General features: G+C 41.0%; 1 gene segment (V, D, J or C); it reads left to right on the top strand.

The window, feature by feature from the left end:
- Nucleotides 1-16298: 16298 nt before the first annotated feature.
- LOC112916867 (Ig kappa chain V-III region MOPC 321-like) lies at nt 16299-69923 on the top strand. The segment is given in 4 exon segments: nt 16299-16400; nt 16766-17075; nt 65851-65888; nt 69411-69923. Coding segments are annotated over 4 exon segments (729 nt in total).
- The last annotated feature ends 2166 nt before the right edge of the window (nt 69924-72089 follow it).

The raw sequence follows: 72089 nt of genomic DNA, 5'->3' as shown, positions 1-72089 counted from the left end.
AAATGCAAAAGCTAACCTTGCACCTAAAGGAGCTGGAGAAGGAAAAGCAAATAAAACCTTCACCCAGCAGAAGAGAGTTAATAAAGATTCGAGCAGAACTCAATGAAATAGAGACCAGAAGAACTGTGGAACAGATTAACATAACCAGGAGTTGGTTCTTTGAAAGAATTAATAAGATAGATAAACCATTAGCCAGCCTTATTAGAAAGAAGAGAAAAAAGATTCAAATTAATAAAATCATGAATGAGAAAGGGGAGATCACCAAGGAAATACAAACGATTTTAAAAACGTATTGTGAGCAGCTAGACACCAATAAATTAAGCAATCAAGAAGAAATGGATGCATTTCTGGAAAACTGAAAACTACCAAAATGGAATAAGAAGAAATAGAAAACCTGAACAGGCCAATAACCAGGGAGGAAATTGAAGCAGTCATCAAAAACCTCCCAAGACACAAAAGTCCAGGGCCAGATGGCTTCCCACGGCAATTCTAACAAATGTTTAAAGAAGAAACCACACTTATTCTACTAAAGCTGTTCGGGAAGATAGAAAGAGATGCAGTACTTCCAAAGTCATTCTATGAGGCCAGTATCACCTTGATTCCAAAACCAAAGACCCCACCAAAAAGGAGGATTATAGACCAATATCCCTGATGAACACAAGAAAAAATTCTCAATGAGATACTAGCCAATAGGATCCAACGGTACATTAAGAAGATTATTTACCATGACCAAGTGGGATTCATCCCCGGAATGTAAGGCTGGTTCAACACTCCTAAAGCAATCAATGTGATAGATCATATCAACAAGAGAAAAAAACATGATCCTCTCAATAGATGCAGAGAAAGCATTTGACAAAATACAGCATCCGTTCCTGATCAAAACTCTTCAGAGTGTAGGGATAGAGGGAACATTCCTCAACATCTTAAAAGCCATCTACGAAAAGCCCACAGCAAATATCATTCTCAGTGGGGAAACACTGAGAGCCTTTCCCCTAAGATCAGGGGATCTTCCCCTGAGAACAGGGATGTCCACTCTCACCACTGCTCTTCAACATAGTACTAGAAGTCCTAGCCTCAGCAATCAGAGAACAAAAAGAAATAAAAGGCATTCAAATTGGCAAAGAAGAAGTCAAACTCTCCCTCTTCACAGATGACATGATACTCTACGTAGAAAACCCTAAACATTCCATCCCAAGACTGCTGAAACTCATACAGCAATTCAGCAGTGTGGCAGGATACAAAACCAATGCCCAGAATTCAGTGGCATTTCTATACACTAACAATGAAACTGAAGAAAGATAAATTAAGGAATCAATCTCATTTACAATTGCACCCAAAAGCATTAAGATACCTAGGAATAAACCTAACCAAAGAGGTAAAGGATCTATACCCTAAAAACTGCAGAACACTTCTGAAAGAAATTGAGGAAGACACAAAGAGATGGAAAAATATTCCATGCTCATGGATTGGAAGAATTAATATTGTGAAAATGTCAATGTTACCCATGGAAATTTACACATTTAGTGCAATCCCTATCAAAATCCCGTGGACTTCCTTAAGAGAGTTGGAACAAATTATTGTAAGATTTGTATGGAATCAGAAAAGAGCCCAAATAGGGGAATATTAAAAAAGAAAACCATAGCTGGGGGCATCACGATGCCGGATTTCAAGTTGTACTACAAAGCTGTGGTCATCAAGACAGTGTGGTACTGGCACAAAAACAGACACATAGATCAAAGGAACAGAATAGAGAATCCAGAAGTGGACTCTCAACTCTATGGTCAACTAATATTTGACAAAGCAGGAAAGACTATCCACTGGAAAAAGGACAGTCTCTTCAATAAATGGTGCTGGGAAAATTGGAAAGCCATACGTAGAAGAATGAAACTAGACCATTCTCTTACACGATACACAAAGATAAACTCAAAATGGATGAAAGATCTAAATGGGAGACAAGATTCCATCAAAATCCTAGAGGAGAACACAGGCAACACCCTTTTTGAACTTGGCCACAGCAACTTCTTGCAAGATACATCCATGAAGGCAAAGGAAACAAAAACAAAAAATGAATTATTGGGACTTCATCAAGATAAAAAGCTTCTGTACAGTAAAAGAAACTGTCAACAAAACTACAAGACAGGGCAGCCCTGGTGGCTTAGTGGTTTAGCAACGCCGTCACCCGGGGTGTGATCCTAGAGACCCGGGAAGTCCCACATCGGGCTCCCCGCATATAGCCTGCTTCTCCCTCTGCCTGTGTCTCTGCCTCTGTCTCTCTGTGGGTCTCTCATGAATAAATAAATCTTTTTAAAAAAAACTACAAGACAACCTACAGAATTGGAGAAGATATTTGCAAACGACATATCAGATAAAGGCCTAGTATCCAAGATCTATAAAGAACTTACTAAACTCAACAGCAAAGAAACAAACAATTCAATCATGAAATGGGCAAAAGACATGAACAGAAATCTCACAGAGGAAGACATGGACATGGCCAACACGCACATGAGAAAATGCTCCACATCACCAGCCATAAGGGAAATACAAATCACAACCACAATGAGATACCACCTAACACCAGTGAGAATGGGGAAAATTAACAAGACAGGGAACAACAAATGTTGGAGAAGATGTGGAGAAAGGGGAACCCTCCTGCACTGTTGGTGGGAATGTGAACGGGTGCAGCCACTCTGGAAAACTGTGTGGAGGTTCCTCAAAGAGTTAAAAATAGACCTGCCCTATGACCCAGCAATTGCACTCCTGGGGATTTACCCCAAAGATACAGATGCAGTGAAATGCCGGGACACCTGCACCCCGATGTTTATAGCAGCAATGTCCACAATAGCCAAACTGTGGAAGGAGCCTCAGTGTCCATCAAAAGATGAATGGATAAAGAAGATGTGGTCTGTACACAATGGAATATTACTCAGCCATTAGAAACAACAAATACCTACCATTTGCTTCGACATGGATGGAACTGGAGGGTGTTATACCGAGTAAAATAAATCAATCCGAGAAGGACAAACATTATATGGTCTCATTCTTTGTGGGAAAATAAAAAATAGTGAAAGGGATAGAGGGGAAAAGAGAGAAAATTAGTGGGAAATATAAGTGAGGGTGACAGAACATGAGAGACTCCTAACTCTGGGAAATGAACAAGGGGTAGTGGGAGGGGAGGTGGGCGGGGCGATGGGGTGACTGGGTGATGGGCACTGAGGGGGGCACTTGACAGGACGAAAACTAGGTGATAGGCTATATGTTGGAATATTGAATTCCAATTTAAAAATTAAAAAAAAAAAAAACAAGCTCGTCTCTTATCAGAAAGAACTCCCATCTGCAATAGTCAGGACACAGGCTTCTGTGTTTGTCTCATTTTCACCAAAGCTCTGTAGTTTGACCTGTCTGGCTTCAAAAAAATTATAGGTCAGAGTCTACAGAATGTATAACAGCATCACACTTCTCACCCCACACACTCTGACCCCAGGGTAATGGGCTCATAGTTGCACCAAAAAGAGAATCTTCTCAAGGTACACAAATCACACACTGACTTCCACTTTTTTGGACCTAGATGAACAGCCTCTCACACAGAGACAACAGTGCCATAAAATCCACCTGCAAAACTCCTTGCTAATTCAGTTGATGGTGCTTAGATTAAAGACCTCTAGAGCCCTGTTCCCCACCTGGACCTCACAGAGTTTCTGCTTACATCGTGTACAAATGCTATTCTTTCTGTGAAGTTGTAGCGTCCAGCTTTGCTGGGGTCAGTTTTTATTGTCCAAGGTATAAAATAGAGTGTAAACATGTAGAGACACAGATTCCTGTTTGGAACTAAGAATACTTGTTCAGTGTACAGGTCATACTGGAAAATTTCAAAGCCTTTACTGTCAAGAAAGAATTTTTCTAAGATTTTGCATTTTTGAGATATTTTAGATAATTTTAAGAAATTATGAGAGAAGCAACCAAGCAGAAAAGACTTTTTAAGTTTTCATGTTAATTTCTGTAGCAAATAGTAATATTCCAAATTCAAACATTCTAAAAAATAACTTTGAAAAAAAACATTTCAAAACTGATATACAATAAAATAAAAACCATGACAGATGAATAATTTGCACCATATTACTACACACTGAGCTTACACATAAAAAATGTGTATTTGATTCCTTTTTGTAGTACAGTTAGTTGACAGTGTTAAATAATGTGTCTCTTTATTTAACATGGGTTATGAATATTTTGACACTCACCTTAACATTTATAATATTGTCTTATATTTTCCTTTTTGTCTTCATACTGACATTTTTCGTTATTGTGGCTTGTCTTTCTGAATTCATTCACTAGCAGCGTTCATTAGGGAGGCTGGAATTTTCAAGAGGAAGATTCAGGATTGCATTGGCTAACTTATAACATCAAGGTAAGAAAACATAAGAAAAAGAAAATAAAGTGACAAGTAAGAAATTATGGTATTTGGGCTATTATACTCTTACTTCTATCTCAATTTGTCATGAGCAACTGAGACTCTCTGCAGAGTTCAGGATTTGCTCTCCATAGCATTTTTACACAATAGCTATTCCACTCTCAGTACAAAATCTTACTCTTGGAAGATTTCCTAGAAGATTGAGAGCCTGAGATTTTCTGAATAATCATGCCTGGAATTGTATTTATTCAGTTATTTTTCAATTCAGTATGACTTTGGCTTTTAATTACCTGAGATTCAAAGAACTATAAACTCTATGCTTCAGTTTACCAGGATTTTGTTTGAGGACAGTGACTTTAGTTGGGAGGTAATTTGAAGTTGACACAATTCTCACAAATGACTCAATATGACATAACCTCAAGCAGACACGTGAAGAATCATCAGATTATGTCTCTATTATAATGAAGGGTCTCATATATAACACATGACATGTGTGTGTCTGTCAATCGATCAATAGATCTATCTATCTTTATCTGAGGAATGGAGAGAAATATGACAGGATACACTCCAAACTGTAAAAAAGGGGTTACCACAAATCATACTCATTACCTGAAGCCTAAAATACTGTCTTCTTTCGTATTCTCTACCATGTGACTCTTAGTTCTCTTCCTGTAAGTGAGAGAATCTTCCTCCTTGGCAGGATTTTTGCTTTCAACTTCTCATAGAGCATAATTCAGAAGGTCCCAGGGTGAGTTTATTTTAAATCATTATTAAACAGTCTTAAACCATCAGACTGGAAACAGCCTAGAACATCTCCAGTTCTTCCAGTGATTGGGAGATCCTCCACCACTCAGCTGCAGTTGGGAGTGTCAGCTGTTTCCCCTGGGACCTGCCTGCAGAAAGGAATCCAAGCAGGAGGGCCATTCACCTGCCAGAAATGGACACTGGCCACTACACCTTCACGTCTCTGCTGGTTTCACAGAAGGGCAGGACTCTGAGCACTGTCTTCCCACAGATCTTGACTTTCTCAGTTCAATCCTCCTTCCTACTCACGCAGTAAAGAATTTGTCTCTGTTAGCTTTCCTCCCAGCACAGAAGACCTTTTAAGCTACTACACTGGCAGCAGAGGGACCTGCACCTGCCTGTGCCTCTTTCCACTCTGCCACACCCACCAGGGGATTTGCATATTGTCCCCTGGGGAGGACCTTCCCTTGAAAGTCTGAGATAAAGGTCAGCTCTAGGCTTGTCTTTACTTACTAGGGCTCCTCAGCTCAGCTTCTCAAGATGAGGTTCCTTTCTCAGCTCCTGGGGCTGCTGATGCTCTGGATCCCAGGTAAGGACAGAGCGGGGATGAGGAAAGACATGGGGGTGTGGATGGTGAGCTCCCCTGGTGCTGTTTCTCTCCCTGTGTATTCTGTGCATGCGGGAGATTGCCCTCCAACCAGGGGAATTTAATTTTTAGACCTGTGAAAATTAAGAAGAAACCAAAAGTTATGAAGAACAATACTTTAGTGAGTTGCTGAGAAAGAAAGAAGCCTCTCTTTGTCTTGCTCTCTTGGGTTTTCCATGATAATTGAATACATTTAAAATATAAAACAAAACACAAAAAATGATTTAGCCTAAAATATACAAAACTCAAAATGATAGAAATGTCTTATACTGTTTCTAACACAACTTGTACTTATCTCTCATTTTAGGATCCAGTGGGGATATCGTCATGACACAGACCCCACTGTCCCTGTCTGTCAGCCCTGGAGAGCCGGCCTCCATCTCCTGCAGGGCCAGTCAGAGCCTCCTGCACAGTAATGGGAACACCTATTTGTATTGGTTCCAACAGAAGCCAGACCAGTCTCCACAGTGCCTGATCTACTTGGTTTCCAACAAAGACCCAGGGATCCCAGACAGGTTCAGTGGCAGTGGGTCAGGGACAGATTTCACCCTGAGAATCAGCAGAGTGGAGGCTGACAATACTGGAGTTTATTACTGCATGCAAGGTACACAGGTTCCTCCCACAGTGGTTCAGCCCTGAACACAAACCTCTCTGTTTGGCCTGTCACCACTGCCCAATATGTTCCTTGAGTGGGGAGCAGGCGCTGCAGAGTGTCTGAGTTGGCGTCAGTGCCAGATGTTGGAGAACCCAGGGCAGTAATGTGCAGCTGAGTGCTCTGGCCCATGTTACAGTCTCATCAGCTGCAGCAGCCTTCACGGGGCAGAAGCAGCTCAAGAATGGAGGTGATGCAAGTGCTCTCTGAGCAACAGGCTGGAGGGAGTGCTCACTTGTATCTCATCCCACCCCTCTCTCCTTGTGTTTGGTCTATTATTTTTAGTCAGCCTGAGAGTCAGAAACTTGAGGCATATTTGTGACAATCCAAGCCAAATACATTTTGAAGCAAATAAATTTTGCTATATTTTTATACTAGAATATTGGGTATAATTCAGAATTTATTATTTTTTATTTTCCCACTCTCTGAATTTCTTCTTTCTCAGTTAACTAATTGCTCTGTTACTGTGTTCTCTGGATAGCATTCTCTATCTGCCTCCCCACAGAAAATATGACTAAGAACAATTAGTAAATTTTTTTGTTCAAGCACCCAAATTAACTTGCTTTTTGCAACAACGTAAATGGTCCTAGAGATCTAATGTTAAGTGAAAACAGTCAGACAAGAAAGACAGATACCATATGATTTCATTTATATGTGGAATCTACAAACCAATCAAACAAACAAGAAACCCAGAACAGAAATGGAAAAAGACCCATGAATACAGAGAACACACTGGTGGTGGCCAGACAGAAAGAGGATGGGAGGATGGGAATAATTCACGAAGGAGAGTGGGAGGTATATGGAATGAACAAAAACAAGGCACAGGGATGAAGGGTACAGTTCAGGGAATATAATCAAGGATTTCGTAATAGCGTTGTATGGGGACAGATGGTAATTACAGTTGCGGTGACATAACATAGCACATAGACATGTCAAATCACTATGCTGTACACCTGAAACCAATGTAGCCCAGCATTCCAACTATACTTCAATAAAACAACGACATACACACACACACACACACACACACACAGAGGTGTGCACAAACACACAAAAGAACTTAAATCTAGAAATTTTATACTTCTCTCAATTACCTTTTTCTGAGACAAAATAAAAGCAGTTATTGGAATTTCACAGTGGGTTCTGAGATACAACACACCTTAAGATGTAGAGCATACAATGTAGTTCATATACCACAAGTTGGGTAGAGAGTGGTATGTAATTTTTTCCCAAAAGTAACATTTTAAAGCCATTTCGCCTAAATACTATTTTGGAAATGACAAATTTGGTACTATTTTGCAAAAAGCGTTTCAAGTACTAGACAAATACATTATTTTTTACCAAACATGGTCATACCTGTAAAGGAATCTGAATTTATATTCTGCTCAAATGTGTGCTTTGAGTAGATCTCAATTAAAACAATGATCAAATATTATATCTGTCCTCATGTAAAGTCGTGTCCATTACCTGTCCATTTCACCTATTCATCCCTCTTCCCCTCTAGCCCCTGGCAACCGCTCAACATTTTGCTGTTTCCATAGACAGTAGATTATGCCTTTTTGAGCTGAGTTGTTTTTCATTGTCTGGATGCATCATAGTTTATTTATCCATTCTGCCTGGGAAGAATATCTGAGTTACAACAAGGATCACACTTATGAAGAAATCTGTATATATGTTGGTGTGCAGGTTTTTCTGTAGACATCAGTTTTCAACTCCATAGGATAAATCGAAAAGTCTGATTGCTGAATTGTGTGATAAGAGTATGTTTAGTTCTGTAAGAAAATGCCAAACTGTTTTACCAAATGGCTGCTCCCTTTTTGCATTTCCAGCACCAGGGAATGCCTGTTTGAGTCCCTCAAAATGCTCACCTGCGTTTGGAGCTGTGTTCTAGATTTTGGCCACAACAGTAAGTGTGGAAGAGCATCTCTGATTTGTATTTCCTTAACAACACACAATGTTGGAAAATCTTTTCTGTGTCTTGTTTCATATCTGTCTTCTCCTTTCTGATGAGGTGTCTGTTCAGATCTTTGCTCTTTTTTATTGGATTATTTCTTATTGTTGAGTGTTAAGTGTTCTTTGTAAATTTTAGGTAACAGCCTTTGTCATAGGTGTTTTTGCAAAAATTTTCTCCCAGTCTGTGATTTGTCTCCTTATACACTGGATAATGTCTGGGCCCACAGTAATTTTATTTTTGCAACTGGATCTTTTATTTCATGCATTAATAAAGAATACATTACTATGTCACAGTTTTTAAGTGTTTTGATATTCATATTTGAATATAATTAGTCTCCTTACTATTCCTATGGTTTTCTATTATTTTTTTGTTTTTAAAAACATTCTTAAAGAAGGCATGACAGATTTTATTTGCCCTCACAGAGTTCCAAGGACAAAGACATTACAAACACTTGCTTAGAATAAGGACCTGGAAGACTTCCCCACTACACCCCTACTGCTTATCCTCCAACTCTACTGCTACTCAAATTTTGTTCTTTGCAATAAAAATTCTTCCTGCTTTTCTGACACAAGGAGATCCTGCTAGTCCCTTTCTTTGGGGGCCAGAGGGCGGGAGGACTTGAAGGGTTCTGCTGCCACTTTACACACTGAGATCTTGACATATACATAACTCTAGAGGCTGGAGATTAAACACTGCGAAAATCATTGAGAGATATGGAAAATCAAGGACTGGTGGCTGGACCACCTTACAGTAGAAGCGACTTCTGTAAAACCCTATAGCATTGTGGATTGCTGTCTCTTCTCATTGGCTATTCTCAGTAAACATAGCCCTTCACTGAAATGTCATTTCCTTGGACATTATTTATTTTTATGTGTTTGATCAACCAAATGTTTTATTTATCAAAACATTGTAGAGTTGCAGTCCTCTTCATTTCCCCCCAACTATCCGGGTACATTGCATCATTCCCTTCCCCCAGCACCACCAAGAATTGAGCCTGAGTATACTCATAGGTTGTGATTGATGAATCCTTGAGAACTTAGTTGCTGGGATAAGAGTGGAAGAGACAGTAAAGACTGTGGACAATTTCAGGTGTTCCAGTTTTTCTCCACATTCTTTTCTGGAATCCTCCTAATGATCAATCAGCTAGATTGCTTAACACAGAGTATAGTCTTTCCCTCAACCACTTGCTCTCTCCCTTCCATCTCTGCTTGTTTTCTCCTCCATCCAGCATTGACAGAGAGAGCAAAGCTCAGGTATTTTTGCAGCTTCAGGCATTGTTCCAGCCTGGTCTTGACAGCAAAATACTAGAGTTTCAGGTAGAAATGTACTTTTCTCTTGGCCCGTCTGCTCCTCTAAAGTCTTTTCTTTACCTCTTCATTCCACATACACATCCTGCTCTCCTTCTGCTCAGATGATGTTCACTGGTACTGTTCTTTTTCATCACTCTGAGGAAACTACAGATACATCTGAGTTGTTCTTCAGGCTCCTGACAACTGACCATTTATCTTGATGTGGAGAGGAACATTTTTCCTCCTTCCTAAGTGTCATGGAAATGCTCAGAGGAGAACCTTTGTTGTGTCATTCTGTTGAGTCAAACTGTGGTGTACCATTTGGATAGATTTTAGTGGTCATTTCAGTTCAGATGTGTCTGTCTGAGTGTGTGTGTGTGTGTGTTCTGGAGAAAGAATTAACTACTTAAATAATTTGGGGACAATGTGTCACACCCGTATGGGGAAAAATGAGTTTAATTGTCTTACCTCATACATGAAACTCACTTTTCAAAACACAACTTTAAACTTACAGAAGAAAATATTGAGATATGGGTACAGGGTAGGAAGATCAGATCCAGGAAAGCATATCTTGCTCTCATTCTCTTTTCTTCTGATCATGGAAATGATCCTAAGAGCATTAATTTCCAAACCCCTCCATTATACAATGATTAGGTCACTGTAAAATGAAACAAAAGAAAATTTAAAAGCCACAATCTAGGAGCCTTCCACATCAGTACTTTATGAGAATCATCAGGGAGTATCCACTGGGAAATAAGGAAACAGCAGTCTGGAAAATGACCTGGAACCTTGCTTTGGAGAGAAATATAAAGGGTGGAAACCCAGTATATTGGCTCTAATCTTCAAGGAAAACATAGAAAAGTGCTTGAACATGTAATTCTAATAAAAACCCCCATCTTCATAATATCAGAGCATTGCCTCCAAAATCTGGGGAGGCAGCCTAGAGCAGCTAATCACCCTCAGAGGAGGTTTGTATGAGAACTGCAGCTCTGTGGGACAAAGGTCAGTGCTGCAGATAGGAACACTTGCAGCCATATCAGGCTGACGTCCCGGCTGGGAAGAAATCCACATCGTGTCCACTGTCCCTGAACCCACAGTAGACCCTAGAATTCAGAGTGGGAGTTAGATAGGATGCAAGACTTTAGAACCTGCTTGAATTCCCCCAGCCGCTGAAACAATGGGGGTCCTCCAGAATTTCTGATTTATGTCTGTGACATACGAGAAAATACAGAGATTGGTGTCTGCTCCCAGCCCCTGACAGAGCTCCTAAAACGCTTATAATCTCCTAGGAGATAAAAGCTCTAGAGAATCTTTCATTCTGTGAGATTGCCCCTGAATGGGCTCCAGGATGGGAACTGGTCACCAGAAAGACCAAGCCATGATTAGAACCATGGAATTGGCTGCCCCATTTCCCATCCAGTAAGGAGAGAGGAGCTTGACACATAGATAATAATTGATTATGTCTAGGTAAGCAAGCCTCCACGAGTCTCAAGAGTGCAAGGTTTAGAGAGCTTCCACATGGATGAACAATCCACAAAGAGAAAGAGATGCACTCCATCTCCACGAGGACAGAAGCTGCTATACACAGGACCCTCCCAGACCTCACCCTATGTATCTCCATCTAGCTCTTCATCTGTATCTTTATCATATCCTTGAATAAACTGGTAAACATAAACAGGTGTTTCTCTCAGTTCTGTGAGCTTCTCTAGCAAAGCATCACACCTATGGAGGGAAGCCTGGGAACCCCCTCCTAAAAATGGTCATGGGAGTGGTCCCTTCATCTCTCCCATCAGACAAGGAGACCCTGATGGGCTAGTCCTTCTCAACCTCGGGCCTCCAGGCCACCTTGAAGAGCTGCAGGCAGCTGCTGTGGAGGATGAAGTATGGACATGGAAGCCAACTGGGAACAGACCCACACCCAAGAGGCTGTGGTCCTTGGGAAACTCCATCATGAAATTGCATATGGGGTCATCGACACATCTGGTCAGAGACAGCCACCTGGCTTATATGGACTGGAGCTTCTCCTCTACCGGGTGGTTCTTTGTGCCCAGTCTCTGCAAGAGTGGTGACCTCCACAGTCTACAGGGGTTTTGGCATTCTCCTTAAATACCCACATGGGATGGATATAGCCCCAAGGTTGGAATCTTCCCTGAAACAAGCAAAACATCTCTTTCTCTCCCGTAACAAAGTTAAAAACTTTCTCTAATATAAAACACATTTCTAGAGTAATGGCAAAAATAAAGTTATAGACTCTTCATACTTTCAAGAAAGAGCAAAAATAAAACAAACTGGGGATATCTGTGGAGATATGAGGAACAACTATGAAAAGTCAGCTTCTCTGAAGGTGGATCAAGAATGAATAAAGGTACAGCAGGGGGTAAAAGATGAAATCTGCATAAGGGCCTGGCCCATGTGCCCCAATTTGGCTCCTCTCTGGAGACCTACCAGTTCTGGGTCCCTCTGGGGGGTCGGCTTAGGCTTTGGTTGTCCTGCATCCCTGCTCAACTCCCTCATGTGCCCAATCTTGCTTTAGAGACGCTGATCTCAAGAACATTCCTCAACCACTGTCCCCATGCTACCTTACACATGAAACTGCTTTCCAGGGAACAATGCCTGGAACCAGGGATGTCAGTGAGTAGCACAGACCAGCTTGTCATACTAACCTTCACAGGCAGAAGGTGTACAATTTCCACAATGTACAACGACAGAATGTTGTCAGAAAGAGGCATCTGTGGCAGTAGATGCTTAAGCACATATTAGTAGAAATTAAGTCAATGTGCAGACTCTTAGTGTATTTTGTCTCTGTAACTGCAAAACTCTAGGTCAGGGGAGCTGAAGCCTAAAGTCACTGCTTCTGATTCAGGTCCTAGACCTAAGCCAGTTAAAGTCTCAAGCTCATTGATTGAAGGGAAGGCCAGGTCTCACATGAAGGACACTGATGTTTTGTCACAGATTCATCAAGAAAATCTTGCCTCCTTATTTTCCCTAAGGAACTCAAGGATTGGGGCCTGAGCTAAAAATGCTCCCCCTCTCCTCCCTGATGAGAACACTCATAAATAGAGAACAGGGCTTTGGAATATCTAGATCGTTGAAGCCCAATGGTTGAGAGGTAACTTGTAAAGTCAGAAGATCAACACATACACAGGTGTATGTGACCTACCTACGAATCAGGTTATTTATCTGTACAGATTATCCCCCACTGGTGACCATTTATAAATATTTAGAAAAGGTGACCCATTTCAATCACAAGTCCCAAGAATCTACTCAACAGAACTGAAGTTGGGGATGCTCCCTCTGCTGGATGTCCTCATCTCAGTTCTCCTACAAAAAAAAAGCTCGCCCCTAGGTGTCCATCGAAAGATGAATGGATAAAGAAGCTGTGGTCTATGTATACAATGGAATATTACTCAGCCATTAGAAGCAACAAATACCCACCATTTGCTTCGACATGGACAGAACTGGAGGGTGTTATGCTGAGTGAAATAAGTCATTCAGAGGACAAACATTATAGGGTCTCATTCACATGGGGAATATAAAAAATAGTGAAAGGGATGGAGGGGAAGAGAGAGAAAATGAGGGGGAAATAGTGATGGTGACAGAACACGAGAGACTCTAACTCTGGGAAACGAACAAGCGGTAGTGGGAGGGGATGTGGGCGGGAGATGGGGTGACGGGGTGACGGGCACTGAGGGGAGAACTTGATGGGATGAGAACTGGGTGATATGCTATCTGCCGGCAAATTGAGTCCCAATAAAAAAAAAATTTTTTTTTTAAAAAGCTCGCCTTTTATCAGAAAGAACTTCCATTTAGGTTAGTCAGGAAACAAGCTTCTGTGTTTGTCTCATCTTCACCAAAGCACCATAGTTTTGAGCATCTGGCTTGATAAAATTTATAGGTCAAAGTCTACAGAATGTATAACAGCATCACACTTCCCATCCCACACACTCTGACCCCAGGATAATGGGCTCACAGTTGCACCAACAAGAGAATCTTCTGAAGGTACACAAATCACACCTGACTTCCACTTTTATGGACCCAGATGAACAGCCTCTCGCACAGAGACAACAGTGCCATAAAATCCACCTGCAAAACTCCTTGCTAATTCAGTTGATGGTGCTTAGATTAGAGACCTCTAGAGCCCTGTTCCCCACCTGGACCTCACAGAGTTTCTGCTTCCACCCCTTACAAATGCTATTCTTTCTGTGAAGTTGTAGCATCCAGTTTTGCTGGGGTCAGTTTTATTGTCCAGGGTACAAAATAGAGTGTAAACATGTAGAGACGTGGATTCCTGTTTGGAACTAAGAATACTCCTTATTCGGTGTACAGGTCATACTGGAAAATTTCAAAGCCTTTACTGTCAAGAAATAATGTTTCTAAGATTTTGCATTTTTGAGATATTTTAGATAATTTTAAAAAATTATGAGACAGGCAACCAAGCAGAAAAGACTTTTTAAGTTTTCATGTTAATTTCTGTAGCAAATAGTAATATTCCAAATTCAAACATTCTAAAGAATAATTTGGAAAAAAATTTTCAAAACTGATATACAGTAAGTAAAAAAAAAACATGACATGAATAATTTGCAGCCATATTTCCACACGCTGAGCTTTCACATAAAAATGTGTAATGTGATTCACTTTTGAAGTACAGTTGAGAAATAGTGTTACACAATGTGATTCTTCATTTAACATGGGTTATGAATATTTTGACACTCACCTTAACATTTATAATATTGTCTTGTATTATCCTTTTTGTCTCTGTCCTGATATTTTTCATTATTGTGGCTTATCTTTCTGAATTCATTCACTAATAGGATTCATTAGGAAGACTGAAATTTTTTTTAATTGGAGTTCAATTTGCCAACATATAGCATAACACCCAATGCTCATCCCATCAAGTGCCCTCCTCAGTGCCCATCACCCAGTCACCCCCACCTCCTGCCCACCTCCCTTACCACCACCCCTTGTTCAATTCCCAGAGTTAGGAGTCTCTCATGTTCTGTTGCCCTCACTGATATTTTCTCTCATTTTCTCTCCTTTCCCCTTTATTCCCTTCCACTATTTTTTATATTCCCCAAATGAATGAGACCATATAATGTTTGTCCTTCTCTGTTTGACTTATTTCACTCAGCATAATACCCTCCAGTTCCATCCAACTCGAAGGAAATGGTGGGTATTTGTCATTTCTAATGGCCGAGTAATATTCCATTGTATACATAGACCACAGCTTCTTTATTCATTCAATTCGATGGACACCTAGGCTCCTTCCATAGTCTGGCTATTGTGGACATTGAGGCTGAAAATTTAAAGAGGAAGATTCAGGATTGCATTGGCTAGCTTATAACATGGATCAAGGAAGAAAACATAAGAAAAAGTAAATAAAGTGACACCTAAGAAATTATGGGACTTGGGCTATTATACTCTTCTTCTATCTCAATTTGTCGTGAGCACCTGAGACTCTCCACAGAGTTCAGGATTTGCTCTCCATAGCATTTTTACACAATAGCTATTCCACTCTCAGTACAAAATCTTACTCTTGGAAGATTTCCTAGGAGATATAGAGCCTGAGCTTTTCTGTGTAATCACACCTGGAATTGTATTTATTCAGTTATTTTTCAATTCAGTATGACTTTGGCTTTTAATTACCCAAGACTCAGTAGAACTACAAACTCTATGCTTTCAGTTTCTCCAGGATTTTGTTTGAGGACAGTGACTTTAATTGGGAGGTAACTTGAGGTTGACGCAATTCTCACAAATATCTCAATATGACATAATGTCAAGCAGACACTTGAAGAATCATCAGGTTCTGTCACTGTTGTAATGAAGGGTCTCATATATACCACACGGCATGTGTGTGTGTCTATCGATCGATCAATCAATCGATCTATCTTTATCTGGGGAAGGAGAGAGAAGTGTGACAGGATACACTCCAGACAGTAAAAAAGGGTTACCACAAATCATACTCATTACCTGAAGCATAAAATTCTGTTGTCTTCCCTATTCTCTTCCATGTGATTATTAGTTCTCTTCCTGTAAGTGAGAGAATCTTCCTCCTTGACAGGGTGTTTTTACTTTCATCTTCTCATAGAGGATAATTCACAGGGTCCCAGGGTGAGTTTATTTTAAATCATTATTAGACAGTCTTAAACCATCAGCCTGGAAACAGGAGACTCATAGACCCTAGAACTATCTCCAGTTCTTCCAGTGATTGGGAGATCCTCCACCACTCAGCTGCAGTTGGGAGTGTCAGCTGTTTCCCCTGGGACCTGCCTGCAGAAAGGAATCCAAGCAGGAGGGCCATTCACCTGCCAGAAATGGACACTGGCCACTACACCTTCACGTCTCTGCTGGTTTCACAGAAGGGCAGGACTCTGAGCACTGTCTTCCCACAGATCTTGATTTTCTCAGTTCAATCCTCCTTCCTACTCATGCAGTAAAGAATTTGTCTCTGTTAGCTTTCCTTCCAGCACAGAAGACCTTTTAAGCTACTACACTGGCAGCAGAGGGACCTGCACCTGCCTGTGCCTCTTTCCACTCTGCCACACCCACCAGGGGATTTGCATATTGTCCCCTGGGGAGGACCTTCCCTTGAAAGTCTGAGATAAAGGTCAGCTCTAGGCTTGTCTTTACTTACTAGGGCTCCTCAGCTCAGCTTCTCAAGATGAGGTTCCTTTCTCAGCTCCTGGGGCTGCTGATGCTCTGGATCCCAGGTAAGGACAGGGCGGGGATGAAGAAAGACATGGGGGTGCGGATGGTGAGCTCCCCTGGTGCTGTTTCTCTCCCTGTGTATTCTGTGCATGCGGGAGATTGCCCTCCGACAGGGGGAATTTAATTTTTAGACCTGTGAAAATTAAGAAGAAAGTAAAACATACGAAGAACGGTATTTTAGTGAGATGCTAAAGAAGAAAGAAGCCACTCTGTCTTGCTGTCTTGGGTTTTCCCTGATAATTGAATACATTTAAAATATAAAACAAAACACAAAATATGATTTAGCCTAAAATATAAAAAACTCAAAGTAATAGAAATGTCTTATACTGTTTCTAACACAACTTGTACTTATCTCTCATTATTTTAGGATCCAGTGGGGATATCGTCATGACGCAGACCCCACTGTCCCTGTCTGTCAGCCCTGGGGAGCCGGCCTCCATCTCCTGCAAGGCCAGTCAGAGCCTCCTGCACAGTGATGGAAACACCTATTTGTATTGGTTCCAACAGAAGCCAGGCCAGTCTCCACAGCGCCTGATCTACTTGGTTTCCAACAGAGACTCTGGGGTCCCAGACAGGTTCAGTGGCAGCGGGTCAGGGACAGATTTCACCCTGAGAATCAGCAGAGTGGAGGCTGACGATGTTGGAGTTTATTACTGCATGCAAGGTACACAGCTTCCTCCCACAGTGGTTCAGCCCTGAACACAAACCTCTCTGTTTGGCCTGTCACCACTGCCCAATGTGTTGCTTGAATGGGGAGCAGGCGCTGCAGAGTGTCTGAGTTGGCGTCAGTGGCAGATGTTGGAGAACTCAGGGCAGTAATGTGCAGCTGAGAGCTCTGGCCCATGTTACAGCCTCATCAGCTGCAGCAGCCTTCGCAGGGCAGAAGCAGCTCAAGAATGGAGGTGATGCAAGTGCTCTCTGAGCAACAGGCTGGAGGGAGTGCTCACTTGTATCTCATCCCACCCCTTTCTCTTTGTGTTTGGTCTATTACATTTAGTCAGCCTGAGAGTCAGAAACTTGAGGCATATTTGTGACCATTGAATCTAATACATTTTGAAGCAAATAAATTTTGCTATATTTTTCATAGAGAATATTGGGTACCATTCAGTATTTATTATTTTTTATTTTCCTACTCTGAATATCTTCTTTCTCATTACACTAATTGCTCTGTTACTGTGTTCTCTGGATAGCATTCTATACCTGCCTCCTCACAGGAAATATGGCTGAGAACAATTAGTAAAATTGCTTGTTCAAGCACCCAAATTAACTTTGTAAATTCATAGCAGATATAAGGTCCTACTTCTGTTAAAAAGTAGTGATACACACACATCTATATTTATTATATACATTGGATATTACTCAGCCAAAAAAAATGACATCTTGTTATTTGGAACAACGTGAATGGTCCTAGAGAGTCTAATATTAAGTGAAAGAAATCAGACAAAGAAAGGAGATACCATATGATTTCATTTTTATGTGGAATCTACAAACCAATCAAACAAACAAGAACCCAAGAGCAGAAATGGAAAAAGACCCATGAATACACAGAACACACTGGTGGTGGCCAGCCAGAAAGAGGATGGGAGGATGGGAATAATTCACGGAGGAGAATGGGAGGTATATAAAATGAACAAAAACAAGGCACAGGGATGAAGGGTACAGCGCAGGGAATATAATCAAGGATTTCATAATAGTGTTGCGTGGGGACAGATGGTAATTACACTTGCAGTTACGTAACATAGCACATAGACATGTCAAATCACTATGCTGTACACCTGAAACCAACGTAGCCCAGCATTCCAACTATACTTCAATAAAACAACATACACACACAGGTACACACAGACACGGACAGAAGAACTTAAATCTAGAAGTTTTATACTTGCCTCAATTACCTTTTTCTGAGACAAAATAAAAGCAGCTCTTGGAATTTCACAGTGGGTTCTGAGAATACAACACAACCTGAAAGATGTAGAACATAGAATGTACTTCATATACCACAGCTAGGGTAGAGAGTGGTGTGAAATTTTTTTCCCAAAGGTAACATTTTAAGACCATTTAGCCTAAATACTCTTTTGGAAATGACAAATTACTATTTTGGAAATGGATTTCAAAACATTATTTTTACAGAACGTGGTCTTACCTGAAAAGGAATCTGGATTTGTATTCTGTTCAAATGTGTGCTTTAAGTAGATCTCAATTAAAACAAAGCTCAAGGGGGAGGGGCAAGATGGCGGCAGAGTAGGGTCTCCAGGTCACCTGTCCTCAACAAATTACCTAGAAAACCATCCAATCATCCTGAAAATCTACGAATTCGGCCTGAGATTTAAAGAGAGACCAGCTGGAACGCTACAGGGAGAAGAGTTCGCGCTATCAAGGTAGGAAGACGAGGAAAAAGAAATAAAGACACAAAAGGCCTCCAAGGGGGAGGGGCCCCGCGAGGAGCCGGGCTGAGGCCGGGGCGAGTGTCCCCAGGACAGGAGAGCCCCGTCCCGGAGGAGCAGGAGCTGCACCAACCTTCCCGGGCGGAAAGAGGCTCGCAGGGAGTTGGAGCAGGACCCAGGAGAGCGGGGATGCCCTCGGGCTCCCGGGGACACTAACAGGCACCTGCGCCCCGGGAGATGCGCCGAGCTCCCTAAGGGCTGCAGCGCGCACGGCGGGATCCGGAGCAGCTCGGAGGGGCTCGGGCGGCGGCTCCGCCGAGGGGGCTGCGGGGCTCCGGGAACAACTCGAACGGCGGCTCGGGGAGAGGAAGAAGCTCCGCGCGGAGGGGGCGGCGCGGCTCCGGGAACAGCTCGGAGGGGCTCGGGCGGCGGCTCCGCGGAGGGGGCTGCGGGGCGGAAGCGAATCCAACAGCGCAGGCCCCGGAGCACAGGGCGCCGGGACACAGCCCAGGATCCGGCCTCCCCCCGGGACAGGCAGAGGCCGGGAGGGCCCAGGACAGCGAGGACGCTCCTGCCTGGAACTGAGCAGATCAGCGGCCCCGCCTGGGAGCCCCCAGGCCCTGCAGACGGAGAGCCCCGGAGCTACTGCGGGGGCTGACTTCAGGGTCCCAGAGCTGCCCCCGCCACTGTGGCTTCCTCCCGGGGCCTCACGGGGTGAACAACCCCCACTGAGCCCTGCACCAGGCAGGGGCAGAGCAGCTCCCCCAAGTGCTAACACCTGAGAATCAGCACAGCAGGCCCCTCCCCCAGAAGACCAGCGACACGGACCAGTTCCAGGGGAAGTCAAGGAACTTAAAGTATACAGAATCGGAAGATACTCCCCCGTGTTTTTTGTTTTGTTTTGTTTTGTTTTTTTCTTTTTGTTTGTTTTTGTTTTGTTTTGTGCTTTTTTTTCTTTCTTTCTTCTTGATTTCGGATTGCTTCCCCCACCCCACCCCCCCTTTTTTTTCTTTTTTCTCCTTTCTTTTTCTTTCTCTTTTTCTTCTCTTTTTCCCCTTTTTTTTTCTTCTTTCTCTTTTTTCTTTTTCTCTTTTCTTTCCTTCTCTCTCTTTTTCTCCTTTTCCCAATACAACTTGTTTTTGGCCACTCTGCACTGAGCAAAATGACTAGAAGGAAAACCTCACCTCAAAAAAAAAGAATCAGGAACAGCCCTCTCTCCCACAGAGTTACAAAATCTGGATTACAATTCAATGTCAGAAAGCCAATGCAGAAGCACTATTATACAGCTACTGGTGGCTCTAGAAAAAACCATAAAGGACTCAAGAGACTTCATGACTGCAGAATTTAGATCCAATCAGGCAATTAAAAATCAATTAAATGAGATGCAATCCAAGCTAGAAGTCCTAACGACGAGGCTTAACGAGGTGGAAGAACGAGTGAGTGACATAGAAGACAAGTTGATGGCAAAGAGGGAAACTGAGGAAAAAAGAGACAAACAATTAAAAGACCATGAGGATAGATTAAGGGAAATAAATGACAGCCTGAGGAAGAAAAACCTACATTTAATTGGGGTTCCCGAGGGCGCAGAAAGGGACAGAGGGCCAGAATACGTCTTTGAACAAATCATAGCTGAAAACTTTCCGAATCTGGGAAGGGAAACAGGCATTCAGATCCAGGAAATAGAGAGATCCACCCCTCAAATCAACAAAAACCGTTCAACACCTCGACATTTAATAGTGAAGCTTGCAAATTCCAAAGATAAGGAGAAGATCCTTAAAGCAGCAAGAGAAAAAAAGTCCCTGACTTTTATGGGGAGGAATATTGGGGTAACAGCAGACCTCTCCACAGAGACCTGGCAGGCCAGAAAGGGCTGGCAGGATATATTCAGGGTCCTAAATGAAAAGAACATGCAACCAAGAATACTTTATCCAGCAAGGCTTTCATTCAAAATGGAAGGAGAGATAAAGAGCTTCCAAGACAGGCAGGAACTGAAAGAATATGTAACCTCCAAACCAGCTCTGCAAGAAATTTTAAGGGGGACTCTTAAAATTCCCCCTTTAAGAAGAAGTTCAGTGGAACAATCCACAAAAACAAGGACTGAATAGATATGATGACACTAAACTCATATCTATCAATAGTAACTCTGAACATGAACGGGCTTAATGACCCCATCAAAAGGCGCAGGGTTTCAGACTGGATAAAAAAGCAGGACCCATCTATTTGCTGTCTACAAGAGACTCATTTTAGACAGAAGGACACCTACAGCCTGAAAATAAAAGGTTGGAGAACCATTTACCATTCAGATGGTCCTCAAAAGAAAGCAGGGGTTGCCATCCTTATATCAGATAAATTAAAATTTACCCCGAAGACGATAGTGAGAGATGAAGAGGGACACTATCTCATACTCAAAAGATCTATCCAACAAGAGGACTTAAAAATCCTCAATATATATGCCCCGAATGTGGGAGCTGCCAAATATTTAAACCAATTAATAACCAAAGTGAAGAAATACTTAGATAATAATACACTTATACTTGGTGACTTCAATCTAGCTCTCTCTATACTAGATAGGTCTTCTAAGCACAACATCTCCAAAGAAACGAGAGCTTTAAATGATACACTGGACCAGATGGATTTCACAGATATCTACAGAACTTTACATCCAAACTCAACTGAATACACATTCTTCTCAAGTGCACATGGAACTTTCTCCAGAATAGACCACATACTGGGTCACAAATCGGGTCTGAACCGATACCAAAAGATCAGGATAGTCCCCTGTATATTCTCCGACCATAATGCCTTGAAATTAGAACTCAATCACAACAAGAAGTTTGGAAGGACCACAAACACGTGGAGGTTAAGGACCATCCGGCTAAAAGATGAAAAGGTCAACCAGGAAATTAAGGAAGAATTAAAAAGATTCATGGAAACTAATGAGAATGAAGATACAACCGTTCAAAATCTTTGGGATGCAGCAAAAGCAGTCCTGAGGGGGAAATACATCGCAATACAAGCATCCATTCAAAAACTGGAAAGAACTCAAATTCAAAAGCTCACCTTACACATAAAGGAAATAGAGAAAAAGCAACAAATAGACCCCACCCCCAGCAGAAGAAGACAGTTAATTAAAATTCGAGCAGAACTAAATGATATCGAGACCAAAAGAACTGTGGAACAGATCAACAGAACCAGGAGTTGGTTCTTTGAAAGAATTAATAAGATAGATAAACCATTAGCCAACCTTATTAAAAAGAAGAGAGAGAAGACTCAAATTAATAAAATCATGAATGAGAAAGGAGAGATCACTACCAACACCAAGGAAATACAAACGATTTTAAAAACATATTATGAACAGCTGTACGCCAATAAATTAGGAAATCTAGAAGAAATGGACGCATTCCTGGAAAGCCACAAACTACCAAAACTGGAGCAGGAAGAAATAGAAAACCTGAACAGGCCAATAACCAGGGAGGAAATTGAAGCAGTCATCAAAAACCTCCCAAGACACAAGAGTCCAGGGCCAGATGGCTTCCCAGGGGAATTCTATCAAACGTTTAAAGAAGAAATCATACCTATCCTACTAAAGCTGTTTGGAAAGATAGAAAGAGATGGAGTACTTCCAAATTCGTTCTATGAGGCCAGCATCACCTTAATTCCGAAACCAGACAAAGACCCCACCAAAAAGGAGAATTACAGACCAATATCCCTGATGAACATGGATGCAAAAATTCTCAACAAGATACTAGCCAATAGGATCCAACAACACATTAAGAAAATTATTCACCATGACCAAGTAGGATTTATCCCCGGGACACAAGGCTGGTTCAACACTCGTAAAACCATCAATGTGATTCATCATATCAGCAAGAGAAAAACCAAGAACCATATGATACTCTCATTAGATGCAGAGAAATCATTTGACAAAATACAGCATCCATTCCTGATCAAAACCCTTCAGAGTGTTGGGATAGAGGGAACTTTCCTCGACATCTTAAAAGCCATTTACGAAAAGCCCACAGCAAATATCATTCTCAGTGGGGAAGCACTGGGAGCCTTTCCCCTAAGATCAGGAACAAGACAGGGATGTCCACTCTCACCACTGCTGTTCAACATAGTTCTGGAAGTCCTCGCCTCAGCAATCAGACAACAAAAAGACATTAAAGGCATTCAAATTGGCAAAGAAGAAGTCAAACTCTCCCTCTTCGCCAATGACATGATACTCTACATAGAAAACCCAAAAGCCTCCACCCCAAGATTGCTAGAACTCATACAGCAATTTGGTAGCGTGGCAGGATACAAAATCAATGCCCAGAAATCAATGGCATTTCTATACACTAACAATGAGACTGAAGAAAGAGAAATTAAGGAGTCAATCCCATTTACAATTGCACCCAAAAGCATAAGATACCTAGGAATAAACCTAACCAAAGAGGTAAAAGATCTATACCCTAAAAACTATAGACACTTCTGAAAGAAATTGAGGAAGACACAAAGAGATGGAAAAATATTCCATGCTCATGGATTGGCAGAATTAATATTGTAAAAATGTCAATGTTACCCAGGGCAATTTACACGTTTAATGCAATCCCTATCAAAATACCATGGACTTTCTTCAGAGAGTTAAAACAAATTATTTTAAGATTTGTGTGGAATCAGAAAAGACCCCGAATAGCCAGGGGAATTTTAAAAAAGAAAACCATATCTGGGGGCATCACAATGCCAGATTTCAGGTTGTACTACAAAGCTGTGGTCATCAAGACAGTGTGGTACTGGCACAAAAACAGACACATAGATCAATGGAACAGAATAGAGAACCCAGAAGTGGACCCTGAAATGTATGGTCATCTAATATTCGATAAAGGAGGAAAGACTATCCATTGGAAGAACGACAGTCTCTTCAATAAATGGTGCTGGGAAAATTGGACATCCACATGCAGAAGAATGAAACTGGACCACTCTCTTTCACCATACACAAAGATAAACTCAAAATGGATGAGAGATCTAAATGTGAGACAAGAGTCCATCAAAATCATAGAAGAGAACACAGGCAACACCTTTTTTGAGCTCGGCCACAGTAACTTCTTGCAAGATACATCCACAAAGGCAAAAGAAGCAAAAGGAAAAATGAACTATTGGGACTTCATCAAGATAAGAAGCTTTTGCACAGCAAAGGATACAGTCAACAAAACTAAAAGACAACCTACAGAATGGGAGAAGATATTTGCAAATGACATATCAGATAAAGGGCTAGTTTCCAAAATCTATAAAGAACTTATTAAACTCAACACCAAAGAAACAAACAATCCAATCATGAAATGGGCAAAAGACATGAAGAGAAATCTCACAGAGGAAGACATGGACATGGCCAACATGCACATGAGAAAATGCTCTGCATCACTTGCCATCAGGGAAATACAAGTCAAAACCACAATGAGATACCACCTCACACCAGTGAGAATGGGGAAAATTAACAAGGCAGGAAACAACAAATGTTGGAGAGGATGCGGAGAAAAGGGAACCCTCTTACACTGTTGGTGGGAATGTGAACTGGTGCAGCCACTCTGGAAAACTGGGTGGAGGTTCCTCAAAGAATTAAAAATAGACCTGCCCTACGACCCAGCAATTGCACTGTTGGGGATTTACCCCAAAAATTCAGATGCAATGAAACGTCGGGACACCTGCACCCCGATGTTTCTATCAGCAATGGCCACAATAGCCAAACTGTGGAAGGAGCCTCGGTGTCCATCGAAAGATGAGTGGATAAAGATGTGGTTTATGTATACAATGGAATATTACTCAGCAATTAGAAACGACAAATACCCACCATTTGCTTCAACGTGGATGGAACTGGAGGGTATTATGCTGAGTGAAATAAGTCAATCGGAGGACAAACAGTGTATGTTCTCATTCATTTGGGGAATATAAATAATAGTGAAAGGGAATATAAAGGAAGGGAAAGAAATGTTGGGAAATATCAGGAAGGGAGACAGAACATAAAGACTCCTAACTTGGGGAAACGAACTAGGGGTGGTGGAAGGGGAGGAGGGCGGGTGTTGGAGGGGAATGGGTGACGGGCACTGAGGTGGACACTTGACGGGATGAGCACTGGGTGTTTCTCTGTATGTTGGTAAATTGAACACCAATAAAAATTAATTAAAAGAAAAACAATGCTCAAAAATTGTATCTGTTCTCATCTAAATCATATCCATTACCTGTCCATTTTACCTATTCATGCCTCTTCCCCTCTAGCCTCTGGCAACCACTCAACTTTTTGCTGTTTCTATAGACAATAGATTATGCCTTTTTGAGCTGAATAGTATTTCATTGTCTGGATGCATCATAGTCTATTTATCCATTCACCTTGGGAAGAATATCTGAGTTGCAACAAGGATCACACTTATGAAGAAATCTGTATATATGTTGGTGTGCAGGTTTTTCTGTAGACATCAGTTTTCAACTCCTTAGAGTAAATACCTAAAAGTCTGATTGCTGAATTGTGTGATAAGAGTATGTTTAGTTCTGTAAAAAAATGCCAAACTGTTTTACCAAATGGCTGCTCCCTTTTTGCATTTCCAGCACCAGGGAATGCCTGTTTGAGTCCCTCAACATGCTCACCTGCATTTGGAGCTGTGTTTTAGATTTTGGCCACAACAGTAAGTGTGGAAGAGCATCTCTGATTTGCATTTCCTTAACAACACATAATGTTGGAACATCTTTTCTGTGCCTTGTTTCATATCTGTCTTCTCCTTTCTGATGAGGTATCTGTTCAGTTCTTTGCCCATTTTTAATTGGATTATTTCTTATTGTTGAGTTTTAAGTGTTCTTTGTAAATTTTAGGTAACAGTCCTTGTCATAGGTGTTTTTGCAAATATTTTCTCCCAGTCTGTGATTTGTCTCCTTATACACTGGATAATGTCTGTGCACACAGTAATTTTATTTTTGCAGCTGGATCTTTTATTTCATGCATTAATAAAGAATACATTACTATGTCACAGTTTTTAAATGTTTTGATATTTGTATTCGAATTAAAGTGGTTTCCTTAACTATTCCCATGATTTCCTTTTACTTTTGTTTTTAAAAACATTCTTAAAGAAGGCATGATAGATTATATTTTACCTCACAGAGGTCCAAGCACAAAGAGATTGGAAACACTTGCTTAGAATAAGGACCTGGAAGACTTCCCCACTACACCCCTACTGTTCAGCCCCCAACTCTACTGCTACTGAAATTTTGTTCCTTGCAATAAAAATTCTTCCTGCTTTTCTGACACAAGGAGATCCTGCTAGTCCCTTTCTTTGGGGGCCAGAGGGCGGGAGGACTTGAAGGGTTCTGCTGCCACTTTACACACTGAGATCTTGACACATACATAACTCTAGAGGCTGGAGATTAAACACTGCGAAAATCATTGAGAGATATGGAAAATCAAGGACTGGTGGCTGGACCACCTTACAGGAGAAGTGACTTCTGTAAAACCTTGTAGCATTGTGGATTGCTGCCACTTCTCATTGGCTATTCTCAGTAAACATAGCCCTTCACTGAAATGTCATTTCCTTGGACACTATTTATTTTTATGTGTTTGATCAACCAAATGTTTTATTTATCAAAACATTGTAGAGTTGCAGTCCTCTTCATTTCCCCCCAACTATCCGGGTACATTGCATCATTCCCTTCCCCCAGCACCACCAAGAATTGAGCCTGAGTATACTCATAGGTTGTGATTAATGAATCCTTGAGAATTTAGTTGCTGGGATAAGAGTGGAAGAGAGAGCAGGGACTGTGGACAATTTCGGGTATTCAAGTTTTTCTCCATATTCTTTTCTGGAATCCTCTTAATGATCAATCAGCTAGATTGCTTAATAGAGTATACTCTTTCCCTCAACCACTTGCTCTCTCCCTTCCATCTCTCCTTGGTTTTCTCCTCCATCCGGCATTGAAAGAGAGAGCAAAGCTCAGGTATTTTTGCAGCTTCAGGCATTGTTCCAGCCTGGTCTTAACAGCAAAATACTAGAGTTTCAGGTAGAAATGTACTTTTCTCTTGGCCTGTCTGCTCCTCTAAAGTCTTTTCTTTACCTCTTCATTCCACATACACATCCTGCTCTCCTTCTGCTCAGATGATGTTCACTGGTACTGTTCTTTTTCATCACTTTGAGGAAACTACAGATACATCTGAGTTGTTCTTCAGGCTCCTGACAACTGACCATTTATCTTGATGTGGAGAGGAACATTTTTCCTCCTTCCTGAGTGTCATGGAAATGCTCAGAGGAGAACCGTTGTTGTGTCATTCTGTTGAGTCAAACTGTGGTGTACCATTTGGATAGATTTTAGTGGTCATTTCAGTTCAGATGTGTCTGTGTGTGTGTGAGAGTGTGTGTGTGTGTGTGTGTGTTCTGGAGAAAGAATTAACTACTTAAATAATTTGGGGACAATGTGTCACACCCGTATGGGGAAAAATGAGTTTAATTGTCTTACCTCATACATGAAACTCACTTTTCAAAACACAACTTTAAACTTACAGAAGAAAATATTGAGATATGGGTACAGGGTAGGAAGATCAGATCCAGGAAAGCATATCTTGCTCTCATTCTCCTTTCTTCTGATCATGGAAACGATCCTAAGAGCATTAATTTCCAAACCCCTCCATTATACAATGATTAGGTCACTGTAAAATGAAACAAAAGAAAATTTAAAAGCCACAATCTAGGAGCCTTCCACATCAGTACTTTATGAGAATCATCAGGGAGTATCCACTGGGAAATAAGGAAACAGCAGTCTGGAAAATGACCTGGAACCTTGCTTTGGAGAGAAATATAAAGGGTGGAAACCCAGTATATTGGCTCTAATCTTCAAGGAAAACATAGAAAAGTGCTTGAACATGTAATTCTAATAAAAACCCCCATCTTCATAATATCAGAGCATTGCTTCCAAAACCTGGGGAGGCAGCCTAGGGCAGCTAATCACCCTCAGAGGAGGCATGTGTGAGGTTGCAGCTCTGTGGGAGAAAGGTCAGTCCTACAGACAGGAACACTTGACACTGACATCCAGGCTGGGAAGAAATCTGCACCGTGTCACTGTGCCTGAATCCACACCAGACCCCAGAGGTCAGAGTGGTAGTTAGGATGAAAGAAAGGCTTTAGAGCCTGCTTGAATTCTTAAGGTAGCCAGATAACCAGTTTATAGTTGCTTATGATTCGTCTCTCTTTTACAAACACTGGAACATTGTGTTGAAGGACACTGGAGATTGGGTCATCACAATGTCATAAATAAGTACTGATCACACAGAAAATAATAACACAAAGAGAAGATAAAATAAGAAAATAAGGAAAGCTGTGACTTACCATAAACACACTGTATTATAGTAGTTCATGCCAAGCGCTTTGAAGTCAGACAGAATGAGCTCCAAATTCTAACTCTTCTCTTAGCTGGATGTATCACCATGGGCAAAGTATGACTTAACATAAAAATCCACAGATCTTCAAAGGGCAATTTTTTAAATCTTTCAGAGACATGATATGAAGAAGATAGTAGGTCATCTTTGTCTTTAGTAAGACAATTTTTAAATTATTTTCTTTGTAATTGAAGAGACAGTGATAGAATGCATTAAACAGGTGATTTGAATTATATGCAAATTATGGAGCTACTTTCAGTTTCATGTATTATACCCACACATTGCAACAAATGTCAGAGGAAACATTTAAATATCACTGCATCCGAAGAATGAAACTAGACCATTCTCTTACACCATACACAAAGATAAACTCAAAGTGGATGAAAGACCTAAATGGGAGACAAGATTCCATCAAAATCCTAGAGGAGAACACAGGCAACACCCTTTTTGAACTTGGCCACAGCAACTTCTTGCAAAATACATCCATGAAGGGAAGGGAAACAAAAGCAAAAATGAACTATTGGGACTTAATCACATTAAAAAGCTTCTGCACAGCAAAAGAAACTGTCAACAAAACTAAAAGACAACCTACAGAATGGGAGAAGATATTTGCAAATGACGTATCAGATAAAGGGCTAGTTTCTAAGATCTATAAAGAACTTATTAAACTCAACAGCAAAGAAACAAACAATCCAATCGTGAAATGGGCAAAAGACATGAAGAGAAATCTCACAGAGGAAAACATAGACATGGCCAACATGCACATGAGAAAATGCTCCGTATCACTGGCCATCAGGGAAATACAAATAAAAACCCCAATGAGATACCATCTCACACCAGTGAGAATGGGGAAAATTAACAAGGCAGGAAACAACAAATCTTGGAGAGGATGTGGAGAAAGGGGAACCCTCTTGCACTGTTGGTGGGAATGTGAACTGGTACAGCAACTCTGGAAAACTGTGTGGAGGTTCCTCAAAGAGTTAAAAATAAAGCTACCCTATGACCCAGCAATTGCACTGCTGGAGATTTACCCCAAAGATGCAATGCAGTGAAAAACTGAGACACCTGCACCCCAATGTTTCTAGCAGCAATGTTCACAATAGCCAAACGGTGGAAGGAGCCTCGGTGTCCATCGAAAGATGAATGGATAAAGAAGATGTGGTCTATGTATACAATGGAATATTACTCAGCCATCAGAAACGACGAATACCCATCATTTGCTTCGAAGTGGATGGAACTGGAGGGTATTATGCTGAGTGAAGTAAGTCAATTGGAGAAGGACAAACATTATATGGTCTCATGCATTTGGGAAATATAAAAAATAGTGAAAGGGAAAAAAGGAGAAAGGAGAGAAAATGAGTGGGAAATATCAGAGAAGGTAACAGAACATGAGAGACTCCTAACTCTGGGAAACAAACAAGGGGTATTGGAAGGGGAGGTGGGAAGGGGGATGGGGTGACTGGGTGACGGGCACTGAGAGGGGCACTTGACAGGATGAGCACTGAGTGTTATGCTACATGTTGGCATCAAACTCCCATAAAAAATATAATATATAAATTATTTGTCTCTTTGCTATAGCTCTGTCGGTCCTAGAACTCACGTCCTGCTGGCCACCAGAGCCAGGTGATCATGGGGTACTTGTCTGGATGGCAGCCATAAAAACCATGGTGTCAGACAAGTGCACAAGCTCTTTCCAGGGAGGCACCAGGGTCCTGGGGCTGGGCAGAGAGAAAATGCAAAGAGCTCAAACACAGGTTTCTCTTATTTCCGGGGAGGAATGCACTCAGCCCCTAGATGTGTTCTAAATTAGAAGCCTAAGCCTCAGGCAGCAGCTAAATTTTAAGATAAGAAAGCAGGCCTCTTGGAGGGTAGGACTGGGAGGTGGGTGGTTCCGTCTGCTCCCTCAATGCTGAGCCCTGAGCAGATAGCTCATTAAGATCTATTCCTTTGTTTACTATTATCTTGTGGGTCTCCAAGCCCTCCTGGCTTCCAGGTCCAGGTCTCCAAGCCCTCCTGGCTTCCAGGCTTTGGGGGTGGTTCCTCAGGTGGAAGTCTTACAAGTTGGGGCTAGAAGTTGGGTCCAAACTCTTCACTCTTCAGAGAGAAGCAGGGAGTTACAAGTTCCCTTCCAATGGTATATTGTTGTGTTAGGGGTAGAGTTTATGGCAAGAATGTGCCCCAGGTTTGTGCATCCATTTCAGTGTGGGTATTTCCTCTTTAATCCAATGTGTAGGAGTCCTCAGCTAGTTTCTGGATTTCTTGCAGTGAGAGCTGTCCCATGTGCAGCTGTAGATTCCGTGTGTCCACGGCAGGAGGTGAATTCAGGAGCCTCCTATACCACCATCTGGGACCAGAACTTTTTTTCCTTTGGATTCTTACAGTAGAAGTTTGGATCATCAATTTTAAATGTTTCCCCTTTTATTTTGTTTGTGCATAGTTGACACACAATGCTATACTATTTCAGATGTATGACATAGTTATTCAACAAGTTTATACATGATGCTATGGTCAAGTCTGTCACCATACAATATTACAATATCACTGACTATACTCCTTATCCTGTAAAAATATTAAATAAATAAATAAATAAATAAATAAATAAATAAATAAATAAATACACAACTGATTAATCATTGAACACTACATCTGAAACCATGTACTTTATGTTGGCTACTTGAGTTTAATCAAAAATATATATATTAGGGATGCCTGGGTGGCTCAGTGGTTGAGTATCTGCCTTTGGCTCAGGGCATGATCCCAGAGTTCCAGGATCCAGTCCCACATTGGGTTCCTGGCACGGAGCCTGCTTCTCCCTCTGCCTATGTCTCTGCCTCTGTGTGTGTGTGTCTCTCATGAATAAATAAATAAAATATTTAAACATATATATATATATACATAAAATAAAGAAATAAATGTCTTTTCTTTCTAAATATAACATTTAATGCTATTAATTTCCTTCGAAGTATTGTTTAACAACATCCCACAAATTTTGTCACACTGTGCTTTCCTTATCATTTAGTTATATTTGGTATTATCTGATTATCTAATATTCACTTATAATTACTACAATTTATTATTTTATCCATAAGCTATATAGAAAGGTATTACTTCATATTTGAGGATGTTTCTGAATAATTTATTGTTACTGTTTCTAACTTAATTATTTTGTTGTCAAAGAACATTTTCTGTAAAATTTCCATACTTTTATGTTTACTTACTTGTTTTATGCCACAGGGAATGGTTCATCTCATGAATGTTTTATGTCCTCTCCACAAAAATACACATTTTCCATTTGTGCTTTACTGTTCTTTAGCAATTAATTCAAGTTGGTTGGTATTATGTTTTCTATTCCTTAATGGTTTTCCTCTTGTTCTATCAAGAGTTGATTGAGCTGTTCTATCAAGTGTGTTAGGTATTTAACTACATTTATGGAAATTGGCAAAGACTACAAACCAGAACTTATTTTTCCGGAGAGCTGGTTGTCAGACATTGACTGGCACAATAATGGTGCAATATAGGATATAAATGCTTTGCCAGAGTTCCTTCTTTTCTCTTTCTACCACTTTCTTATTTTTTGTGGTCGTAGGTCCTCTGACTACCACACACAGTGACCCAAAATGAGGCATAGGGCCGTCTAAATCACACACTTTCTAGGAGCCTTCACTTAGACTCAGGCATCTCATGCAAAGAAAAGTGAAAATTGCTCAGAGGGGATCTTGTGTCCTGGCCTTGTGCCTAGAAAAGACTCTGGGGACAGTCAGGTCTTAATTAGACCAAACTAAAGGGTCCATTGTCAAAGGATGCTACCCCACCTGCTATTGGTGGGTTTTATCATCTCAGGAAAGGTACGTAGGAAACGCACACCAGGCACAGTATTGTAAGAAATCTGCCAGCCTGGACATTTTATAACATAATTTTCTTTTGATTAATTCTGCCAGCTGCTATAGGACTTAGGGTTTAATCAAGTATTCTAAAAATAATGTCAACATTATAATTCATAATGGAAAAAGAGGAGGGGGTTTTCATTCATTAATTTTTAATATAAATTAACATTTTTTAAAAAATTTAAATTTAAATTCAACTAATTAACATATAGTATATTATTGGTTTCAATGGTAGAGGTCAGTGATTCATCAGTCTTATATAATACTCAGTGCTCATTACATTACATGTCCTTCTTAATGTCTATCACCCAGTTACCTCATTCTCCCGCCCCACCCCCAGTTTGTTTCCTAAGATTAAGAGTCTCTTATGGTTTATCTCTGATTTCATCTTGTTTTATTTTTCCTTCCCTTCCTCTATGATCATCAGGTTCATTTCTTAAATTCCACATATGAGTGAGAGCATATAATAATTGTCTTCCTCTGATTGACTTATATTGCTTAGCATGATATCCTCTAGTTCTATCCATGTCATTGCAAGTGGCAAGATTTCATTTTTTTATGGCTGAGTAGTATTGCATTGTGTAAATACCACATCTTCTTTATCCATTCATCTATCAATGGATATTTGGGGTCTTTCCATAGTTTGGCTATTGTGGGCATTGCTGCTATAAATGTGGTGCAGGTGCCCCTTCGGATCACCACATTGGTATCTTTGGGGTAAATTCCTAGTAGTGAAATTGCTAGGTCATGGGGTAGATCTATTTTTGAGGAAGATCCACACTGTATCCCAGAGTGAATGCACCAGCTTGCATTCCTACCAAGAGCATACGAGGGTTTCCCTTTCTCACTAATATCTATAATTTCCTGACTTGTTCATTCTGAACGGTGTGAGGTGGTATCACATTGTACTTTTGATTTGTATTTCCTGGATGCTGAACGATGTTGAGCATTTTTTCATGTGTCTGTTGGCCATTTGTATGTCTTCTTTGGAGAAATGTCTGTTCAGGTCTTCTTCCCATTTCTTAACTGGATTATTTGTTTTTTGGATATTGAGTTTGATAAGTTATTTATAAATTTTGGATACTAGCCCTTTACCTGATGAAATATTTGCAAATGTCTTCCCCAATCTGTAGGTTGCCTTTTGATTTTGTAAGACTGTTTCCTTTGATATGCAAAAACCTTTTATCTTGATGAAGTCCCAATAGTTCATTTTGCCTGGTTTCCCTTGCCTTTGGAGACGTGTCTAGCAAGAAGCTGTGTTCTCCTCTAGGATTTTGGTGGATTCTTGTCTCACATTTAGGACTTTCATCCATTTTGAATCTATTTTTGTGTGTGGTCTAAGAAAATAGTCCAGTTTCATTCATCTACATGTGGCTGTCCCATTTTCCCAACACCATTTGTTGAAGATACTGTCTTTTCCATTGGACATTCTTTCTTGCTTTGTTGAAGACTAGCTGACCAGAGTTCAGGGTCCATTTCTGGGTTCTTTATTCTGTTCCATTGATCTATGTTATGTGTCTCTTTTTGTGCCAGTACCATACTATCTTGATGATTGCAGCTTTGTAATAGAGCTTGAAGTCCAGCATTATGATGCCCCAGCTTTGGTTTTCTTTTTCAACATTCCTTTGGCTATTTGCAGTCTTTTCTGGTTCCATACAAATTTTAGGATTATTTGTTCTAGCACTGTGAGAAAAATTGATGGTATTTGGATAGGGATTTCATTGAATGTATAGATTGCTCTAGGTAGCATAGACATTTTAACTATATTTGTTCTTCCAATCCATGAACATGGAACTTTTTTCCCATTTCTTTGTGTCTTCCTCAATTTCTTTCATGGGTGTTCTATAGTTTTCTGAGTACAGATCCTTCTGGCTCTTTGGTTAGATTTATTCCTAGGTATCTTATGGTTTTTTTGTACAATTGTAAATGGGATCGACTCCTTAATTTCTCTTTCTTCTGCCTCATTTTTAGTGTATAGAAATGCAACTGATTTTGATGCATTGATTTTATAGCCCCCCCCCCCATTTTGCTGAATTCCTGTATGAGTTCTAGCAATTTTGGGGTAGTATCATGTAATCTGCGAAGAGTAAAAGTTTGACTTCTTCTTTGCCAATTTGAATGCCTTTTATTTCTTTTGTTGTATGATTGGTGAGTCTAGAACTTCTAATACTACGTTGAATAACAGTGGTGAGAGTGGACATCCCTGTCGTGTTCCTGATCTTAAGGGCAAAGCTCTCAGTTTTTCCCCATTGAGAATGATATTTGCTGTGGACTTCTTGTATAGGGCTTTTATGATATTGAGGTATGTTCCCTTTATCCCTACACTGTGAAGAGTTTTAATCAAGAAAGGATGCTGTATTTTGTCAAATTCTTTTTCTGCATTTATTGAGAGGATCATATGGTTCTTATCCTTTCTTTTATCAATGTAGTGTATCACAGTGATTGACTTGCAGATATTGAACCACTCGCGCATCCCAGGAATAAATCCCACTTGGTTGTGGTGAATAATCCTCTTAATGTACTGTTGGACCCTATCGGCTAGTATCTTGCCCAGAATTTTTGCATCCACGTTCATCAGGGATATTGGTTTGTAATTCTCCATTTTTGTGGGGTCTTTGTCTGGTTTGAGGATCAAAGGCACGCTGGCCTTATAGAAAGAGTTTGGAAGTTTTCTTTCGATTTCTATTTTTTGAAAAAACTTCGGAATAGATACTAATTCTTCTTTAAATGTTTGGTAGACTTCCCTTGGGATGCCATTTGATCTTGGACTCTCATATATTGGGAGATTTTTGATGACTGCTTCAATTTCTTTGCTGGTTATGGGCCTATTCAAGTTTTTCTATTTCTTCCTGTTTCAGTTTTGTTAGTTTATACATCTCTAGGAGTGCATCTGGTTCTTCCAGCTTATCTAGTTTGTTGGCATACCGTTGCTCATATGTTCTTCTAATTGTTTGTATTTCGTCAGTGTTGGTTATGATCGCTCCTCTTTCATTCATGATTTTATTTATTTATGTCCTTTCTCTTTTCTTTTTGATAAGTCTGACCAGGGGTTTATTGATCTTATTAACTCTTTCAAAGAACCAGCTCCTAGTTTCATTGATCTATTCTGTTCTTTTGATTTCTCTTTCATTGATTTCTGCTCTAATCTTTATTAATTCTCTTCTGCTGGAGTTTTGGCTTTATTTGGTGTACTTTCTCCAGCTCCTTTAGGTATAGGGTTAGGCTGAGTATTTGAGACCTTCTTGTTTCTTGAGAAAGGCTTGTATTGCTATATACTTCCCTCTTAAGACCAACTTTGCTGCATCCCAAAGGTTTTGAAGAGTTGTGTTTTCATTTTTACTTGTTTGCATGAATTTTTAAATTCTTCATGAATTTCCTGGTTCACTCATTCATTCTTTAGTAGGATGCTCTTTAATCTCCATGTATTTGAGTTCTTTCCAAATTTCCTCTTGTGATTGAGTTCCAGTTTCAAAACATATGATCTGAAATTATGCTAGGAATGATCCCAATCTTTTGGTACCAGTTGAGACCTGATTTGTGACCCAGTATATGATCTATTCTGGAGAATGCTCCATGTACACTTGAAAAGAAAGTGCACTCTGTTGCTTTAGGATGTACCTGTGAAGTCCATCTGGTCCAGTGTGTCATTCAAAGCCCTTGTTTCCTTTTAAAATGACATTTCAATAATAATCCAGGGATGTGTGATTGCTGCTTCTTATCAAATTTCTTTAATAGGAGGAAAGTTCTGCTAGCCCAGAACTTTCTGATTCTGTGTAGGAAGCAAAATCTGAAGAAACAACCTACCTAAATATTAATGCTCTGTTTGGAGGAAAGGTATCACACCTGCACTTTTCCCTTCATGACCCATGATGCCACCACACTGGAACCCATTGAGAACTGACTCATCCCCAGACCTTGTTCCTCTCCTTTCCTCTGAAAGCCAAGTGTCTCCAATAGTCAGCTAAGCCTCGGCCTTGTAGAGGAACCACAGTAAAGTCTCCCAGACCCAGAGGCAGAGTCCATGACCCTCACGGTATCTGAGGGAAATCAGGCCTTCAGGTGCTGGAGGAGTTTTTGTTGCTATCTGCAGCACTGTGAGCAGATAGCTACCCTACAGCTGGTAGTAATAATAGGCAGCACCTTCAGCCTCCATGCCATTGATTGTGAGAGAGGAAGAGTTCCCAGATCCACTGCCAATGAAGCCAGCTGGGATCCCAGAAGCCAGGCTTGCTGTGCTGTAAACAAGGAGCTTAGGAGAAGCTCCAGAGTTCTGTTGGTACCAGGGTAAGTTGCTGGAGCTTTTACTGGTGCTAGTCCCATAGGTGATGGTTGACTCTGTCCCCTTGGGAAATTGCCAGGGAGGCTGGAGACTAGGTCAAGACTATTTCCCCACTGGAAACTAAGTTCACATAAGAGAGATGAAAGAGATAGAAGTGAGCAGAAACAAAGGTAGAGAATGTCTTCCTACCATGTAACATGCAAATTTACCATAAGACTCAACAAAAAGAAAAGAAAAGAAAAGAAAGAAAGAAAGAAAGAAAGAAAGAAAGAAAGAAAAAAGAAAAAAGAAAAGAAAAAAAGAAAAGAAAAGGAAAAAAAGAAAAGAAAAGAAAAAAAGAAAAGAAAGAAGAAGAAAAGAAAAGAAAAGAAAAGAAAAGAAAAGAAAAGAAAAGAAAAGAAAAGAAAAGAAAAGAAAAAGCTTGTCTTAGACTCTCCAACTCCAATGGCAAAGAGGTTCTGAGTTTTGAGCTTCCCTCCTTTCTTACCTGTGACACTGAGCAGCAAGACACTGGGAATTTGAGCCATAAAGCCCACTATGTTGGCTGAGCCCTGTCACAGGCTAAATAGCTGTTCTAATAAGAATGCCCCTTAAAAACAATTCTGAGAGTTTTGTGTTTTCAGAGGAAAATGCAAATTGATGCGGTGTGGGTGAGGAGTTCCTGGCTTTTAAGTCCATGTGATCCTTCCACTTGTAAGTTAGGTGAGCATCCGGGAGGGAAGGTTCTTAGTGCTTTTGCGAGGTGTGTGTACATCTGGTCCAGGGTATCACTTAGGGGTTCCTGTCCAGACAAGCTTCATTTAATCACATTAGCAAAGAAAGCTCTATGGGGGCAGTGTGGGGGCTGAATTTCTTCTGTGATTAGAATCTACTGTACCTAATTTCCATCAGAAAACCCCAACCCCCACAGGTCTGCCTCTTTCTTTGGCAGGTGCTCAATGGAGACCTTGTCCATTCATTAAGGTCTCTGCAAATACCTCTGAACCCCAAAGCATGGGGAACCTAGCACCCCAGTGTGTAATCTAGAACCCAAATATACTTAAGGATGTTCCATGAATTATAGGCACTGGTTCCATGTAGAAAAGAAAATCCGCCTATAACGTTGGGCCAAACCACCTTTCTTTGAAGGACACGCAGCTATTGGCTCATTAGTCTGACAATACATTCAGCTCTCCACCCCATGATGGTATTAAAAGGATCCTAAGTTTTGAGGAACTAGAATATATATTCCACTCTAATTTTTATATTTCCCTCATTCTACCTGCTTTGATTCTGTTTGCTTTTTATTTTCTAAGTTCTTAGGATAGAAGCTTAGGTCACTGATTTGAGATGGTTCTTCTTTCTTTTCTAATTCAGGCATTTTTTTCAAATTACATTTCTAATATTATTTGTCTATCAATTTATTACAAAGTTACCATAGACTGAGGGAAACATTGACTATGAGAAGTAATAGAAGAAACACGAGAAACTAGAATAGAAACATGGCTTTGAGGGGTTGGTCTGATGCTGTTCATGATCCTTTACCTGGGAAGCTTTCATATTTGATGTCCTTGGCACAGGAGCCATTTGGGACAAAGAGAATGGAAATAAGCAAAAAAACCCATGTAGTATGACAGTTGTAGCAAAGAGACCTTAGGGTGACCCCTTATGCCTACATCCCAGGGTTTGTGTCCTTCCATTCAGTGTGAGCAGATCCTAACTTATTTCTAGGCCATACCGTCTTGCAGAGGTGAAGAGATTTTACAGATGTAATTACCATCCCAAATCACTTGATTCTGAGTTAATTAAAATGGAGATTATGCTGGGTGGACCTCACTTAAATCAGGACAAAACCCTTAAGGGAGGAACTAAACCCTCCCTATTGATGGATTTCCCTTTGCTGGTTTTATTAGTAAGGATCTCACATAGCAGGAACTTTGAGTGGCCTCTGTGACATTAATGTGACCTCAGCCTATAGCCACCAAAGGCCAGGACCCTTAGTCAGATAGTCACAAAGAAAAGAATTCTTCCCACAACATGAATGACCTTGGAAACAGATTCTTCATGCATCCAGATGAGAATGGAGTCTTGGTTTCATCCTGGGAGACCCTGAGAAGAGGACCCACCCAAACCCCTGCCCAGACACCTGACTCCTAGAAACTGCGCAATGATAAATGTGTGTTGCTTCAGGCACTAAGTTTGTGCTAATTTGTTGTGGAAATTAAAAAACTAATACAACACTAAAATTTTCCATGCTGTGAAATAGTGTTACAAACTTAGAAACTAAAAGGAATCTGAACAGACAGAAATTTTACAGAGCACTGTTTCCCCTGCTCGCCTGGGGGGGGGGGGGGGATATAGAAGCCCAAAGGAAGCCAGGGAGGGGTGGAAGGGGAAGTGAAAACTCACACTTCCATCCTTGTCACTGTGCACACTCAGGCCTCTGGAGTCCACTCAACCTGTAATGTTCCAGAAAATAGAAAAAGAGAAAAAATAAGAGAAGACCTTAGCCAGGTACCTGGTGAGTATCATAGAAAAAAGACATGAAAAATGGACAGGTATAAGTCAATATACCTAGGACAGAAGAACTATTTTTTGAGAAAGACCCAGAGATGGATAAATCTGAACCAAAGCAGCACAGATAACATCACAATTCATAGGTTTCTAAACAACCAGGGAAGAATTTTTATGTGTAAACATAGTAATGCTGTAGACATTTGATAGTTAAATTAGAAAACAGGGTATGTGAAAAACACATACACAGCCACGTGTCAGTTTGAGATCTTCCTCTTTCATAGTCTGACCTTTTTATCCAAATTATCCAGAGACCCTGGGTCATGAGGAGGAACATCTGTGGGAGTTGAGCCTCAGTAAGCAGCCTCCAGGGGAGGTTTTTGTTCAGGCCGAGAGCACTGTGGGAGGAGACTCCTTAACTCTGCTGGCAGTAATAGTTGACAGCATCGCCAGCCTCCACGGGATCAATTGTGAGGCTGAAATCAGTCCCAGACCCACAGCCACTGAACCTGCCTAGGACCCCAGACTCAACTGGAGGCTTCATTAATCAGGACTTTAGGATGCTGTCCTGATTTTTGTTGGTACAAGGTAATATGGTGGGTAATGCCCCAAATATCACTGACTTTCTGACTGGCCCTGCAAGAGATGGTGGCCCTCTCTCCTGGAGACACATGGTCAAGGAGGCTGGAGACTGGGTCAACATAATGTCCCCAGTGGAGCCTGGAACGATAAACACAATGGGTGTACTGAGAGCATCCTAGTGTAGACCCACAGCACTGATGACCCTTGGAGTCAAAGTCACAGACAACACTCTGAACAACCAGAAAACAAAAGCTAACTAGGCAACTGGAAAACTATACCAAATGCTTCCAGCCACCAAGACCTAGAGACACCTAAAACATCGTGGCCACAGTGAGTTTGCCCAATGTTTCTCCGTGTGCCTCCCTCTCTCACCTGGAGCCCAGAGCAGCAGGAACCACAGCAGAGGAGCTCCGGACCCCATCTTGGAGAGCTGGACTAGAGGCTGCTCCTCAGGGGCCCTGACCAGCTGCCTTTAAGGATGCTGAGAGCACTCTGGAGCTTTGTCTAATGACAACATGCAAATCAGCTCAGAAGAGCTTAAGATTATGCTCACAGGAGACACTTGCTCTCAGAACACCCTGTGGGACTTGGAGTCACCAGAAATTTCTAAGTGTAGCTCAAGCATGTCCCAAGGGATGTGGGGACCAGTTTCTTGAATCTGCCTTCTAGTCTCTGAGACGCTATGTGAGGGAGTGCCCTGGGGCCATCCTACTGTTAGGACATAAGTTATTTCAGGAACATTCTTAGTCCCTAGAATTAAAATTTCATACATTACCACAATAATGTATTTCAAGTTGTGATTATTGTCAGGAAGAGAAAGCCGTGGGATGAGAAAAGAGTGAAACAGGCTGGCCTGGTTCAGATGGGGAGGGTAAGTCAACCCCACTGAGTAGATGGCCTTTAAACCAAGTCCTTAAATGTCCTCAGGACCTAGAGGGGGTAACAGGGGTGAGCACAGAACTTTGGTGAAGCCTGGAAACTGACACTAATCAGTGAACTTGCCTTGGTGTGGATCAGACCAGACTCTCCATCTGCTCAGTCCTGAAAACCACTGTTGTGACCCCCCAAAGTCCTCCCAGGTGGAGGAGTCACTCTTACTCAGCTTGGAGCACAACCAGGGTCCCACTTCCATTCACTCTGCATCTATCATTAATGTGTCATATACAGGCACTATGACAAAACACAGAAGACAAACCTGTGTGAATCCAAGCTCACAGGTCAACAGTCCGCCCTTTACCTATCACCTCAGCACTTTCTCTCTCATCAGCTAATTCTATGTCAAAATGCCCTCTCAAGTGGCTCCCAGCAGCATTCCCCAAATAGGAGCAGACTAAAACCACATGTGATCTATGATCTCCTAACCAATAATTCTGGTTGTTTGTCATTTGTCAGGGGTAGGACCAGACAAGGTCAGGTGGCCCAGGGGAATGGCTGACAAGTGGCATCAGCAGGTGTCACCACAACCTTTGACTCTGCCATCTCTGCCTTCATTCTTCATGGGGATTTGCATCAACCCCCCACCCCTACTGCCTCCATCACAGGCCCAGCCCTATAGCCAGATGCTGATAACCGGGTCTTTTCTAGGGACAGGGTTGAGCAGCCTAGGGAGGGTGAGAGGCAGCAAGATGATGCCACCATCCCGGATCCTCAGGCTCCTGCTCTGTGTTCCAGGTGAGAGAATGTCCCCAAGTTGAGAGTTCCCTCAAAAGCAATCCTGTACTCCCTGAGAAGAGTGATAATGGGAAGGGACAGGAAATGACTGCCACTAACAACACAGGCCTCTGGCCTCACCCTGGGAGGCTCACTCTGGCTCTTATAAAATCATAGCATCTCTGCATCAGCCGGCTCCAGTAGGTACATCACATTCCCCCAAGCTGCTGGGTCCCTATCCGTTGCCCAGGAAAGAGTCTCCATCAGCTGCAGGCCCAGTGAAAGCCTCCTCACATGGCCAGGAAGCACTGCTTAGCCTGTACCTGCACAGACCTGGACAGGCCAAAGTCCTCATTTACCTCCCTTCCACCTCAGTTAATGGGGTGCCTGCCTGGTTCAGTAACAGCAGGTCTAGGACAAACTTCACTCTTACCATCATCAGCAGCCTGCAAGCTAAAGACAATACGACTAACTATGGTCTTCCAACATCAGGATGTACTGTCATAATGACAGGACCCCAAATATAAACCATCACACTGGACAAGGGGTAGGGGTCCCAGCTGCTTCTCACTTACTAGCCACTATTATGGATGCAGTTCATTTGTTTGATTTTGTTGAGGGGGTGGTTTGGGTTGGAAAGGTTGACCTGGTATCATTTTAAAATCTGCAGCTAGGATTCCACTTTGAAAGTGTTCTCTTTCTCTATCTTTCCATTCACTTCCTTTAAATCTGACTTCAGACCTCTCTCTGGGCCTTGGGCTAGTCATGTCAGCACCGATCTGGGCCTCTCCAGAGGAGTTCCTCTCCAGTTGGAACTCCAACTCAGGTTCCAACCACCCTTCCTATTATGTCCAACTGCTTTCCCCACACAGAACCTCCTATCTAGGTGAGAGTTTATAGTCACCATCTGCTGAGCATCCCTATTTCCCTACTTTGCCATTCAAATTATATCCCAGAGAAAACATCTCATGAAGGAGAAAACACTAGATCTCAGTCTATCCTTGTGCTAGAACCAATGCACATTATTTTTTTCCCAACACATTTTTAACATTAAAAAAAAAAGTCTTCCAGTACAAAACCAGGAGCAAAGAACAGGTTCCTTTTATCATTAAAAAATGTTTTAAGTTTAAAAAGAACAGCAAAGTAGATTATAAGAGAGTGCCAAACAAATTTATGGAAGATGTGAAAGATAAAAGACTCAGCGCTTGAAAATCTTCTCCCCAATTTACACCTCCTGAACCACTGACCTGCATGGTAGCCTGTGTCTCTTCTAAAAGCTCCCTGGGCTTTTGTGCTTCTTCTGCAGCCTTCTTGGGGAGCTCCTGTTGCCCTCTTCAGCCACTTCTACACCTCTAGATTGAGCTAGAAAATGGAAGAACAATCTTTGAAATCAATATAGGTAGGCTATGTCATCAGTGTCACTCTTTATTGCAGACATACACCAGCCCCAAAATCTCTCCTCATTTCTGGAATATTTTAGTTCCCACCTCCTAGAGCCTCTCACATGCCTGTGGCAATTCCTGGTGGTTTCAATATATTCATATAGAATCCTTTCATTATCCTGTTCTCTCAGTTGTTTGGCTGATCCTCCTCCAACTGTCTCTTCCCCACAGTCTTGATCACTTACTCTCACTCTCATGGCCATCCTTGACACATCATTGAAAAATAACGACAAGTTCTCCATCATTAAAATGTTGAGGATCTCAGGGGTGCTTGAGTGGCTCATTCAGTTGAGCATGTGCCTTCAACTGAGATGATGATCCAGGGGCCATGGAATTGAGCCCCATCTCAGGCTTCTTCCTCAGCAGGAGTCTATTTCTCACTTCTCCTTCTGCCCCTCCCCTTGCTCATGCTTGCTCTCTCTTGTGCTCTCTCTCTTTCTCTCAAATCCATAAATAAATAACCTTAAAAAAAAAAAAGATGTTGAGCATCTCAGCCTTGGCCACTTCTAAGAGCTCTGAAGCTCATTCCACTGGATATGCCACAGCCAGTAATTTCTAGCTTTCATTAGATAAGACCTGAAATCTATAGGAAAAATATATGTTGTGTTTCCATGGAAAATCCAGCACATCTGTAGCGTACCTCTCCAGGTTATCAGAGTCTACCTGTGGTCATTGTCTTTGAGCTATCTTCCAAGCCATTAAAAATTGTTGGTAACTGATAGATCCATGATTCTGTCCTGTCTAGTAATGATTTGATTGACTTCTTATCTCACCTTGGAAAATCACTTTGCCTCTATCTGCAGTTCATTCCTTTACTTCATATATATCTGTGTGTTTTGACTTTTTCTTTGAACCAGTTACATCTTCCTAGTTCCTTCACATCAGGTGAGAGACAGGTACTACCTTCCATGTGGGGATTCTGATAGGAAAGCTCAAAGGTTTCATACTGGGAAGGCCCAGAAGTGGACGGTGATAGGAGTGAAGAAAGGAGATAAAGAGAAAAAGGAAATAAAAAGAGAAATGTCCCAGAGTCAAAGAGGCGCAGGAAAGGAGAACAGATCCATCAGGGTGTAAAGTTCACGAGCCCCTTCACCAGAGGCTCGACACAAACCATACTGACTCAGTCATGCCAGCTGGCAGTGGGAAATGTGCAGGTTTCCAGGGCACAAAAACTCCTGACAGCACCCCCAAGACAGCTTCAAGCACTTGTCTTCACTTATCTCCCACAAAAAAGGATGCAGCAAAACCCAACTCCCTTCATTTTCTGCTGGGCCTTACAAAGCCTCCAAGGAGTAAGTCAGGACAGATGACTTTTCTCAGGCAGCTGGGGAAGCACATGCTCAGGGCTGGCCAGGAGGAAGCAGCTGGTGCAGCAAAGCCTCCCTGACCTGCAGCCCTGGGGAGGAGGTTTGTGTGCGAGACTGAAACGCTGCAAGAGGAGAACTATAATGCTGCTGACAGTAATAATCCCTCACATCTTCAGCCTGGAGGCTGCTGATGGTGAGGGTGAAATCTGTCCCAGATCCACTGCTGCTGAATCGGGCAGAGACCCCAGATGCCCAGCTGGAGGCTAAGTAGATGACAGCTTAGGACACTGTCCTGGTTTCTGCAGGTACCAGGCTAAGTAGCCACTAACGCTCTGACTGGCCCTGCAGTTCGTGGTGACCTGCTGACCTGGAGACACAGCCAGGGAGCCTGGAGACTGAGTCATCGTGATGGCCCCACAGACACCTGCAAGCACAAATAGATAATGATGATACATACACACTTTATCACAGACACTCTGAAATATGTCATTGTTAACATGCTTTCTAATGGTCCTACATGTCAGCACCTAATTGGGTCTATTTTGGAAATAGCCAGTATTTCTCAATGTACCTTTAAAAAAAAAATTAACTCCAAAATGACACTACTCCAAAAGGATTATGGCACTTTTAAATTTCTCACCTGAGACCCACGGCAACAGAAATATGATGACCTGCCTCTGAGACACCATCTTCCTGTCCCTGCCCGCCTGCCCGATGTAGCTCAGCTCACCTAGCAAAGGACCCTTTAATAAAACCCAAGCTGCTGGTCAGGACCTGGAGGGGCCTATGCAAAGCCATCTGTGAGTAAAGGAGCAAATCCTATGAGCAATGGGTTGTGAAAGTATCCAATGTAAATCTAAAGAACCAAAAATATCACCAAAATAGAAAACACAAAAATCAACTTAGGAGCTCTTAGAAAAATTTAGAAGTTCTACAATGACAAACTGCTACAAGAGCTAATGAAGAGCTTCTATTTTAAATTCAAAAGTGTTTTTAAGTGGGTTCGGTTTCCAGAAATGATGAGTTTGGTTCTTCATATCAATAACCCTGGAAACAATAAAATATGCTGAGACACAAACAAACAATGGGAGGAAAGGAGAGAAGGGGGAAAGAATGAGAAGGCACAAAAAGAAAGTGGAGAACTTTGGGCCCAACTTTTTATAAAATCTCTGACCAGAAAATGTCAAGCTCTAAAGCCATTTTTATCCTGCAAATGTCTGAGGATGCTGCAAATATTTTAACTTGGTTTCCAGGGCTGTGCAAGCTGGAAGACATGCCCAGAATTTACTCTCTCGGGGAGACATGCAGGACCCTAATTTGAGCAAGGAGAAATCTGAATCCTCAATTTTAGTTATTCTATCTTTTTTTCAACTCAATATTTCTATTTTGTGTGAAATTAACCAATTAATGATATGTAGGTGCCTTCAAGAAAATTTAGTTCCATCCAGTGGTTTGAGAAGTTAGGTCAGGGTTGCTTGGGTACCAGAAAAACTTTTCTTATCCAGTTCCTAGTCCTGCTGTCCATTTTTGAGCAGAGAGAGGGGCAGGCATGGAATTTCCATAATAACCCAAGCATGCAGTCATGGTAAGGAGGGCATAGGTTACTGTGGCTTCAGACATACTACAAGTCCAGCTACTGATACTTTTGCAATATTTTCTCTGAGTGGGGCAGATATCTGATGCTTACTCTATGAGGTGGCACACTGGGTGTTCTATGGGTGTCCTTGTGGCTTCTGCACTGCTTCTTGGCATGAGCAATTTCCTAAGACCCAGCTATACCCTGTATCAAGTAAACCCTACCTGGGGATCCATACCTCAACCTCACAAAGGGTCAATTCTCCCATCATTCAGGCCCTCAATTTGGCCCTTGTGATGGCTAGTTTTATGCATCAACTTAGCTAGGCTCAGGCGTCCAGTTGTGTGATCAAATGCCAGTTTAGATGTTGCTGTGAAGGTATCTTTTAGTGTGATTAACATCTAAATTAGTAGACCTTGCATGACACAGTTACCCTCCTGTTCTGCACAAAAGATTCACAGTAGCAGTGTTTTGGTTTCCAAAAAGAAAAAAAAAATTATTATTATTATAGAAACCTAATAGAAACAGAAGAGGAAAGAAATCTCAACATAGATAAAGGTAATACTAGGCAATAAATGAGAATAAAGGGAAGTTACAGCAAATTGGGTATTTACAATGTCCAACCTCATTAGCTGGGGGAGCCCAGTGGAAGCAGCCAGCATTGAGGACCAGGTGAAGCGTCCTCCCCTCAGGTGAGACTTCCAACTGACTGTCCCTTTAAGGTCTATATTTACAGGGCAAATAACAGAGTTTGAAATTAAACATTTGTTCACCTACGTGCAGTTTGGGGCGAGCCACATTTCCATGTTATCATGTTTATATATTTTTAAGGAGCCTGGGCTATGTTTGTCTGCCTCCTTTCCTGGATTCCATTCCCGAAGCCAGCCCAGCCTGGAGCAGGAGGGTATGTAAGACAAGATGTGTAGCTCTTGGCATCCAGAACAGAAGGGCCAGACCTGGAGGCCAGATAATATATTTTAAACCATTAGGCTCCCAAGGTTATTCACATAGCAAGAGTCTCACAAAAGTAGATGCAGGCCCAGGTGGCTGGTTACACGAGACAAGTCACAAAAACATTTATCTATACAGAACATCTCCATAATGGCGGGGGGGGTGGGGCGCTTATCCAATTAGTTGAAGCCTTTAAGAACCAAGACTGAGGTTTCCCAAAGGAGAAGCAATTGTTCCTTAAAAAGCAACAGAGAAACTGGGCCTGACTTTCCAGCCCACAGATTTTGAACTTGGGGCTGCAATATTAATATCAACCTGAATTTCCAGCCTACCAGCCTGCTTTACGAATTTTGGACTTGCCAACCCCCACACTCCCAATTCTCAGAATATCCCTCTCTCTGTATATTTTACTGATTCTGTTTCTCTGGAGAACCTTGACTGAGGTGGAGAACACTCTCCACATTCCTCATGTTCTATCACTTAAGCCTGTAAGAATTCCAGGCATAACACTTGTTTCCGTCTCCCCACTGTCCTCTCAATGGACCATTCTCATTACTTACTTCTCTTATTTTCTCAAAGTTCTCTTGGGTAAGACTCAACTGCTGGTTGCATATATCAGAAATCTAGTCAAAACAATATGGTGTATGTCTGTACTCTCCAATTCTCTCCCTTCTCCACCAAAAAAATTTTAAAAGAAAATCCAATTGTGTTTTTAAATGTTCCACTCTGTCCCTGAGTTACTATGGGTCACAGAAATACAGATTGTCTTCATTTCTATCTCTTTCCCCTTCCCTGAACTCAGCCTCCTCTCAAGGGCAGAGACTAGTGCACAGATAGATAGGATGACCAACCATCACAAGACTTTTTCAATTTTAGCACTGAAATCCCAGCCCCTGAGAAACCCTCATTCCTAGGAAAAGGAATTGTTGTTGTTATGGAATGGTTAACCCTAGTGGACAGGGAATCAGGCCAACCCATTGAATTGTCACTTTTTAACATTACTTGAAATCCTCTCCACCTATCACCTATTCACTAGCCTTTTAATCTCTAAAGCCAATAATCTGGCAGATTTGGGTCCCTGATGGCTCTCCCACCCAATGGAGACTTCGTGTCTCCCTTCTGAATTGCGGGTGGGGTAGTTGTAGAAGCAGCTTACAACTATACGATGTCTCAGCATATTAATGGGTCACCAGTCAATTTCATACACTAAGCTAAGTGTGTACTTCGATAATCTTCTAAATAATTTATTAATCCTCAGAAATAATGAGTCTGGTATGTATTGCAAAAAAAGGCATAAACTCAAACTATGACTGGGACTAGCAAAGTGGCTTTTTTAGGATGAATAAATGTATTTTAGTACGAATTTTAAATTATAATTTCCATACATTTAATATAAATGTTCTACACTGAAGATATACCTTAAAGTCTGGGAAACTCATGATTTCCTTTATGGATCTGGTAAAAACAAAATGTGTCAAAATTGTACCATTAGTCCACAAAATTCCACAGGACATATGAGCAAAGTGACCAAGTTTGCCAAGAGGAGAAGCATGAGATTCCATCCAGATAAATTGGACCTTGTAGCTGTTACCTGTGTACCTAGCACAGTCAGGAAAATTAGCTGAGAACAGCAATGGCAATTTGGTCCTGCAGATATATAAAGATCCCACAGATATATGAAGTAACTCAGAGTCAGGTAATATAAGAAGCTTGTCCATTTGATACTTATTATATTATTATAGACCTCTGGGACATCTTACAAAGCAAATACCAAAAAAGTCCCATTTTAACATCCTTTTATACTTATATCCAGTCCAGAACACATCTACCTTCTTGGTAATCTAGTCAAGAGACCCTGGAGTGGCTGTAGTGAAGAGTGGTTAGATTCAGCTCATATTTTAATTGTAGAACAAATACATTCTGATGACATATTGGATGAGAGGCATGACAGCAAAATGAAAGACCTAGACAACTAGAAAATTTGAAATGTCATTTACTGAGATGGGGAAAGGTAAGGGAAACAACTTTGGGGGAGGAGACAGAAATCAGGACTTTGACTTAGACATATTGGATTTTGTTCTGCTAGAACTCCAATTGGCAATGTCCCTTGGGCAGATGGATATGTGAGTCTGGAGCTCAGCGAAGCAGTCTAGAATACGGATGGGAATTTGGATACAGAGTGAGGTCACTGGGCCATGAGTGTAAATAGATGAACACGGATCAGGCCCTGCCAGGTAATATGTAGGGGTCAGAGAGCTGAGCAGGGACCAACAAGAGACAGAGAGGAGTGTTCAGTGAGGCAGGAGCTGAACCAAGAGAGAGTGGAGTCCCAGAGCCAAGAAAATATTTTAAGAATGTCTTTTTAATTTGCAGATGTAAAAGTAAAACAAAATTTTAAAAGAAAAGGAAAATCTCTTTTAGGGCTGGTTGTTATCAAATGGTTCAGTTTCCTTTCTAGGACCACAAATCCTCCCTGAGTGATGAGGGGGAAGTTTGGAAGATTACATTTTCAAAAAGGCAGGCCAATATCAGAGAGGGTGACAACATGAGAGACTCCTAAGTCTGGGAAACGAAAAAGGGATAGAGAAAGGGGAGGTGGGCTGGGAGATGGGGTGACTCGGTGATGGGCACTGAGGGGGGCCCCTTGACGGGATGAGCACTGGGTGTTATGCTATATGTTGGCAAATCAAACTCTAATAAAAAATATACAAAACAAAACAAAACAAAAAGGCAGGCCAGCTGGCGGAGGTGGGAAGGGAGAACTTGCTTCCCTCTGCTGGTCACATTCATGCATTACAAGTTACAAGAAATGGCTCAGGAGCCTTTGTCTTTCAAAATATCTCAGAATTTTTTTTGAAAATTTTTTTTTTTGAAAGAGAGAGAGAAAGTGCGGGTAAGCGGCAGGGGAGGGGCAGAGAGAGGGAGAGGAAGAATCTTAAGCCAACTCCGCGCTGAGCAGGGAGCCCAACACGCAGGACTTGATCCCAGGACCCTGAGATCCTGACCTGAGCAGAAATCAAGTCAGGTGCTTAACCGACTGAGCCACCCAACTGCCCCTAAAATATCTCAGAATATTAAAACTAAAAAGAATCTTACACCTCATCTATCCCAACATTTTCATTTTATACTAGGTAAGCAGGTACTCAGCCAGGAAACTTTGTGTAAGGTCATTTATAAAGATCATCAGACTTGAGGCTCATCCCATATTCCAAGCCCCCTTCCCATTTGCAGCCAAGTATAGCCACAAGCTAATCTGCACATTATTCCAACTCTACTGTCTTGTACTCTGACGTTCTTTCATTACAAGCTTTATGACCAAGCCTCTCACACTCATGACCATACCTACTGCCAGAATAAACAAAATCCGGATCTTCCAGGATTCTGAGGACTTAACCCTAAAGCTTTCTGAGGAAATATTTCCTCAGCTTTCTGTTTGATTTCTTTTAACCTTTCATAGAAATTTTGCATTCTTTCCCACGACTGGTCCATTTGTTTTACTGTAAAATATTTTTGTCACAAAGTTTATGCTTCTGGAAATCCCTATCACCCTAACTTGAGAAACACACCCCAAGAAAGCACACAGAATCAACTTCTCTCAAGTACACTACAGCAACTAAATAAAACAGACCCCATTGATATTTCTTTATTCACAAGACAGAGCCAGTCTTTCCTTCCAATTCTGACATCTTTTTCATCATGGATTTTTTGCAGAAATTTTGATGTTTAAAAATTGCATTAAAATATTATTTATCTGAATTACTAAAGAGATTTTTTGGTACCCCCTTAAATTTTGTGCCTGAAGCCAATGCCTCACCTGCCTCACTCTGGTCCTGACCCTGCATAAAGGATTCTAAAGAGTCTAGATGACTTTTGAATACCTCACACTTATACATCTTCACTACGAAGACCCAATTAGCTTTGTGAATGTTGTAATTGATATATAAAGATGCAAGATTCTAATTGTTAAACTACCATCCTTCCAAAATTCCAGATTTCTGATTTGAAAGAGGACACCATGTTCTGACCAGGGGCCAGGGTCATAAAAGATAGAATCTGGGGTTGGTGTGGAAAGGTTGGTAGCATCTGGCTCAATAGTGAAGAAGCTCTAGGTCTTCCTGAGGGGAAAAAAGACTCAACCCAAAGATCAGAAAGGAGGCTTGGTGGCTGGAGCAGAGGGAGAGGAGATGTGGTAATATAGGCAGTTAGACAGTAGGGTGGGATCAGATCGATCACACTGGAATCATCTGGAGAGTTCATGAACATCTCAATGCCCAGTCACCATCCAGATCAATTCTATAAGAATCCCTAGGGGTGAAAAACAGACATCAGTAGTTAAATTTCCCCCAGGAGATTCCAACCATGATGGCCAAAAATGAGAACAACTGGTATACGCCTATAAGAACATGACGAGGAGTTTCTAACTGCAATGTGAAATCTTTGAAGAGTCTTAAACAGGGGAATAATTACATCTAGTTTCCTTTTTTTTTTTTTTAAGATCACTCTGATTACAAAGGCGTATAACCCAAAAGACCTATTGCTCATCAACCACCTATCTGTAAGTGGGGCTAACCAGTGAAAATAAATATGTATAAGAACTTATTACATGCCTTGGCACTGAAGAGTACATATAATAGTAAAATATATACTATTTTATGTACTCTTCACAGCACCTTTATAAGAGAGGTATTATTATTCCCACATTTCAGAAATATGAGGCTTAGGGAAAGTTAGGCAATTTACCCAGTGTCACATTCAGTTCATAAAATACAAAGTCAGTGCTCTAATCGAATCTGAGTTGATATTCCAACAACTACTCCACCATTGCCTCCTCAAGCTGGGAACAAATGTGTTGGCCAGTGGATACCACCATCCAGTTCACTAGATGGTTAGGCTTTTGGCTGCAAATGAATAATTGGCCTTTGGGTTGGCCTTAGGCTGAATGCATCCAGCTCTGAAACAGCAGCAGGAGTTTATGAGTACGCAAGTCTAAGAGGTGACCCCTTAACTCTGGTACATTCAGGAGCAATCCCTGATGTCATTGGATGGAAACTCCACGCAATTCCCAGGCCACACACCAACCTTACCTTCCATTGGATGGAAACTCCACGCAATTCCCAGGCCACACACCAACCTTACCACATGATATCTTCTATCCACAGTCAACATTTGTACAGGCAATAGTCATATGAATTCCACTTTTGTATTTGCCATGAAATTGATATTTAGGATAATACCGCAGGCACAACTCCTATGCAGTCTCTCTAAGATAGAAATTGTCTTCCATTTTGATACTAGGAAAACATTTAGTCACACAGAGAACTGGAACTTTTTCTTTCAGATAGAAGTATGTAAGTTAGCACATTTACTTCTTTTTTATTGGCTTCCGAGAAGCTCAAGGCCAGCTTTTATGCTCAATCACAGTATTTTTTTAATGACGTTTACTGAGATATAGCTTATATACAGTAAAATCCACCTTTTTCAGTGTACAGTTCTATGAATTTTGGCAAGCACATAGCTCTGTAACTACAACCATATCCAAGGCAGAAAACAGACCCATTGCCCGTAAAAGCTCCTTTGGATCCCTCTGTAGTCAATTTCCCCTCTCCCCAGTGTCGGTCAACCACTGATCTGTTTTCTGATCCTCTAGTTCACCTCTTCCAGAACATCATATAAGCAGAACTATACAGTGTGCAGGCCTTGAGTCTGGCTTCTTTCACTTAATAGAAAACATTAAGATTCATCCAGCTTATTGTGTGTCATCAGTAATATATTCTTTTTATTGCTGAGTAAGACTCCAGTATGGCTGTACCACAATTTGCTTATCTAGTGACCAACTGAAAGATATTTAGCTGTTTCAAATTTTTTACTATTATGAAGTTGCTGTAAATTTTGGGGTACAGGCTTCTGTGTGAACAGAAGGATTGATTTTGCATGATTAGATAGATAGTCATGGACTGCAGAGTCATAAGGTAAGTGTATACTTAACCGTATAAGAAACTGCTTAACAGTTTCCCAAAATGCATCCCCACCAGCATTGTATGGGCTTTCCTATTACTCAAGCCTGGTATTGTTGCTTTACTGTCTATTTTCCTTGGTGAGGAATCCGTTCAAATTTTTGGCCAAGTTTTTATTGGGGTATTTGTTTTCTTACTGCTGACTTTGAGAGTTCTTTGTACATTCTGTATACAATTTTTCACATTCATCGTTTATGACTATTTTTTCAGTGTGCATCTTTTCATTTTCATACCTGTATCATTGGAAGAGCAAAAGTTTCATTTTAATGTGGTCCAATCTGTCTTTTTTTTTCTTTTCTTTTTAGATCATTAAATCATTTAGGGGAAGGAGCAAGTTATAAATAGACTAATTTGTGCACAAATTCTGGAGTCAACTTGACCTGCTGAGAAAGGAAACTAGCTCTTTTACATTAACCATCTCATTCTAGATGTCATTACTTCATAAAAATGCTAATATTACAGGCCTTTTTCAAATAACAAAATTGGAGCTCAAAAAAAATAATTCGTCCACAATCACACAAGAAAGGATTTTAACCCAAGTTGGCCCAGTGAAAGGGTCTGTATTATTTCTATACATCATATTCCACAGTCTTTCCTTAAAATAATTTTAGATAACCTACATCAGTTTATTTTTTGTATATTTTTTATTGGAGTTCAATTTGCCAACATATAGAAGTTAAAATGCAGTGATAATCAGTTGAAGAATGTTGCTTATTGTTATAGTCAGAAACTCTCTTAATCTTTCTATAGCTAGAACTACACTAACTATAATGATGGTCTTTATGATATAATTTTTTTAATTTTTATTTATTTATTTATGATAGTCACAGAGAGAGAGAGCGGCAGAGACACAGGCAGAGGGAGAAGCAGGCTCCATGCACCGGGAGCCCGATGTGGGATTCGATACCGGGTCTCCAGGATCGCGCCCTGGGCCAAAGGCAGGCGCTAAACCGCTGCGCCACCCGGGGATCCCCTATGATATAATTTTTTAAAATCAAAGTCCAAAAGGGGCACCTGGGTGGCACAGTCAGTTAAGCATCTGACTCTTGGTTTTGACCCAGGCTGTGATTTCAGGGTCATGGCATCAAGCCCCAAGTCGGCCTGGCTTCAGCTTCTCTTTCCCTCTGCCTTTGCCCCTTCCCACTGCTCGTGCTCTCTCTCTCCTTCTCTCTCTCTCTAAAATAAATCAATAAATCTTCAAAAGAAAACAAAGTCCAAAATCATTGGTAAAAGTGCATATATAAAACATTTACATATGTTATATACAAAATACATGTAATACTTTTATGCTAAGTAAAAAATATGTATGTTTGGGACGCCTGGGTGGCTCAGCAGTTGAGCATCTGCCTTTGGCTCAGGGCGTGATCCTGGAGACCTGGGATCAAGTCCCACATCGGGCTCCCTGCATGGAGCCTGCTTCTCCCTCTGCCTGTGTCTCTGCCGCTCTCTCTCTCTCTCTCTGTGTGTGTGTGTGTCTCTAATGAGTGAATAAATAAAAAATCTTTAAAAAATATGAATGTTAAAAATACAGATAAGCAGATGAGATGGAGAAATAAAGATGGAAGTAGACAGAAGGAAAGAGAAAGACCAAATGTTTATACAGGGGTAATAACTTTACAGAGGTTTTATTTTACTATTCTATCTAAATTCTCTATAAGATTTATAAATCACTTATTTAAAAAATAACTTATGATTGCTCTGTGCCTGATTTTTTTTTCTCATCTAATATTACCATGACTTTTTGTTTAAAAAAAATGAAATGAAATCTGACCTGGTTTGTAATACTAAAAACACCTGTTACTTAGAAACCTCAAGGATCCCTGAAAGACCCATTAATTCAAAGAATATAGGCTTGTTGGGTTTATAACACTGCTGTCTACTGGCAGAACTTCACAACTGCACCCCGACTTTACTGTGGTGAGTCAGTCAGCAATGTGACACTGTTCCTTTCTAATTATTTTCATTTTTAATGTTTATAGAAATGGCCAACCACAAAGATAGATCACATACAACACACACACACACACACACACACACACACACACATGCACACACTGGAGTATTTCGAAGCCAATCCATCAAGCCGCCACTGAGCCTCCCAGGTGCCCCGTCAAGAATTTTAGTACACTGCTAACTGAGGAATTTTGTAAAAAAAAGATTTTATTTATTCTGAGAGACACAGAGAGAGAGGCAGAGACACAGGCCAAGGGAGAAACAGGCTCCCGGTGGGGAACCCGACCTGGGACTCCAGCCGGGTCTCCAGGATCATGACCTGGGCTGAAGGCGGGGCTAAACTGCTGGGCCACCAGGGCTGCCCTAACTGAGGGCTTTTTAAAATAACTACTATGCTACTATGGTACAGAATTAAAAGGAAGTCTCTAATATTATCTAATTCCCAGTTTTTATTCAAACTTCTTTGTCTCTAAACACTGGCATTACAATAACTTTGCTTAAATCAAGGTCCAAATCCAGATAAAAGTATGGTTAATTAAGTTTTACCAAAACTTGGGACGCCCAGTTGAGCATCCACCTTCAGCGCAGGGCGTGATCCTGGAGTTCTGGGATCGAGTCCCACATCCGGCTCCTTGCATGGAACCTGCTTCTCCCTCTGCCTGTGTCTCTGCCTTTCTCTATGTGTGTCTCTCATGAATAAATAAATAAATTTTTTTTTAAAAAAAGTTTTACCAAAACCTCAAAAAAAAATCTCTGTATTTTAAGAAACTTATACAGGAGATAGTAAAAGAGGGCAAGTCACCATCATTTAGAAATATAAATCATGTCATCGGACGAGGATAATCTTGAAACCAAAATCAAAGACTCAACATAAAAAAAGGTAGAGCAAACTCACAATCCTCAATGCAAGAAAAATATTAGAAAGTTGTATAGTTGAAATTTCATGTGACCACCCATGGTTGGAATCTAACCAGAGAAGCCTGATGACTTGAGGGAGTGTATTTTCCCACACAGGACCTGGGGGAGGGGTTCAGGGATAGAACTGCTGCCCCAGAACTCAGGCTACTCTCCATCTCTTCCCCCGCCCCGCACCCCCCCAAATTCTTAAGTTGAAAACCTAATGCTCATGGTTACCATATTTGGAGGTGAGGCCTTTGAGTGTGATTAGGTCAAAAGGGCAGAGCCCTCAAGAATGGGATTCCCTTATAAGAGAAGAATGGGATTCCCTTATAAGAGAAGAATCAAGGAGTTCCCATCCCTTTTAACACTGTGAGGACACAGCGGAACGACAGCCATGGAAGTAGGCCCTCATCAGGCACCAAATCTACCAGACCTTGATCTTAGACATCCCAGCCTCCAGAACTGTGAGGGCTATATTTCTGTTGTTTATAAGCTTCCCTCCCCATCTATAGTTTTGTGCTATAGCAACCCAACCAACAGACTAAGACACAGGAGAGGAGTTCCTTGTGTGCCAGGCTCCCCGTGTGCTCTCTGCTGGCACTGGGGGATGGTCATCCTCACCACCTCAGTACCCAGGAGAGATGAAAGCCCTGATTCCCTGCTAAGACCTCTCAGACACCATCCCTGCAGGTGGTCAGGCACCTCCTTACAGCCTGGTCAGGGTAGCTGCTAGGCTCCCCACTTGATCTTTACTGGCATAAGTGAAGGTGGGACACAATCCTTTCTGTGACATTTGGCTGTCTCTGTGGACATTGTCTAAATGTCTTGCTCTTCCAGGCTGCCCCTTTCCTAGTCTTTCTGTAGAGAGAGCCGGCATCCACCTATGTCTATTTGTGTTTCTGGGCTACAAACTTCTCCAGTGCCTGGTCTGTGATTTACACACAAAAAGAAAACTCAATCAGCTTTCTGCCATTCTTCAGACCCCAAGATCCTCTTCATGGTCTCTGCACCTGCATGGGTGTCCCAGGGCTGACATAGTAAGCACCACAAACTGCGTGGCTTAAACAACAGAAATGTGTCCTCTCATGGTGCTGGATTATATTTGTTCTTTTTAATGCTACTATAAATGAGATTGTTTTCTTAATTTATCTGATAGATCATTATGAGTGTGTGGAAACACAACTGATTTTTGTATATTGATTTTGTTTCCTGAAACTTTACTGAATTTGTTTATTGGTTCTAACAGCTCTTTGGTAGAATTTTTAGGGTTTTCAATGTATAGGACCATGTCATCTGCAAATAAAGAGATAATTTTACTTTTTTCCTTTCCAATTAGGAAGTTGGAATAAATCCCATTTATAAAGAAATTTCATTCATAAAGAAATCCCATGGTGTATGATGATTTTAATGTACTGCTGAATTCAATTTACTAAGATGTTGTTGAGGATTTTTCTATCTGTGCTCATCAGGGATATTGGCCTGTAATTTTCTTCTCTTGCAACGTCCTTGTCTGGTTTTTATGTTAGGGTACTACTGGCCTCATAAAATGAGTTTGAAAACATTCCCTCCTCTTTAATTTCTTTGAAAGAGTTTGGAAAGACTGAGTACAAATTCTTCTTTGATTGTTTGGTAGCATTCAACTCAAAGAGCAATCATTGAATACTCAGTATCAAGGCACAGTGGAGAATACAGAACTACCGGGATGAGGTCACTTGCCTGAAGTTGTTGGGTCGCTAGCAGAAAGATTAGAATGATTACAAAATCCCATTAAGGAAGGCAGGATGTGGGAAGTATGGGAAATACCACATCACCAAAGTGATTACACGACCTACTTAGAGAGTTTGTGTTCACCCCATTTTCAGCTTCTCAAGTGACCATCAATTAATTGGCAGCAATGGAGCACTTTTTTATGTATATAAAGCTCCTCATCCCCAAGCTTCCATATTAGTCTGGTTCCAGCCCAATTCAGTGGCAGTGATTCTGAGATTGATTTTTCTTTCATAATCAGTAGTCTTGCAATTCATGCTGGGAGCCTTATGCTGAAGACAGCCTTTGTCAGCCTATGTCTCTAAGGGACAGCGTGAAAGAGAACTTTACCATCTGCTGTCAGAACTTTATACATGAAAAATATATTTCTAGTACATTAAATTGCTCAAGCTTGGGATCATATCTATTATTGCCCTTAATTAATGCACTCATCAGCCTAATGACTATTCTTTTTTTTTTTTTTCCTAATGATTATTCTTGCCCCAATCGGAAGCATTCTGCAGATTGGCTCAGTCAGCCCCATTTAGTGAAAATACCTGAACTGGTTCTCAGAAAGCAAAGGTTTAGACCCTGACTGTGTGCCTGCAACCTCAGTATCATTAAGGGCGCCTGGGTTTCCTCAATCATAAAACCCAAATAGTTTTAGAGCTCTTTCCAGCTTTAAAAATTATGTTTGGTATCCTGACTGAGTCCTAGAGCAGCTGTCATGCTGAAGAAAGAAATGTATGCCCTTGCTACATGGGGTCATTTTTTTCATTCTTTCACTAGATTTCAGAAAATGTATTTAAAAAGTCCCCTCCAACTTGGACCAGATGGCAACTGTGCAAAGAATTTTCCTGGTCTGCAAATATTTTGCCAAGTGCCTCAAGAAATGTAATGGAGGTGCTTTAATTGGGAGGCAAGACATCTGGTTCTTCCCCCATCCCAGTCCTTCTCTACCTATGTAGCCTTGAGTGAATCACTTCCTCCCTTAAAGACTCAGTTTTCTCCTATTTGTTATGAATGAAGCTAGACAGTTTGCTTCTTCCAGTTCAAACAGTCCACGACCTACAAAACCCCTCCAAGGAAGCACCAAGTCTATTTTCTATTCATTCTAACAGGGCTTCAGTGTCAGCTGTCATGAAGACAATCCCAGTTTAAGCACCACGGTCAGTTTCCAGGATTTCAGAAAATACCCAAGACCAGAGAGCACCAGAGCAAAGAGAAAACCAATTGCCCGGACTCCTAAACAATCCTATCCATTGCATTCATTTATTCAATAAATATGTATATGTGTCTGGATGCCAGACATTTGTTTGCCACTGAAAGCACAATGGTAAGAACTAATCTATAGTCAAAATATTGTAATTCACCAGCTTTGGGTTCACAATACAAAGAAGGAACAGACAACAAAGGACATTCCATTTCCTAACTGCATCCTGCCTTTTCTAAGAGCACACTGACCTCACTTTTTTTTTTAAGATTTTACTTATTTGTTCATGAGAGACACAGAGAGAGAGGCAGAGACACAGGCAGAGGGAGAAGCAGGCTCCCTGCAGGGATCCTGATGTAGGACAGATCCTACAACGGGATCATGACCTGAGCCAAAGGCAGACGCTCAACCACTGAGCCACCCAGGCACTCCCTGATATGACCTCTTGAGGAATTTCTCCTTTCTGACTGACAGAGGAGAATGTCATGAGTTCCCACTGTCTCCTAGCTCGGGGGTGAGCATCTGACTCAAGCTAGGTTAAGCAAAATTCCCAGCCCACTGAGTTTTGAGGAAAAGGACACAATAGATTGAAATCATTTCATTCCATGTAATAACTACAACCTGGCCAGACTGTTTCTGCTACAAGAACACTTGTGAGCATGAAAAGAGATTAGAGGCTTGGAGGCACTGCCCTTCCAGTAACATGCACGATATCAGCTACAATTTGACCCTCCCCACCTTTCCAGCTACCACCACCAGAGCCCCTCTGTCAGCCCCTACTGATCCCTGGGTCCCAAGGGACATGGTCCCTCCTTGAGTCCCAAGGCCCATCCATCTCCTGTCCTTAGGAAAACTGGCAGTCACAAAACCCACTGCCTTGATGCCATGACTCCCAGAAGATACTACAACAACAACAACAAACAAACAAACAAAAAAACCCTCAATCTGATACAAATGTATTTCCACAGTCTAGGATCTTCAGTCTTACAACTGATTGTTGTCATGTGTCACTTACCATGTTAGATTTCATCCCCAAAAGTGCTCTTTCTTCTAATTCGATGTTGCTAACATTATATATTGTTGCCCCGTTGCTAATATTATATATTGTTGCCCCAACTGTCAGCAGTTGTTGGACACATCTTCCTCCTTTACATTTGTTGCTCTGATCATTTTATGTATTTGCTTGAGACCCATCTCATGTAAGTAACGTACAGCTGGGTTTGTGTGTAGTGTTCACTCTTTTTTGTCTTTCCATTGTGAAAATTTTCCCATTTATATCTTTAAGGCACAAGTTTTTCAAAAAATTAAGATAAAGTTGTCATGCATATATATTATGAACATGTGTCAAAGATTCACTTAACTTATTAATGATAAGACCAGATGATAAAAAGACCAGATTATAAAGCTGGTTCAAAGGAAGACATATGTCTACACACACACACACACACATATACACACAGCTTTCAATGCCAGAATCAGATCACTAAGTAAGATGCAAAACTGGTTAATGTCCTACACAGCAATAAGACTATAAGCATTAGAGCTGTCTCTTCAGACAAAATTAATTTATTTTCATGACACCGGTTTTCTCTAGGTTAATATCCAACCTCTTGAAATCCAGTTTTTAATCAGTTGTAATTAGAAATGTAAGGGGTGCCTGGGTGGCTCAGTCAGTTAAGGATCTGCCTTTGGCTCAGGTCATGATCCCAGGGTTCTGAGATGGAACCCCGTATCGGGCTCCTTGCTCAGCTGGGAGCCTGCTTCTTCCTCTCCCTCTGCCCACCTCTCCCCCCTGCTTGTGCTCTCCCTTTCTCCCTCTCTCTGTCAAATAAATAAATAAAATCTTTTTTTAAAATGTAAGAAATTTTATTTCTCCAGCAAGTCAAATAACCCTGAAAAGACACATAGTGTTAAAAAAAACAATTACTCAAGACATTGGCTGAAGATAAGTAAGGCAAACTTAGGATAATCAAGATAATGTGGGGGGAGCACTGCAATGAGGTTCTGCAGTGGGAGGGAGAGATTGGACCCCATTCCAATTCAAGGAGAAGTGGGAATTTGTAGCCAATAGCTGGAAAATGGCTAAGAGAAAACACTCAGTTTAAGGAAGGATCTGATTAAATTGACCTAACAGGATTCTTGCTGAAGGTAAGCCAGGGTGATAAGACATTGCTTGGGTATGGTGAAGGCTGATGAAACCCATCAGATGTTGACCACAATCAGGTATCAAGGAGGGGGATTCCAGTTACTAACTTAGCAGGATTCTTGCTAAAATTGGACAATGCAAAGATGAACCCAGAAGCCCAAAATTTAGTGCCCACTTGAGAAAAGAGCTCAGAGGACCCTGAGTAGAGTTCGGTCAAGGAGAGATTATTTGTTGATAGTCATCTTTTTGCCTCATTTTCAAGTTTGAATAACTTAACAGCATTTATTATAGTTTGTGATTGTTTTATTAGGACTTAGTCTTTCCACCTTATTTTATATTTCTATTTACCTAATACTTTCCTCTTTATTTTTTATTTCCTTTTCCTGAATTTTGCTAGATTGGTTTAATTTTCTTTGTCCATTTTTTTCTCCTAGTTGCCAGAAAATTTTTTATCCTATTGCTTTTGAATGCCTGTAACTTTATTCCTTTTTATATCCATCACTATCCCCATGGCCTGAAGGGTCAGTGCAAGCTCAGTGGAGGCAGCCTAGGTGTTACCCACTTTGGTCAGTGTACCCATCCCACCCTTATCCCATCGCCAAGCCTGGTCCCTGATAAGTCTGAGATGTGTGTTTTCCAGGGCTTTGTGGGGAAAACTAGTATTGGCTACTCCAAGCACCCCTCCTATTTTTGTAATTGAATGGATGGTTCTAGATCTCAGTTTCTCCCTCAATTCAATCACAGAATTTAAATCTTAAAAAAAAATTAAATCTTTGTGATTTTCCATAAATGTTTTTTTTTCTGCTGATCGGACCCTTCATGATTCTCCAACCACAAAATAAATTTTTTCTCATTTTTATATTCTGTAACTGCAAGGGGGATTTTGAGCAAGTGGTAGACAGATCCATTATATTCAACTTAAAAGTCCAATTATTCTTTGTTTCAATCAGCTGGGTTTCCATTTTGCTATTTTTGTGTGTTTGTTTTTCTGTAGGCCTACCCTCTTCCCATCCTCTGTCTTGTTCAGAACTCTGGGTATCAGCCAAGATAATTAGGACCTTGGGGGGTGGGAGGGGGGAGGATGGAGAAGGGAATGATCTGTGCTTTCTCTTTCACCAGTACAAGACAAATAGCCCTTAAATGTATATGCTGGTTAGGATGGGAGGGAGAGATAAAAGCCAGCCTAGTTTAACCCTATATGGAATTCAAAGGAGCCAATTAAAGGAGGACCCAAATTAAGATGATGGATCAAACACATACATTCTATAACAATGCTGGTTGTTAAAAAAAGAAAAAAAGAAAAACCTAAAAGACAAAAAAGATTTTTTAGAATATTATTTTACACACAAGGACAGAAATAATAGGGCAGGAAGCAGAGCAGCACAGTATTAGGTCAAGTGGTAACCAAGTGACCCATAGGAACTGGACCAAAGAGCTAATGGGAACAGAAAGCAGAGAGGGATTGGAATCTTACTGTATGGGATCAGAACTGTACATGTTGAAGGTATGAGGCAATGTCAGACAGTGGGCAGAAAAGATCCAAAGCTCAGATCCTTACCCATTATGAGCAAGACTGGGTGGTAGATGGGGGATGGGTGCCAGTCAGGGCGGGGTCCTGAGCCAGCAGGGAGTAGAGTAGAAGAGGGCCCATGAGAGACCTGAAGGTTTGACAACAAAGAAGAAAAAACGTAGGAAGAACTAAGCCTGAATTCATCAATTTCACAAATGCATCCAGAGCTAGCCCATTCACATTAGTTGACCAGGATGGGTTACTCAGTGGTAGGATGAGAGAGGACATAGGGCTAGGGTTAGATGCCAAGGGGACAGACGAAGGGGGACAGGAAACTCCAGGGCAGAGTTCAAGGGACTCATCACCTGTGTATAACTAACCAGAAATCACAACACTTGATATGTAAATCTGGGTGGCTGAGCCTCTACAGGATAATAAAACCTGGCACTGGCACTGCTATTTTCTCTTTCACTCTTTCAAGTCAGAGAGTATCTGCAGCCTGGATGTCTTCTTGGAAACATGACAAGCATCTATATTTTCCCAAGCAGGTCCAAAATCTTGGGTCATGTTTATGGCACAAACATATGCACGTTTTTGGGCAAAGGACTTTGCTTCTCTCAGCACCTCTTTCTTCAGAGATGAGTGGAAACAGACACAGCTCCAAAACAGCAAGGAAGCAGGAATTTCTCAAGTAACCTCCTCTGTCTCCTTTCCTCTCAGCTATGGGGCCATCCTTACCCCTTAGGAATTCAGGATAGATGTCAGTTTGTGGCACTCTAGCTGGAAGACTGGCAATTGATCGAGTTCTAGGCACCACTGAATGTGGACTCCAGAATTTTGTCTTCACCTGTGGGATATCAGCTTAAAGCAAGTACAAATGACAGCCATCACAATCCTACGGAGGAGTCAAGCTGAAATAAATAAAAACAATCACCTACCTTGGACTCTGCTGTGATTGATGAGCTAGAAAAAACATTGAACCATGGACTTCAGGATGGATTATCAGACACAAATATTCCAGAGCCAGGTAAGGAAGCTGCCATCTCTTAAACCTTGGAAAGAGCAAAATTATGCCACGTGTCCCTGATAAGCTAGGTGTAAGTGAGGTGGACCTCTCCAAATAGGCTGGTTAATTATGCCAAATAAAAAGTAAAAGTGGTGTTTCTTGAAAAGTTTGATGTGAAGAAAGAAGTGAGACAGTTTACCAATAGTTTTCGGGATGACTTACAGGTGGGCATTCAGTGTCTCTCATTTTCACTCTCCCTTTCTCTCTCTCTCTCTTCTCCACAAGCAGTTTAGAATTTATTCTTACAATCTAACTTTGCTGGGGGCCAAATGGGAAATAGCTTCAATGATGAGTTTGTTGGAATGCTCCCCCCAAATTTCTATTTCCAACACTCTTATGTACAAAGAACCTCTGACTAGTTTATTGACACTTTGCCTTTCCTCAGTAAAATCAGTATTATGCATGTACAATGTCTGACACTTTGTAAGTGCTCAATAAATGTCAAGTACAATGATTTGTATTGCTTATATCTCTGCAAAGAAAATCACTCTATCCTCTTTAGGATCTATGTTGACTATGTCCTCAGTCAACTATTTTGCACACTAACTGTCCACTTGCCAATTCCTCTCTTCTCTCTACCTCCAAGATTCCTGCCTTTCCTCATCGTCCGGTAAGATTCATTGTTGATTTTGCTATTAAAGACAACAGCACAACTCTTAGTGACAGAATCAAGGAAATTTACCCCTACCCTTCAGAATTACAGTTACAATTTCTCTTGTTAAACTTACTATTTGTAGTGGTCAGTATTAGTCCTTGGTCTATCGTAGTTTATTAGCTCTGGTCCATTATTGTTTTTCAACTATTCATTGTTAGGGTTTTTTTTTTAATTCATTCTGCAAATGTTTGTTGAACATTTGCCAAGTAAAGATGCAGACTGGACTTTCCAAATACAAGACAATGAAACATCAAACAATTAACAATCCACTAGGGTGGAAAGAATCTGACAGCAGATAAGAAAAATTAGGGGTTGGTTCAAGATCTGCATCTATGCTCTGCAAAGTGGAGTCACTCGCTGGGGGATGATCTCAGAGAAAGTCTCTTGATTTGAATTTTGAAAGAAAGAACTCATTGTTCACAAGCTAATGCAGGTGAGCAAAGGTGTTTCCAAGGAGAGAGAGAGCTTTATAAGAGCTGGAAGCCATAGAAGAACTGTAAGGAATTGAGGATGGTGGGGGGAATGTATGCTCTGGTGGAGATGAAAGGTTAAGAGGGAAACAAGACTGAATTTAATGAAGCTGCACTTAAAACGATATCTTCAGTATCCTTGATGGGGTTATTGTGGAAACACCATGGCATGCCATGATTCCCTGGCAGCTCCAAAGACAGTGTGCACTTGGTTCAACTCATTGAACGTGATGCATACCCCTCTGACAACAGACAATTGGCTATATAAGGTGTACTTTTTGCTCTATTGATCTTTGTTTTAGGGGTGTCCGGGTGGCTCAATCTGTTGAATGTCCAGCTCTTAGTTTCATCTGGGGTCCTGATCTTGGTGTCTCAGGGTCATGGGATTGAGCCCTGCTTCAGGCTCCATACTCAGTGCTCAGCACAGAGTCCTCCCTCTGCCCCTCCCTCTACTAGCACTCTCAGAAGGAAAGAAAGAAAGAAAGAAAGAAAGAAAGAAAGAAAGAAAGAAAGAAAGAAAGAAAGAAAGAAAGAAAAAGAAAGAAAAAGAAAGGAAGAAAGAAAGAAAGAAAGAAAAAAGAAAGAAAGAAAGAAAGAAAGAAAGAATCTCTATTGATCTTTGTACATGTCATCTATAGCTTAATGTCAAAATACATTTCAAAAAGTGAAACATGGGCCTTGATATGATATATAATGTATATCAGATGTTTTTTGAAACAACATCATGGCAAAGGAGAGGTTCAAATAGGAAGACATTCTTTAATTATTCTTAACTGAGAGAAACGAGAATCCCATAATTACACTTGAATGAAGTTCATCATTTGCAACAGCCCCCTATGCCGAGAGAAGAAATAAAAGAGTGCAGGTTTTAAAACTTGTTAGTTTTCTTTGTAATTCACGTTCAGCCTACTTTCCAATGAGTAAATGAGTGAATAAATAAATACCCATTCATATAATATGGTAGATTGCTAAAGAAGGGGACCATCGGGCCACAGACACAAGAAATACATCCTCTTCAGGATTTTAGATCTCATTTAAGGAAATAATCTCTGTCAGGGAAGTCCTGGGCTTTCCACGCCTGCTGGGAAACAGTGAAGCTTCAGCAGCTGACCAGAGCTCGGTTCCCCTTCATTGAGGAGGTTTTTGCCCAGTGACACAATGAGGAGCTATCACTGTGGCGGACGTTCGGAGCAGGAACCAAGGTGGAGCTCAAACGTGAGTAAAATCCAAACCTTCCCTCCTCACTTGTCTGTGTCTTTCCGTCCCCATACCTGTGATCTATATAAGTGGGCGCTTTGAGCCAGGCTCCGACATCTTCCAGAACAGAGGATGTAAACAAACGTGAAAATTGGTCTCCCATTTTCTGTGAAGAACAACACTCAGTCAATGAGTGAGAATAACTTGTCTAAGCGATAGTTTCAGAACTGTACTGGCAAGCATAAGTATATGTTTGAAAGAGAGCCTTGCTCAATTGTCAGAAAAGGAAACTCTGTTTTTGTACAAGAGGGAAGTTAGGAGGAACTATTGTGTTTACACTTTCAGCCAGGGAACCAAGCTGGAGATAAAACGTAAGTATTTTTTTCAGCCAATTCTTCACTGTTTCTGTCTAATGGGTTTGCTTCCCCCCCCCCCCCTTTCATGTGTTCTAATTAGTTACATGTCAGGGATAAAACAAATTTCATTTCCAGATTAAGTACAGACGAGGGAAATTATTCCACTGGAGACTAGCTGAGAACTAATTGTTAAGATTTCCAAATCAAAATTTAGGGTAAATGGGGAGAGAGGTTTGCTACCTTTTCAAGGCAGGTTTTTGTAGAGATAGAGGTTAAGGGAAATCACTGTGGTTCACTTTTGGCCAAGGGACCAAACTGGAGATCAAACGTAAGTACACATTTGCTCATTTATTTGCGAGGTTTCTGTCCTGTTGTATCATTTGTTCAAGTTTGTGACATTTTGGTAAAATGAGCCATTCTTGGTGACCCAAAATAGTAGAAAATCAGAAAATAGCCAACTTTTCAGCTAAGCAAAGACACAAACTGTTGAGTTTGTGATGAGAATAGGCTTTGTGTTGGAGAATGGGAAATAGCTGGATTTTTCTCTGAATTGGCCTTTCTTCTACGATTGGAGTCAGAAGGAGTATTTTGTTAAGGTTAAGTGTCAGAGCCATCACTATGGCATACATTCGGCCAAGGGACCAAGGTGGAGATCAAACGTAAGTACACTTTTTGAGTCCTTTTTCTTGTAGAGTTGTGAAATTTGGGGGTTTTCATGTGTGGGATGTGAGATGAGATCAATTCCGAAGAGAATAGGATCCTTCCGAAAATCAGATGAGTAAGGTACTGAAAATCAGTTTGTCTCAAAGAAGAGCAAAGAGCTAGTTGGTTGACAAGGCATCTAAATGGCCAGATTTTCTCTCTATCCATCAATCTAACGAGCTTAGCAGCAAATAGAGGTTTTTCCTGAGGGGAAATTAGTTAAGCTAATACAGTGGATCACCTTTGGCAAAGGGACACATCTGGAGATTAAACGTAAGTAATTTTTTTCTCTATTGCTTGTTGAGATTTGGGTCTAAATGCCAACTGATTTTTAGGGCCTTAGGTATGAATTTTGTGCAGCTGGGTACATGAGACTCAATTTCAGATTTATCGTCAATTTTTTATCGTTAAACTCAGTTGCAAAAATGGATTTGTAGACTAGTTAATTTAATTAATTTAATCTAAATTGCATGATTCAAGGGGGGAAAAACTTAGTTTAGATGAAAAAGAATCTTTGGAGCTAAAGAGAAAAAGCAATTTAATTTTCATTGAGTTTTGCCAAATGTTATATTGATTTCTGCCCATTGCATATGACACAGGAGAGAAATTTATTTTAGTCTATTTTCTCTCCTCTGATAAATTATAAGATAACAAAATCAACAGAATGCATGCATGAAAAGTCAGTAAGAAGTTAGAAAAGTATACCTGTTTGCCATGAAAAAGATACAGCTTGAGAACCATCAGCAATGTAATCTTTAATGTCTAAAATGAGTGATAAACTGTCAATATTCAGAAATTCTAGAGAATTTCTGTAGAATTCTATAGATGCTGCCTTTTAAAAATCCAATTTCTACATTAGACTAAACATGAAATGATTTCTTATCATAATGGTGAAAAAGACAATTGTTGCCAAAATCTCAGTTGTTAAGAAATTTGTTTAAATGAAGGAAAATATAATAATTGCATGTTTTAAATGCCCAATGACTTATAGAAAAATACTAAATAGTTGAATGTGTTCTTTTATTTCCCTCGTTATTACTTGGCCATTTTTTCATACCGCCAAAGAGGCCACGGCATGGCTATGTGACCTGTAGGCCTCATGGCGGTCTTTTGTCAGGACTGAATGACTTTCGTGACCTTGGCCATAGCGCCCATGTGGCGGTGTGCCTAACGGCTAAAGGCCACGGCCATGCCACGTTAGCCTGCTCCACTCTGCTGTGGCGGTTTTCTCGACACAGTGATACAAATAATGGCACTAACAGAAAAGAATAGAAATGTGGTGGCCGCTGAGCTAACATGGAAAGAAAGGGGAAAAGAAGTCTGATGTATTAGAGATTTCAGAAATAAAATTCACATTCATTATTATAGCCTCTTTTTTTTTATTATAGCCTCTTAATGAAAATTTTTTATAAAAAACTTAAAGCTACTTTTTTTAATGACGTGCAACTATTTCAAAATCCTCTCCTCATATGTATTTAAATAACAAAAACTCAATACAAAAGAAAGAAGGATATGTAACTCCTGCAGGGTAAAATCCTTTCCAGCAAAAATCTGATTTAAGGCCATCTGTCCACAGCAGTTTTGATCAACTTTTTACTGAGTTCACATTAAATGCCATTAGCGAAAAGATAATTACTTTTTAATTTTCAAAAATGTAATGGCTTGGGAAGGATTATATTTAAGTTGTACAAAATATCTAATCATAGACTAATACCATTAATAAAAACTTAATATAAATGGATTTTCCAATACCTTCCTTCTTTGATAGAAAAATTTTAATCTGGTTATTCTAATCCCATACCCTCTAAAATAGGTTAGTAATGTTTTTGTTGTTTACTTCAGCTGATTTCAAAAGTGATGCTTAAGAAAGATTATTTTTGGTCTGCAACAATTAAATAGGATTTTTTAGGGCTGTTTTGAAACTCTGAAAACTCTCTTAGAGCTATTTAAACTATGTAAGGATCTTAAACTATTTTAAAACTATCTTAGAGCCTTTTAAAAACTCTTACAAATTTTAAACTCCATTAAAAGCTAATAAAGTGTCTTGTAAGAATTTTGATATCAAATGTGCTAATTGTTTAATGTTTTAAGGCAGGCTGGGTATTTTAAAGGTGTCAAGGATTTGCCCAGATAGGAGTATCTTCATAAAATATGCTCCCTCCTTTTTTCATAGAATTCACATAAGCTTGCTGCCAAAGCTATTCTATAAAATTCTCTGAAAAAAATTAGTGATGAAGGTTAAAAGAGAAAAACCTATCAAAACATAAAAACTTCAGTATCTTAGGTTGAACTGCTCAGTTAATGGAGGTTAGCTTTATAAAAACCTGTTCACTTATGTGCTATATTCTTCCAGCAAAGGATTCTTGATTTGTTATTGTAGCTCTTGCTCTCCCACCAGAGAGCCTGACTGCCCACGGTGGGGATTTCCAGGAGGCCATCTGACAGCTGTTCATGGTCAGAACTGAAGCTAGGCAGTTCCTCCATAGGCAGGTGGCCAAAATTACAGTTGACCCCCTTGGTCTGGTCTACTATAGTCCCATATGATGTCAGCCATCAGACCAGGGCTCTGTCATTCAAGGGCCTTTGTGAGAGGTGGGAGAGTTGCCAGCCTGATCACAGAGGGTGACAGGGCTGCACCCCAACCCAAGCACAGACTCAGGGCTTAGAATCACACTATCGGGTGGGGCTGGCCCTGATACATTCAAAGAAAACCCAGGAAAGAAGAGGCGGCCTGCCACCACTGCACGGTTCTGGGAGAGGCATGGGAGAAATGATCTGTGTAAAGGGGTCCAAGACCTAGTCTTAATTCTAAACTCTGAGGGCGGTCAGATGAAATGGCCTTTGTTTCTTTGCCTGAAACACTTGTGTTTACTGCAGGAGGCAGTAAGGTGAGGTCAGAAGAGCAAAAAGTCCTTTAAATGGCGCAAAGATTGAAACAAAACAATTTAAAACTTTCTTAAGAGGTGGGAACTCGAGAGAAACTCAAGATTGTGGAGATTATAAATCTGTTTCTTGGCCTCCCCCATTGCCACACAGAATAAGCTGCTCTGTCTGTCCTTTCCGGGCCCTGGGGTTGCCCACAAACAGTACACCAAGTAGGAAAACTTCCCTGTTACTTAACAACCATTCTGTGTGCTTCCTTCTGCAGGGAATGATGCCCAGCCAGCCGTCTATTTGTTCCAACCATCTCCAGACCAGTTACACACAGGAAGTGCCTCTGTTGTGTGCTTGCTGAATAGCTTCTACCCCAAAGACATCAATGTCAAGTGGAAAGTGGATGGTGTCATCCAAGACACAGGCATCCAGGAAAGTGTCACAGAGCAGGACAAGGACAGTACCTACAGCCTCAGCAGCACCCTGACGATGTCCAGTACTGAGTACCTAAGTCATGAGTTGTACTCCTGTGAGATCACTCACAAGAGCCTGCCCTCCACCCTCATCAAGAGCTTCCAAAGGAGCGAGTGTCAGAGAGTGGACTAACAGGCCCCACCACCTGCCCTTCAGGCCTAGCCTTCCTGTCTCCTAGCTCAGGCCTTGGGCTCTTTCCCCATCAGAGACCCACCCGTTGCAGGCACCACCCTTCTCCCCACCTCCCCCTCTTGGGCTTTAACAATGCTAATGGTATCTGGGGGAAAAGGAATAAATAAAGTGAATTGTTGCACCTGTGCTATCCCTCTTCTTCCTGATTTAATGATTGTTATACATTGGGTTTTTTTCCAATTACTCAGTTTATCTTCTACAGAACTAAATATTGAGCTTATCCAGTTTATCCAGTTGAACTTACCAGGAGAATTTACTAAAAGCAAACTTTTCCAAAAGAAACATCTCTCAAAAAAAAAGAAAAAGAAAAAAGAAAGAAAGAAAGAAAGAAAGAAAGAAAGAAAGAAAGAAAGAAACATCTCTCAAGAGTCATTCACTCTAATATTATATAAAATAGCAAGACAATGGAAATGATCTAAATGAACAAGCAATAAGGAAATGTTAAAGTCCATTATGGCCCTTCAACTTAATGGAATATGATCTGTCTGCCAAAGATCATAGTGAACGCTTTCCACAACCTAATTTAAATCTTATTACACTACAAAGTTAAAAATGTTCATTAAAATGTTGGGCAAGTTCTAGAAAGCTGAGAGAGATTCATACAGTATAACCTAGCAATCCCACTCTTAGATAACTGCGTTTCTGTCCAAAAAACCTATACAAAAATTTTCAAAGCTCCTTCATTTAGAAAAACCAAATATGAAAAATAATCCACATGCCCACCAATAATAAGAATGGGTCACTAAGCTGTAGTATGTTTACACGCTGAAATACTATTACAGAAGGAGAATTTTAAAATTATAACTATACCCAGTGGCATAGATGAATCTTATAAACATGAAAATAAGCAAAAAACAAAAAACACAAAAAGATATATTCTTTGTATTTTCATTTATATAAAGTTCAAAACCAGCTAAAACTACAATTAGAAAATGAGATGGGGATTACTTCTGAGCATGGGGTGAGGTAATGCCTAGCAGGAGCCTGGAAGGGGCTTCTGGAGTTTTGTTAAGAAACATGTGCCACGTTGTGAAAATCTGTTGGGGCACCTGGGTGGCTCAGCGGTTGGGCGTCTGCTTTTGGTTCGGGGCATGGTCTCTGAGTACCGGGATCAAGTCCCACATCGGCCTCCCCTCAAGGAGCCTGCTTCTCCCTCTGCCTGTGTCTCTGACTCCCTCCCTTCATCTCTCATGAACAAATGAATAAAATCTTTTTTTAAAAAAAATTGTCAAGCTGTACAATTATAATCTGTACACTGTTCAGGATATATATATATATAACCCTTAAAAATAAGTTCACATCAAGAAATATATTATACTCAGTTTACAGATAAGAGAGGCGAAGAGCAGGGCTCCACTGCTGGTCAATAGTGGGCCCAGGTTCAAATTCCCACCTGCCTAACTCTGCTCTCCAGAAACCTATATAATTCTGGCTTCCAGTGATCATGGTGCTGCACAGAACAAAGGGTCAAACATGCCATCTTCCTGAGGCCTCTCTTCTTTTCATGTGCTCTGCCCGAAAGGTGCCATTCAGCCTAGGAAACTGTGCTGAGGGGAGGAAGAGGGGGGTTGTTATAAAAGTGAACAAGGGGCAGCCCCGGCAGCACAGAGGTTTAGCACCGCCTGCAGCTCGGGGTATGATCCTGGACACCTGGGATCAAGTCCCACGTCGGGCTTCCTGCATGAAGCCTGCTTCTTCCTCTGCCTGTGTCTCTGCCCCTCTCTCTCTGAATAAATAAATATTTTTAAAAATAAATAAATAAATAAATAAAAATAAAAGTGAACAAGATGCGACCTAATGTTTTACCAAACTAAATCAGTGGCCACTCTGGATCTGAAGCTGAATCTCAGAGACAGAAGCCAGGGACTCTGTGCTCTCTCCCCACTGGGTGAGCACAGGTGAGTTAGCACTAGAGGTCAAGTCAGCTGTTACCATGAGCCTGGCCAGATGCAGTGAACAAATTTTTATGCTATTTTCCCACAGCATTGTTTGTCTATAATTGCCTGGGAAAATATGCTCACAAGTTATAACAAAAAGTTATTTGACTTTTGGGCCTCAGTTTTCTTATCTGAAAGTCTTAGTTGTAAGACTGCTATAAAAAATTAAATGAAATAATTCATGTGAAATGCTAAACACTCATCATAGCGTATATCAAGGGAGGTGTAAGCATTAGTCACCATCATAAAAGTAGCTGCATTTGGCTACTATTTGATTTCCTTCAAGGGGTTCCTTCAACTTATTCTCCAGTCATAATTCTTTTAGCCCCTTTCTCCAGTTGCAGTGCTTT

The sequence above is a fragment of the Vulpes vulpes genome, chromosome 8 (assembly GCF_048418805.1).
Source record: "Vulpes vulpes isolate BD-2025 chromosome 8, VulVul3, whole genome shotgun sequence".
NCBI classification, from domain to species: Eukaryota; Metazoa; Chordata; class Mammalia; order Carnivora; family Canidae; genus Vulpes; species Vulpes vulpes.
The sequence above is the reverse complement of the archived record's forward strand: the minus strand, read 5'-3'. Positions and strand labels throughout refer to the sequence as shown.